At 38.8% G+C, this 72,089-nt stretch overlaps 1 protein-coding gene and 1 pseudogene across 3 annotated transcripts; one reads left to right on the top strand and one right to left on the bottom strand.

The window, feature by feature from the left end:
• The first annotated feature begins 38,804 nt into the window (after positions 1-38,804).
• On the top strand, positions 38,805-53,019 carry LOC148873614 (uncharacterized). Of its 2 annotated transcripts, XM_088965406.1 has the most exons (7): positions 38,919-39,073; positions 39,223-39,444; positions 39,969-41,027; positions 42,395-42,589; positions 42,683-42,837; positions 51,690-51,800; positions 52,509-53,019. In XM_088965406.1, the coding sequence occupies exons 2-7, from the start codon at positions 39,292-39,294 to the stop codon at positions 52,549-52,551; spliced, it is 1,716 nt and encodes a 571-aa protein (XP_088821532.1). In that variant the 5' UTR covers positions 38,919-39,073; positions 39,223-39,291; the 3' UTR covers positions 52,552-53,019. The 2 variants fall into 2 exon arrangements, with proteins under 2 accessions (XP_088821533.1, XP_088821532.1); XM_088965407.1 differs by having other exon boundaries at positions 38,805-39,444; positions 42,704-42,837.
• A 2,615-nt stretch (positions 53,020-55,634) lies between these two features.
• Positions 55,635-60,252, bottom strand: LOC148873613 (uncharacterized; annotated as a pseudogene). Its single transcript, XR_016104898.1, has 2 exons — positions 59,184-60,252; positions 55,635-55,978 (listed from the first exon to the last, which is right to left on the bottom strand). The product of XR_016104898.1 is annotated as an uncharacterized LOC148873613 (transcript).
• Positions 60,253-72,089: the final 11,837 nt, after the last annotated feature.

The raw sequence follows: 72,089 nt of genomic DNA, 5'->3' as shown, positions 1-72,089 counted from the left end.
TATGCCTCTACATCGTACCTAGATGGCATTGAGGACACCAAGAAGGCCCTTCTGTAGGTGATGCCCGATTTTGACATCGAGGGGCTGAAGGTGATTCTTGACTCCCCCGAAGAGACATAGGCTGCTGATGACACTGCCCTCCCCCCGACTGACAGTGAAGCTTAGTGGGGTTCTTGTTTTTGTTTTTCTTTTTTATGATGTAAATGTGCTCAGCATCTATGGTCATGAATTTTTGTACATGCTTACATTGAATGGAATGAAAAATACAAGCATTTTTTGTACGGTGTTCTCCCCTTTATATATATATATATATATATATATATATATAGATATATAAGTTCACAGGTCAAAAAATGGCTCTCTTTAGGTGCATGCTCGCTTTAGATTGTTGAGGGGGTCGAGGCCGAGGCAAAGGTAAGCGACCAAGGTGCAACTTGCCTGGCTCATTTTCTCCTAAGTTTTTACTTAGGCAAGGCCGATGCGGTCTGCCAAAGTATGGGAGGGAGGTTGAGGCCTAGGCCGAGGTGTAACTCGCCTAGCTGACCTCTTTCCCAAGCGGTTACTTCAACAAGGCTGAGGTGGAACTCCAAGGAGGTTGGGGGTCTCGGGCAGAGGCAAACCACCGAGTTTGTTGGGGTTGTCGTCTATTAAATCGCACTAAGAATATACGACCAGAAGGCCATCCGCCGCCGAGGCAGATAGCGAGGTGTGTGATGCCTCAGTCGTCCTGATGTATTTTAGTTTGGCGAGGCATTAAGTTTGGGTGTTCATCACTAGCTACGTGCCCTGGCGATGGTCCAACATAAGCGCATGGTCCTCGAGAGAGGCTGCGCGCTTTGGCTAGTCGAGAAGCCGAGGGGTCCTGGGGACTTAGTGAGAACACGCACTAATAATTGAGCCAAAGAGGAACTTTGCATTTCATTCATCAAAATTTGCATTTACTGGTAGTACATTCGGAGGTTCTCCAAGATCCACGTCTGAGGGACGGGTCTTCCATCTAAATGTTTGAGGCGGAAGGTGTCGGGGCCGACGACTTGCTTGATTCTGTAGGGGCCTTCCCAGTTAGGACCAAGTTTACCCACACCTGGCTTGGGGACCATGACTTTACTGAGGACAAGCTCTCCCTCTTTGTAGTGCCTCTCTTTCACCCTCGAGTTGTAGAAGCAGGCCACCCATTATTTATAGGCAACCACCCTTACTTATGCTTGCTCTCGGGCTTCTTCCAATAGGTCTAGGTTTGCTCTAAGTGCTTCACTGTTCTCGGCTTCGTCGTATGCTTCAATTCGGAGCGTCAGTTGGCCGATCTCTATTGGGATAACAACTTCCATACCATAGGTTAAGCCGAATGAGGTTTCTCCCATGGTTGTCTGAGGTGTGGTCCAGTATGCCCAAAGTACACTGCTTAGTTCGTCAGCCCATAGACCCTTAGCTCAGTCAAGGCTATTCTTCAATCCATCCAGTATAGTTTTGTTGGTGACCTCAGTTGGGCCATTTGTTTGGGGGTAGCCTACCGAGGTGCACTGTTTCTTGATACCAAGGGAGGCACACCACTCCCGAAACTTGGCGTCATCAAATTGCTTCCCATTGTTGGGGACTAGCATATGGGGGAGGCCGAAGCGACAAATAATGTTCTTCTAAAAGAAGCTTTGAATTGCTCGAGCTATGATGGTAGCCAAGGGTTCGACTTCTACCCACTTGGTAAAGTAGTCCACGGTGACAACGAGGTATTTCCTACCCCCCGTTACCTGAGGGAAAGGATCGAGGAGGTCTATTCCCCACATGGAAAAGGGTCAGGGGCTACCAAGAACCGAGAGGGTTGTGGTCGGCTGATGGAAAAGGTTGGCATGTCTCTTGCATTGGTCACACTTCCATACCAGCTCAGCTACGTCTTTGTGGAGGGTCAACCAAAAGTACCCATGCCTTAGTGTAGTTTGGTAAGGACAACCCTAAGGGGCTAGTTCGGCAGGACCTCTATAGTGTGAGCTTGAAAATGCGGCCTAAGATTTCTAGCCGAGACTACGAGGGCGAAGGCTAGTTTCTCCACCTCGGGATATCTGGTTTCGGCATCGCAGATGACCTTATTGATGTAGTATATCAGCTTCTATGCTTCTTCTTTTATCAGAACTGAGCCGATTGCCACGTCCCCAGCTGACAGGTATAGATATAGGGTTTCTCCTGGAGCTGGCCGAGCGAGGAGGGGAGGGGAGGCGAGGTAGACCTTTAGCTCGTCAAAGGCACGTTAGCATTCCTCTGTCCACTGAAAATCCTTCAACTTTTTGATGGCACGAAAGAAGGGAAGGCAACGATTAGCCGACTTCGACATGAAGCGGTTGAGAGCAGCTATTCGGTCGGTGAGTCTCTGAGTCTCCTTTACCAGTCGAGGGGTGCCATGTTTGGTATGGCTTGTATCTTATCAAGGTTGGCCTCAATGCCTCTTTGAGTAACGACAAAGCCTAAGAACTTGCCTGAGGTGACGTTGAAAGCACACTTGCTAGGATTAAGCTTCATGTTGAACTTCCACAATGTGTCAAAGGTCTCAGCCAAGTCCAAGGTATGCATCTCGGCTTTCAGGCTCTTCACCACCGTATCGTCTGTGTAGACTTCAATGTTCCTCCCCATCTTATTTTTGAACACTTTGTTGACAAGGCGTTGGTAGGTGGCCCCTACGTTCTTAAGGCTAAAGGGCATCACTTTGTAACAGTAAGTGTCATGCTCGGTGATAAACGAGGTCTTCTCCCCGTCCTCTTGTTGCATCTTTATTTGGTTATATCGGGAGAAGGCACCCATGAAGCTAAGTAGTTCATACCTTGCAATGGCCTCGATGAGGTGGTCTATCCTCGGCAAAGGAAAACTGTCCTAAGGGCAGGCTCGGTTAAGGTCTGTGAAATCAATATAGATCCACCATTTTCCATTAGCTTTCTTTACCAAAATCACATTTGACAACCAGTCAAGGTAGTATACCTCTCGAATGAAGCCAACGTCGAGTAGCTTGCCAACTTCCTCTCCTATGGCCTTCCAATGCTCTAGTGCAAAGTTCCTCTTCTTTTCCTAAACTGGCCTAGAGCTCGGGTCCATGCTCAGCTTGTGAGCGATGATCGAATGGTCAATTCTGGGCATGTCAGCGGCGGACCAAGCAAAGGTGTCAGCATTAGTTTTGAGAAAACTTACGAGTTCGGATAGGCTTTCAAGGGGTAGGTTGGACCCAATACGAACTGTATTCTCGGGCTTGACCTCATCAAGGGAACCGAGATAAGGTCCTCGGCTGGTTGGCCTTGGCTCGCTAGTTCCTCCCTGAAGTCGAAGCCCTCTAGTGGCAATGCTTCCTTGTTCTTGCCCTTTAGTGTTGCTACATAGCATTGGCAGGCCACTTGCTGGTCCCCTGAATGACTCTGACACTGTGCTCGGTGGGGAACTTGAGGGCGAGGTGGTATGAGGAGATGGCTGACCTGAGCATGTGAAGGGTCAGCCTCCCCATGATTGCATTATAGGGTGAGCCAATCTTCATGACCAGAAACTCATTCATCCACATCACCTTCCGAGGCTCGGTCCCCACCGTGACAAATGGGGTAATTTTTCCTTCTGATCTGACCACATTACTAGAGAAGCCGACTAATGGAACATCGGCTGGCTGAAGGCTCTTAGGCACTATCTTCATCTTCAAGAGGCTTCGTAGAAGAGGATGTCAACCAAGGAGCCACTGTCGACGAGGATCCTCTTGACTAAGAAGTTTGTAATGACGGTCAAATTCACCAGAGCGTCATCAATATCTGCATTTGGGTGGAGTTGAGTGGCGTTTATTGGTTGTAACCCAGGGCCGATGAAGGGTTGAGAGATCCATCACATGGATGCCCAAAGATTGCGGAATAAGGGGCGAATTTCAAAAATTTTTCTCTCCCTTCAACTAGGAATCACATTCCCTATTTAGAAAATCACATTTTCAAAGATAAATCTTGAACCTTAAACTGAACCAGATCTGAACCAAAAGGAATGGGAGAGAATGATACCAGATACGGAGAGGCAATATCTCCCAACGAAGGTGTTCACTCCCAAGGAAGGATCCAAAGACTGCTCCCACTGAAGATGGCGCAGTGCAGGATGGAGCAGAATCAGCAGTGTTCTTCCCCAAGAACTCTGTCCTTCTCAAGAAACAGCAGGATGGAACGTGAGCACAGCTTCCTTTCAATCCTTTCTCAAAGAATTGATGTCAAGATCCAATCTTGACTTCTCCCACAGCTGGAGATCGAATTGGGAAACAGGGCGGCAAGAGCAGGGAGGCGGCAAGAAAGTATTCGCAGGGTGCAGAATTCTCTCTTCTTGATTTTAGCACTAAAGAGGATCTGATGTATTTTCTTGTTCTCACTCAAGGCTGCCGCCCCCTCCTTCCTTTTGTTAACTTGAAAAGATCAGCTCCTAATCCCATTAGTAGGTGCTTATCCAAATCATATTTGGATCAGCCTTCTCTTCTAATGATAAGGATAAACCCTTATCTTATCTGCAGATTAGATTAACTTTATCCTAATCTTATTAGGAGATTTCTAGATCTGAATCACATTCAGATTTGAACTCTCTGAGTGGATAGGATGAAGACCCTATCCTAACTGCTAATCCATCTCAGAATTCGCCCCTTTAATTAACTAAATTAATAGCCCAGTTCGAAATGGGCTTTAGGCCCATTAAGCTTTTGTGCTCACTTAACCTTCCTAACTGCTGCCCAGTTGGCCTTCCTTGTATGGCGTGGGACCCAAGCATTGATCTACACATCAGCCACATGGGTTCGGCCCAGCCTTTGTTACAAGGCCTGGTCGAATACACTGTTAAGACAGTGCACCCCCTGAAACCCATCGAATGGGCTCTATGGGCCCAACACTTACCCTAAGTGGTCCTTGGGCCAAGCCACCTTGTAACACCCAGGGACTGTGGGCAGATGCAAGATTAGCCCATCAGGTATTATCCTCAATGGTCTTACACTTAACCTCTCAGCCCATAATGATCATACACTGCCCGACAAGAGAGGACCTCTCCCTCGGCTGCAAGGAACAGTGTTGCACTCTCCACTTATATGGATCCCGGGAATTAAAACCCTTTTGCAAACATTTTAGAAACCATAATATATATACTTTTATATCTCATATAAAATATACTTTGCAAAACCAATCTCAACGGTTGAAATCGGCTGCCGGTAGTCTTGGTTTCCAACAATGAGAGTGCATCCCCAATCATTACCTTTGTCCGACAAAGGGGCTGATCCTGTCACTATGATTACCCACTCAGATGAATTCTCGGATTGTCCCAACATACCCAGGTTTTGACCCCCGCTAAGGATCTCACTGATTGGTACATCAAAGACAGCCCGATCCGACACCTAGTGCAGTATCATAATCGAGTCTAGGGGTCGGGTGTAACTTTCCAGTTTTGCCCATCAATCTCCAAGGTCTAGGGCAATACTGGAAATCTGGTCCAGTTCAAAGATTCAATTAATCCCACACTGTATGTGCCTAGGGTCTCACCCCAGTAGCTGAGACAAGCCACCCCAACCGACTTGGTGGCACCACAGTGTCAGCCTTGTCAGGATAGGTCTCCCCAGATCGACCCACTGGTTGTGAACATTCTAAACTAACACGAGTCTCAATAAGTATCTAGTTTAAGGGTATTACACAGAAACATACCAAGGGAACATGAATCAAATATGTACTTTTATTCATTTACAATAAACTCATAAAGTACATCAATTTTGATTGAAGCTAAGGGCATACAAAACTGTCTAACAGCCAAGGCCGGTGGCTTCTTGTTGTCCTTGCCACTATTGTTGTTATGGTGGTGGTCTCTGCCCTTCCTCTTCTTCTTAGGGGGCCATTGTGGCGCTTGATCTCCCTTTCTTAGTGGTCCCCGGCCAAAGCTTCTTTGGCCACAATGTACTTTTCAGCCTTCTTGAGGAATTCTAGCTTCGTCATCGGCGGGGTCTTGGCAATCGAGCACTTCAGGGCCAAAGTGGGGTGGAGGTCATTGATGGAAGCGTGCATGGAGACCATGGGGTCGAGGTCGCAAACCTTGAGCTCTTCCTTCTTGAAGCGATCGATGTAGGACCACAAACTCTCTCCCTGCTTCTGCTTGATGGACGCTAGTGAGACTACGTTCTTCAAGCATCGTCTGTTGTTGAAGAAGTGAGCAAGGAACACGTTGGCAAACTACTCCCATGAGTTGATTGATTGAGGCAAGAAATTAAAGAACCAATAGCGGGTGACCCCCTGAAGGTAGCCTGGAAATTCAGGCACGTCAAAGCGTCGAAATACACATAAAGTATCATGAGCACTCTAAAACTTTCCAAGTGGTCATCAGGGTTAGAGTTCCCATCGTACATCTCTAGCGTGGGAGCTTTGAAGTATTGGGGAAGGGGCTCAGAGATGATATATGGAGTAAAGGTGTCCATTCTCTCCATCGGATTGCTTTGATCGACCAAGGCATCATCTTGGCTCTCTCAAGCTTGGCGGAGCTCGTCCGTGATGGCCCCGAGCTCAACCCACAGTTCTACAATCCGTGGGCCAGCTGGAGCTTGCCATCCGTCTCTGTCTTCATAGACATTGTGAGGGTCGGCATGAACTCTGGAATGCTCCGAGGCAGGACTGTGTGCCACCCGCCTAGCGCAGTGATCGTTCAAGACATCACGGAGGTCTGAGACTGGCACCGGAGAGGCACGGCATCGTTTAGAAGGTCGGTGGCTATCTTCGGACCATGCTAGCTCTTCCTCCCTTCAGTTAGGAGGTCTCACATTTCTCTCTATAGGGCTAGCAGGTCGACTACTTCCGGACTTGGTGGGCTTGGCTCGTTGGGGATCGGCTAGGCCGAGTGTTGGGGGCTCGACATGCGCATGTCGGCCCTAGTGGTCTGACACCCCAGGGAGGCGGTCACATCGAGCCTCCTACCTGGGGCAGACCTGCTCCACACGCTATGCGAGGTAGTCCAGACGGTCGAGGACTGCCTGAAACTGTTCATTTATGGCTAGGTTCTAAGCGTTCCTGGCTCTTCGTACCATGGTGTCCGAAGGTTAGGAGATCCTAAGCTTATAGTGTTTTAGGGGATCGTCTTAGCAACGTTTCCCACAGACGACACCAATTGTTGATGCTCAATTTGGCTGAAGGAAACAAAGTAAATTCACTCCCAATCTTTGAAGGAAGGACAAAGACTTTGAGGGTCTAGAGGAGACGAGCCGAGACCAAGGACTAGAGGTCGAGGCGAATCACTCCTTTGGATACTGTAGAAGCCGAGGGCTAGTACAGAGAAGGGCTTTCGAGGGAGGGTGAAGTGATGTTCCCAGTGATGAATCTGCAAGGGAAAAGGTGTCAGAGGCCTCGGGTGAGAACCTGAGACAAGGACTCTGACAGTCAAGTTAGTATGCATGCAAGGTAAGTAGCGAATCTGGATCCGAGGGGTCCAGACAAGGTCTTAAATAGCACTAATTCCTTGGAGGAGAGAGCACTAGAGATGACAAAGGTTCTGAATCCCTTACCCTGTGGGGCGTACGTTGCATTTATAGTCAAAGTTGCTAGGGGGTAGTTAGGCTCGGATGGTCCAGATGCAAGCCATACGAGGGCCTGGCAAGATGTTCTCCCAGGGCCACGTGGCGCTTTGCAATTGGGTCCGCCAGGTCTGCGTCGAGTAAACCTGAGCGTCCTCATGGTGAGCCTATGTTGGCGCCCTCTATTCGACACACGTCAACCTTGTATAGGCCAGTCGAATCCGCCTACATCACCCACCACTCGGGTACTCTCCATATCCTCTACTTCTAGGCCACCCTCCATACCCACCACCAGGGTATGCACCATATCCTCCACGTCCCAGGTACCCACCATACCTGCCAACCGGGTATCCTCCCTACCCGGGGTCCCAACCATATCGACCACCCGGATATCCACCATACTCACCATTCCTGGGGTCCCTTCCATATCCACCACCTGGGTACCATCCATCTCCACCAGTTTTGAAGTCAATAACTCCATCCTTCTCCATTGCCATCTCTGCATCTATAAAAGAGATAATGTTATTCAAGATCATTATTTACAGAGAAAGCAACCTTAGAAACTCGGAGTTTTATGCTCTAAGAGATGTTGAGAAAACCACTCCTCCTAAAGCTCATCTATCAATTATAACTTGGAAAGCTTCAAACTTTTTATAGGGTGTTTGGAAGCGAGGGTGTTTAATCAATAAATGCTCCCACATAGGCGCCACTTCAGTAGTTTCCCTCTCATGCTCTTCCGTATGCATAGAGAATAACAAAAGATGAATTCGGTTTCTGTGCACACCTATTGTTTAGGGAATTTATTTTTTAAAGCTTTCTCAAACGGTTAAGCATTTTTTCATTGTTATGCTGATGTGGCACCTATTGGCGCCTAATTATCATAAACAATTATAATTATTACCTTTCTCGATTTTACAAGCAAATAAAATACAAACGTTAAATGAAAAAACATAAACTGAACCAAACACATATTTAGTGGATTCAAAGTAAGAGACTATAATCATCGTTGACATAAAAATTGACAAAAAAAAAATTATAAATTAAATAATAAGAAACGATTTAAATACTCATAATTTAACATTAGATATGGTATTCAACATAACATAATGGTGAAATAGAATTCATGTAGCCAACCCCATATAATTGGGATATGGCTAGCTTTGTAAGTGAAAATGTGATACTTCAATATCTCTTGGTCTATCATCAAGGATAGGCCTATTAATTAGATGGTCCAACAACATGCGTCCATACAACCATAATAGATGGCTTATTTTGGAATAATGTTTCTAGTTTTTTATATATGGGAAGACTTGGGTGCAAATGGGCTACCCTAGGTTAAATTGGGCAATAGACTAAAGAGTAGCTAGCTTAGGGTTTAGGCCTCAACTTGTGTGACCAATGGGCTGATGTTAGCCCAGCCTATTATTATGTAACCCATGGACTCAACAAGTAGGTTGTGTTTGGTGCTATTGCCTTTTCTCAAAATTTGCTTTGATCAATACCAAACACAACCGTAATGGGCTGATATTAGCTAAAACTAATATTACATCTACTAAATTGATGAACAAGAATAACACAAGAAGACAAAAGAAAGAAGGAAGAAAATTGCAAAAACTGACGTGTTTTCTCCTCTTTGGTGGTCTCAGCTAAGTCCCTAGCTAACACATTTGAAGAAATTAGAAAAGCCTTGGAACACATTTTCCTTGGAAGCCACTGTAAGATGAGGAAAAGCAAGAAAGTGAACTACTTAGAAGAAGAGAAACGACGAGAAGAGTGTTGTCATCTTATATCCCTATTTATAGACAGAGACAGACTCAAACATGAAGACACTACACACTCACAGGAGCGAGCCATTTGTGGCTTCTGGAAACCAATCCATAATGTATAGTTGGCCGTTGGCAGAGATTCCTATGATATAAAGGCCCTAGCACAAGCTTCTTCCCTTACTGCCCAACTCCCACAAGTTATCTCATTTGGTTCAACAGTTCTCACCTGTTGCTGTCACGACGAACACTATCGGTTCAGTTAACCATTGGTTCAATTCGTTACTTTTTGTTTTTTTTTTATAATATTATATATAATACATATAAAATATTATATTTATTATAAAAAGACTAAAAATACATATATACTCATTTATATGAAAATTATATATAATATACATAAATATATATACATTGGTCGGTTTAATTAACTATCAGTTTTTTATATTGGTTAACCAAAACCAAACCGATCAATTTCGTTAACCAGAATTTTTTTGTTCAATTTTATCGGTTCAGTTCGCCTTTTCGATTTTCCCGTTTTTCTTGCTCACCCTAATGGATGCCATCACCATGGATGTTGGATTTGGTACAGGTTTTCTTCCTTCCAAACACAACCTAATCCGACTTAATAAATTGCAATTTCCAAACCCATATCACCCTTATAGGGTTCAACCTGATACTAACCTTATCCGACCTGCAAATTACATATTTTGAAAACCCAAGAGTCATTAAAAGTTTTTTTTTTTTTTTGTGGTTAATACATTCTGTAGGTCAGTAGAGTTTGTGTTTAATTTGTATACTAGGCATGACCCCATATTAATTATGGGGGCAATAATATGAACTATTTCAAATTTTCAATATTTTTAAATCATTTATATTAAAAAATTAAGTTAATTTTTTTATTTGATTTAAGAGAATTATCATCTTTTATTTAGCGAATGTATCATTTTGGTTTTTACTTTTTTTGTTTTTTATAGTATTGTTATTTTATTTGAATTTCATTATTTATAGTATCAGCTACTATAAATAAAATAATATTAGGTAAGCTACTCTCAAAAAGCTCCAAATAAACTTCAACAAAGGGTTGCTTGAATGACTACGGGATTAATTACAACTTTGGGCTTTGTGTTTTTCCCAAACATTGGTTTCCAGAGAAACTATATTATGTCTTATCTTTCAAATCTTCCCACCAACTTCTGATATGAGATATCAATTAGTCATCTCTCCTCATTGCCCAAATGAGCAGCAATAGCTAACCACAATAAATGGGGTCTAATCTAAATGCATTTCTATTTTTACACCATTTTTCATCTGATAGGATAGGAATTTCATGGTGTTTGATGAACTCTGAAGAACCTTGCGAAACTTGTTGGTTTTGATAGTAGTAAGTTTTAGAAACCTATAGACTGGGTGTTTGAGCGCAATGGTTGGTCAAATATAACTCAGGAATTAGAACCCTTGTTTGTACAGTCTAAGTGGAAAAATAAAACATAAAAAAAAATGGTAATAACTAACTAAAGAAACTGGGAAAATTAAAATAATGATGAGAGTAATAACATGAAAATAAATTTTAACATCTAGCATGAAAAATAGTTGGTAATGAATCCAGTATGATAAGATGATAAAACAGCATACATATTTGAGTGGTTAGTAATAAGTAATTTTAAAGAGTAATATACATGTGCATGCTCTACGATTGGATTGGATTGGATTAAAAAACAAGCAGAGAAATAATGTATTTCACAACAAAACCAGTGTTCAGAAACAACTAAAGAAAAACCAATGTTTGAAATAAATCCATCAAAGAAAAAATAGGCTTCTCAAAAGCAGTAGAAAGAGAGGAGATCTAATGAATAACCAATGTTCCAGATTTTGCCACTCGGCCATGATAAAACTTGTAAGGTATGTTACTGTGAATTATGCCATTGAATTGTACATCCATGAGGTATATAAGTAGGAAATAGATCTAATGGATAACCAAAATAGAGTAAGAAAAATGCAACATATTTTCCATCATTTGACAAGGGATCACACAACAATAAATGGGCGATATCCCCACCATTTTTCAGATTTAAAGTGACCCATTTAAGCAGAAAAATGAGCTGATTCATGTCAACTTCTTCTGTCAAAAGAGAAGTCACACTTGAGGCTAATGGTAAAATGTCTTTGAGTCAAGACAAATATGAGTACTGTAGTCAAGCCTAAATTTATCTAATGCTTACCTTTCCAGTTCATTTGGACATCAACGAAAGACATCCAAGTAAAACGTGGGCCTATAGGTTTAAATGGCGGAGATCTGAGGTTGAATTTCTGGTTTTCTCTATTTCTTCTGCATTTGTAGGAGAAGTAGGGTTATTATATTATTTCAGTTTATGAGTTGACTTCACTGAAAAGAATGGACTGTTTATTGTAATCTAGATTTTCTTTTTTTTAATTTCTTACAATTCTTTTCTAAAGATAAAATCAATCTCGGAATTCATTCAAAAGAATGAACTGGTACTACATTTTGCGTACTCATATTCATTGTAATCCTTTTGCAAAGAATCAAATTTTGAGTTCTCACTCTATGAAAACCAATGAAAATGAAGAAGGAAAAAATGTGAATTCCTTTTTAGACCACAAAAGTAGAAGAGAATGTTTCTTCCTTAAGCAAATATTTTGACAGCAAAACGGCAGTATGGATTGGATTCGTTGAAAATTGGAATGGATTTCTAAGCATAGGGCTGGTAATCTTGACCCTAACCCATTTGACCCACCCAATCCACCCACATTGAAAAGAGGGAAATTTTGTTTTCATGAGAATGAGCAGAAAAAAAAAAAGAAATTATAGTTCGATTTTGTAAGAATGAAAGCTTGAGAATTGAAGAGAGATTATTCTAGAGATTGAAAGAGAGAAGATAATAAAATTTTTTATTTTAAGTAATATTCAATTACAAATGGACAGGGGCTCGTGGGTGGAAACGTATCTAAACGAAAGAGTATCAACTTTTTGAACGTTGCCTCTATTAGATGTCACATGGCTTAATACCCACTCTCACATTCTAAGGTACTAACCACTTTAACCTTTTTCTTTTTCTAAAGGCAATGGCTAATTTTATTAAGAATGCTCAGAATCTCAAATACAATCCATGAGAGTACAATCAGCAATAGTAGACAAAAAAATTAAAAGATAAACCCAAACCAAATTACTGATAAAGAAACAAATCCTGAGCACCAGGAGAAATTCTTGTAAGAACTTTGCAAACGGCGCAAAAAGATGGAAACGCCAATAAAGGAGGACCGACCTCCAACAGAGTCAAAACTGAGCAAGGAACTCCTGAAAACGGGGATGCACATAAAAAAGATTGCCAAAAGCCACCCCCTTCCATGGCAATCACAACTAAAAACTTCAGACTTGATAGGTGAAATGGAGAATGCCAACCATTGTTTCACTCAGGCTTGGATGACTTCAACTCATTTTTAGGAGTGGATCGAGAAGTTAGCAAACACCCCTTCAATACATGGTCCTTGAAAACGAAGATCGGATGGTTGAGAAAAAAGGAAAAGAAATAACAAAGAAGCCTGTTTGCAGTCATATAACAATTTGTGGGGGTATAAATAAAATCAACAAACTAGGAAGTTGAAGCATAAATATGGTTGCAATCCTGCCACAAATCCAATGCAACCAGAGTTTTTACACAAATTGGGTTTGAGTTTTTAGGCTCCAAAATGGGCTTAAGGCCAAAATTTTGGTCGAGACCTACACTCTCGTTGGACTTGGATAAAAAGCCTCGGATAGCCTAAGAGTGGCCCAACCCAACCCAAGCCTCCCCAAAATTCTGTGAAGAACATATCCATCTAGATATGTGTATTGTGTATTTTTGTTGTGCTACGGTAGAAACCCAAGGACAAAAGATAGTTACAATGTCATTTTCTTGGTATGTTGTTTTTTAAGAAAACAGCTTTTTTGGTTTGTTTGGGACCATTGCTGCCATACAGGCATTTTCAACACTATTGACATTTGTTCAGGCAACGTCTTTCCTGATTTTCAAGGTGTGTATGAGAAAATGTTTTTCAAAAAACACCCAACCAAACAATGAACATTTCTCTAGAAAACAGATTTCAGCTGTGGCACTGATGTGGTGCCGTTTTTCGAAAAAATGGCATCGGTGTCAAACAAGACTAGTCATTGTTATTAGGGTCCTAGAAACACAATGCCATTCTATGAGGACAGATCTACTCAAATGCCCATTCATAGAGACATCTTTTAACATCAATGCGCCACTTGTTTAGGTGCAATAGCTAATACAAGATGAATAGTTTTTGGTTCTACAATTGAATAGAAGTTTTCTACGAAACCAATACCTAAGATCTAATCGAGCCCCTTAGCTCACATGACTTTGAAACATTCTAATGGCCCATTTGACATTAATCTGGGACATTAACACGAGTGTAACTTGTGTGGGCTTGGATTTGGTTTTTGTCAAAATTTGAATGGGCCCAATCCACCCATACTTGAAGCAATGTAAGATGCTAGTTAGATCTGGCAAAAAGTTGATCCAACCCGTGAATCCGACCCAACCCAATCCGAAAAAATAAGGTTAGGGTCTCATATTTAGCTACCCAAATGTGAAAATGACCTGATTCGACCTAACCTGAAAAAAAAAAAAAAGGGGGGGGGGGGGGGGGGGGGGGGGATTGGGTCGACCCACTAACCCGATTGTCAAGTCTAATTGGGATTATTTATGCATTGTTAGAAGTTTCCACTCTTTGATTTTTTTCTATTTAACCTTTACTTTTTATTGTTTACTCTTTAAATTGTTAAATGTTCAAGTTTTTTTATTTTATATTTGGAATTTTAAGGTTAATTCTTTTAATTTTGACATTTTTCATGTAATTTTCTTTATTTTTTAAATTTCAATTATTTTTTGGGATCACTCAAATTGACCCATGGATCAACCCTAACCCGAACATTTAAGATTAGGGTCTAACATTTGAAAACCCAACCCGAAATTAATCTAAAATACATTGATCCAACCCGAACCCGATCCACCCAACCCAATTGCCAGGTCTAATGCTGGCCCGGGTTATTTGTTGTTGGTGAATAACAATAAAATTCTGATATACAATTGTGATCTATAACAATAAAATTCTATCTTCGTTGCAGCCATCCTTCCAAAATGCTTCAACATAGATTTTATTATCTTTAGAACAATTAATAAAATTGTTATATCATCATACCAAGGGTTAGACTTAGATAAACTCTTTTACTTTTATTTTTTTTTTTTTTTTCTTTTGTGGCAGAACAAGACAACTCTGGTGTACAATGGATTACAAAATCCAATCAAACACATCTCCAAACTATAGAATTTTTAATTGTACTAGCAACTGGCGATCATGATCTAATCTGATATGAGGTTCGATCCTATTTGGTTGAATTCACATCACCTTTGTTTGGATTTTGGGATTGGATGGAATCAGGAAATAGGATCCAAACATAATTCAGATCACCCCCTACCCAATCTGATATATATGTTATATATTTATTTATATAAATATAATATATATGTTATTTTTTATAAATATATTATTTATATTGTACTTTTGTAAATTTTTAATATTATTTATTTTTTTATAAAAACATGTATATATGATGAAAATAATTAAATTGGTATATTTTAATTTTCTTTTAATAATTTATTAATTTTTAAATAAAACAAATCAGATCGGATCAGATCCAAATATTTGACTTTCCGATTCGAATTCGAATCCAAATCCATATCTATCAGATCTGATCGAATCAAATCTATAATTAACAGTATTGAATTGGATTTGGATATACCCTATTTGAATACAATTCCAATCCAATTGCATCCCTAATTTTAATCCCAAAATAGTTTGACTAATGCTTACTCAGAAAATTACTTGAGGAAAATCAGGCCCTAAATTCCCTATAAAAGAACATGGGGAAGTTGGTTGACTAACTTCCCCCTACTATTACAATGTAAAAGAGTTTTATCGAGACCCTGAGTGTAATATTTTTATTACTTAAAAAGAACAAGAGAAAGCCATGGTAGATGTTTTCTGCAGGAAAAAAAAAAAAAAAAAAACAATGGGATTCTCAATAATGAGACTTCCATGTAACTGATTTAAGGAGGTTAGAGCTATCAATATAGATTGGATCTACCCAATTGAACGAATCAACTGAACCCACTATGATGATTATGGTTCTATTGTTTGTGCCTCAATTGATAATTAGGCTGAGACGTGTTCTGTTCTCGCTTCTGAACTAATAACTTTTGTTATATTTTATGTTTAAGGCTGTCTCAATTGATAATTAGGCTGAGACGTGTTCTGTTCTCGCTTCTGAACTAATAACTTTTGTTATATTTTATGTTTAAGGTTGTCTCAATTGATAATTAGGCTGAGACGTGTTCTGTTCTCGCTTCTGAACTAATAACTTTTGTTATATTTTATGTTTAAGGTACTGGTCGCTTTTGGTGAGTTATTAATCAATGTTATTTTATTTTTAATGATCATTTTATTCATAAAAAATCTATTATTAAAAGAGATATTTTTATTTCAAGCAAGTGTTAATAACTTTCTTTCATGTGGGAAAGTTATTTATCCACCTGTCAGATAGGATTCAGGAAGATAAACTTTCTTTGATCCCCACATAAATCAGAATAAAGAACATAGGTTTACGATCCCATTGACCAACTTTCCCCCTCTTGAAATCCAAACACCCTCTAAAAGATAAATTTGATAGACTGGTTACATTTATTTTTATCAATATATAAACAATTATTTATCAAGGTTATATTATAAAAAAATGAAGGTGCAATTTATTATCCTAATCATCATCTCGAGTATAATCAAATTTGGATCAATTGCAATCTTTGCATATGTTTGGAACTGATGTTCATTCTTTCAATGACATTTCTCAAAAATTGATGATTTTTTAGATCATTGGTTTCTTGAAAACCAAAGAAATTGCTTGTTTGGTACCATTGCTGCATATCAGCTGATTTCTCATAAATTAATTTAATTATGAATTTGTTTGGTAATGATTATTAGCATTGATTTTGTATTCATGGGAACTATCTCCCATATCCATGTTAAATGTCACATCTAGTGGGGATCCATGTGATGCATGGATTTGTTAACCAAAAGTTAAAGAATAGAAACACAAAAGAGTAAATTGTTTTATATTTTTATTTTTAAATAATTAATAATTATTTATATTTTGGGTTCAACATGTACCAAAGATATAATATGTGAAAAATTGTTTACCAATCAACTGGTATTATAAACGTGGTAGCCAATCAAGTGTTATTTATCAAAATTCATGGGTGGATTTTGATTGGTCAAAATTCTTTCAATACTATATCTTGCCTGCATCATAGATATTCCCTTATGTTTTATATATTACTACTAATAATTATTTTACAATACATAAATAACAATAATTAATTACAGCTATGGTTGTTCATCAAATTAATGAAACCGACCAACCCAACCATTCGGTTTTCTAGTATTTCTGATTGGCTTTGGTTCAACAATTTTCTAAAATATTTTATATCATAAATTTAATTTTTAATGATGTCACTATAATTTTAATTTTTGAGCCAACTAACCAAACCAAAAATTGACCGAAACGGATATAACCCAAGTTGGGTGGTTTTCACTAATGGTTAGCTGGTTTTTAGGTCGGGTGCAAATGGATTGGATCATGATCCAATCTGATCCGAAGTCCTATCATATATTATCGGATTTGGATAGCACCATTTCGGATTGGATCGGATAATAGGATCCGAAAAGAAATCCGACCGAATTTAGATAACCCCTACCAGAATCGATTCAACATATACATTATTAATTATTTATATAAATATATATAACACAAACATATATATGTTACTTATTTATTTATTTATAAATCTATTGTTTATATTGCAATTTTGTAAATTTGTTATATTATTTTTTTTTATAAAAAATATGTATATATATGATGAACTAGTTGGAAAGATACTTTTAGCTTTTGTTTTTCTTTATTTAAATTGTTATGTTTTATTTTTCTTTTAATAATTTATTATTTTCTAAAATCAAATCAAATTGGATTGGATCAAATTCAAAAACCTGACTTCCTCATTGGATTCAAATTCAGATCCATGTTTATCATATCTGGTCAGATCAAATTCGGATATACCCTATTTCGAATCCGATTTGATCCGTTTACATCCCTAATTTCAGATGACCAACTCCCCAACTTGACCAAGTTGATTTGGTTGGCCAAATAACCTGCAACCAAACATAACCAACTCGTGAAACACTCATAATTCTAGCTAAATTAATTGTATAATCTCCAATAAATAACAATAGTTTAATCTCCAATAATTATTCAAAATTTATAGCAAAAAATACACAATTATTAACAAACATTAATTTTTGAAAGTTGTTTTATAGAATTATTAATATATATGAGTGAAATTAGTTATTTGATATTATTTAGTTATTTAAATAATATCATTATTTAAATTTTAAAATATTAATTTTTTTATTAATTCAATAATCCATACAATTATAATTTATACTATTATTACATAGTTTCGTTTTTAATTTATACTATTAAATTGGTATTAATTTGAATATTCTTTAATAATTATTTTTCTAGTTTTAAGATTTTTTTTAAATTTATTCCACGATTTCGTTATTTTAACTATTTAAAGTCAAGTTATGTTAAATATTTCATTAGTTAAAATATTTACTTATTTAAATATTTAAATAATATATAACATATTTAAAAATTTTCATTATTTGAATTTTATTTATATTAAAGTATTAAATAATATGAAGTATTTTGTTATATCATTATTTACCCATTTTAAATATTTTGTTATTTAAGATATTTAGTTATTAAAATATTTAAATAATATTTTATTTTTTAATGTTAAATGTTTATTAATTTCAATAACACGTTAATTGAATAATCCGTAAAACCATAATTTATATTTTTAGTACATAATTTCATGTTGAATTTTGTAAAAATATAAAATTATTAATAATATGAATATTATTAAATCTATTATAACTATCTTTTGTGTTTTTAATAAATATTTTAAATTTATTATATAATTTAATTATAATATTAAATATTTTTTTATGAAGGGTGATTTGGCTCGACCTAGCAAAAAGGGGACATGTGGACACGAACTGACTAAGAGATGACAGCTCAACTAAGCATGACTAGTTCGCAACAATTGAGCTTGGGTATTCAATCACCTCGGCATTCAATCCAATTCGGAACTAAAAGATTGAAGTATCAGCTCGGGGATACCGACCCAGATCACCACATAACGATCCCGGAAGTCTCTCCAATAGACTCTGAACCTCACAGGATCACGCCGCGTAACAGCAGGACTAATCTTTGCCCCGCCCATATCGAGCGGAATTGATAATCTTTATTAACTGATAACGTTACCCCCCAATTAAAGCGGAAATGGATCCCATCGGGACGAAGATCCCGAAACCAATCTGCAAAACCCGTGAGGGCTCAACTATATAAAGGCACCAACCCCAATGACACAAGGTACGCGTGAGTTTTCTACTCTCTAGTTCTCTAGCTCTCTAGCTCTCTAGCTCTCAAAGCTTTTCAGCTCGCAACACAGTTTACAGACTTAAGCATCGGAGCAACCTCACCAGGTTATCCACCCCAGGTTCTCTGATTTGTTGTCTTGCAGATTCACCTAGCTCGCTGCTCGACTGGAAGCCAGATCATCCTCCAGCAGGGAGTAGTCAAATCGTGCTACATCAATTGGCGTCATCTATGGGAACACGATCAAAAAGCCTTCTTTACAGTCATCAACTTTCCACTGAATCAATGGCATCTTCCAGTCACGCCGGACAGAGCAGCGAGATGAACGTCTCCGGGGGCAACCCCAACTTCCTTAAGTGTACATAGGCCAGTTCACCATCCCGCTTAATGCGGTTGGGGTTCCAACGCAAACCATGCCACCAAACACCACACAGGTGAGCGCCCCACTTCCCCAGTGGTAGGTGCAACCTTTTCTGAGCCGTCTGTGGATCCCTCCGAAGTTGGACAGTCACAATTTGACGACCTGGTGCAATGTGTGCAGGCCATCCAGGTCCAAATGCAGTAAGATCGGCAATTCCAACAATACCAGCAATACATATTCTACCAGCAGTACCAGCAGCAGTTCCCCACACTGCCGTAGAGTCAGCAACTGGTTCCACCTCGGCACCCATGGGCCAAGCAGAACAAGAACAGACCTCATGTGAACCAAAACATTTGACCTCCCCACTGAGGCGAAGAGACTTCCCAAGTTCCAGTTCCTCCTAGGAGTCAGATCTCACCCCGCGGGTGGGGAGACGATCAGGTTACTCCACCTGCTTCGCAAGGGAACCTCGGAAATAGGTCCAGGGATACTCAGCCTAACAGGGCTAATCTTCCTCGGTGTTAGCAGCAAGATGGGTCGCTCGCAGGTAACCGGTTCGGGGTTCTTGGTGCAAACTCAAGGCAAGGCCTCTCCATCGTCCATGATAGCCAGCCCCAGAATCCCATGAGAAACCAGGAGTTACCTCGCGGCAGAACAGTACCTGAGCATACCGAGATCAGCAACACTAATGTCAAGCCGATAAAGAAGCAACAACGGAGGCGTCAAAAGGCATGCCGTACTTCAGCTCAGAATAGCCAGCCAGTGAGACTGAACCAACAAGGACAAGCTAAAGGTAAGGAGGAGGCGAGCTTGGTAGCTACCAAGGCCGCTCCTCCCCTACTTTCCGGGTCGTCTCCCCTGTCTCCCGAGCTCTTGGCGACCCCGATGCCCAAAGATTTCAAGATGCCTCCCTTGGACAAGTATGATAGGTCTTTTGATCCTAATGATCATGTGGACTCTTTTCCAGTCTCAGATGCACCTAGCTGGGGCTGACGAGTCTTGCATGTGCGTGGCTTTCTCAACCACTTTTAAGGGGGTAGTTCGGACTCAGTACCAGAACCTCACGCCGGGATCGATCAAGAGCTGGGCACAATTCGCAGTTTTTTACCTCGCACTTCATCACCAACAAGAAGTGTCCGAGGTCGCAGGAGAGCCTCCTCAACGTGGTTCAGAGAGAAAGAGGGTCGATTAGAAGCTACATCAAGCGCTTCAATGACACCTACCTATAGATCCCCGACTTAGACCCGGAGGTAAGACTCATGGCAGCCAAGAAAAAATAACTCACAGAGAGTTCAAATGACATGTGGTGGCCAATAAACTAAAAGACATCACAGAATTCCTCAAGCTAGCTTACCAGTTCATCGGAATCAAAGAGGAAATGAACCAGAAGACTAACAACCCAGCAAAAAAAAGAAAAAAGAAACAATGACAACACAGGTGGTGATGGGCACAAAAGGAGAAAAAGCAAGTCCCCGAGCAGGGGAGGAAACAAGTCTGGAAGTCAATCTCCTTCGCGATCTCACAAGTTAGGTTGACACTCCAGGACCCCACCTATTGAAAGGATGAACTACACACCTCTCAACGCTAAGCGAGAAGAAATCCTAATGGCCATCAAGGACTCCTCCTTTGTAAAGTGGCCTCCTAGGTTAAGGGGGGATCCTTTGTCAAGTGGTTATCAAGGAAGTGGTGCAGGAATAATTTTGTATGGCCCAAGCAAGGTGAAGCTGGAATACGCACTCTGGTTTGGGTTCGCGGCATCGTACAACGAAGCAGAGTATGAAGCATTGGTCGTCGGGCTCACCCTAGCAAGGGAAATGAAGGCAAAGCACCTCGTTATATGTAGCGACTCTCAGCTCATAATCAACCAAGTCAGCGGTGAGTATGAAGCCCATGACCCCACCATGGCTACTTACTTGGCCAAAGTTAGGGAAATCCTGCGCGGTTTCATTTCTTACTTCATCAGACAGATCCCAAGGTCCGAGAACGCTGAGGTCGACGCCTTGTCCCAATTAGCCAGCACAAGCAGTAACACCATGCGGACCATGTATATAGAGGACTTATCTCGACCTAGCATTCTCGGGGGGGTAGGAGAGATCGCCCCTGTAGCACATGCAGAACCGTGTTGGATCGACCCACTCGTAAGTTACCTACTTCACAAGACCCTCCCTGCAGAATGTAATGCGGCTCAAAGGGTAGAGCGTTAGTCGGCTAAGTACGTCATTATAGATGGACAATTGTACAGAAGGTCCTTCACGCTCCCCTACTTGCGCTACTTGCGACCCTCAGAGGCCGAGTACGTACTCCGTGACACCCATGAAGGCTTGTGCGGTGGACAATTGGGGGGCAGGGCTCTTGCACATAAAGCATTACGGCAAGGCTATTACCGGCGCACGATGAAGGCAGACGCACTTGAAATCATCAAAAAGTGTGACAAGTGTCAGAGGCACGCCAACATCCACCACTGACCTACTGTCAATCTAAAATACCTCACTAGCCCATGGCCCTTCGCATAGTGGGGAATCAACATACTTGGCCCATTCCCGCAAGCGATAGGACAGAGGAAGTTTCTGGTCATAGCAGTAGACTATTTTACGAAGTGGGTGGAAGCTGAACCTCTACCAACAATCACAACCCGCAACATACAAAATTTCTTTTGGAAGAACATAGTATGTCGCTTCGGGCTACCTCGGGTACTCATCTTCGACAATGGGAAGCAATTCAAGGATATCAAGTTTTAGAATTGGTGTGCCGAAATGGGAATTCAACAAAATTTCACCTCGGTGGCACACCCTCAGGCGAATGGGCAAGCGGAAGTCACAAACAGAGCCATATTTCGTGAACGGAAAGCTCGCTTAGCTCGAGCCAAAAGATTGAGGGTAGACAAACTGCCCAATGTACTCTGCGCCTACACTATGCTTGGAGGCCTACGATGAAGATACGAATGATGACGAACTCCGTACCAACCTAGAAGATATTACTTGTGATCACCGAATTGGAGAGAGGACTACAAGTCACTCCCAGAAGCCCAAGGGCCATGATGCCAAGCTGACATAAGATCTCGGCACTACGATAAGTCCCAATCGCCTCTTTGGCATGGGCGAATAAGTCCCAGTCGCCTCTTCGGCATGGGTGGACAAGTCTTAGTTGACTCTTCGGCATAGGCAGACAAGTCCTAGTCACCTCTTTGGCATAGGCAAATCAGTTCTCATGTCTAAGGCATAGACAGTTTGGGTACAAACCTTACTATGTCTAACCCACCTTGGCAAATCAGTTCTCATGTCTAAGGCATAGACAGTTTGGGTACAACAGGTTGATCCCATTTGAAGTCAGGCCCGACGGCTCAGCATTGAGAGATAACTGAGACCTAAGCAAGTAGACCATGTGCAGACAGGTTGGGTATATACCCTAAGTGTCCGCCCACCTCGGGGTACAATGATGTGAAGTTACCCCTACTCGGGTCCAGCTCGTTAGCTCGACAGTTCGAGGTAACCAACAGAAAAAAAAAAATCTACTCCGGTTATCCCTACTCGTAGTCCAGCTCGTTAGCTCGACAGCTCAGGGTAACCAACTCAAATTTCTACTCCTATTTGGTTTAGTTTGCTAGTTTGGGAGTTATTTACACTTAGATAGTTTTTCGCACAGAGATAGCCAAAATACTTGTATTTCATTGATGTAAAGTTTTGAGTACAAAAAAAAAAAAAAACAAGAAGAAAAAAGAGAAATTTTCACTATGAACTGAGCTCAGAGGCTCAGGGTATACATCATAAAGGACAAAGAAAAGAGGCTTCTAGTCACTTCGGGTCTCCTCGTCCTTGGTAGAGGCTTTACCAGCACCGGTCTCCTCATCATCATCGAATAGGTCCCCATCACTTTCTGCTTCAGAGTCTGGATCTTGGGCAGCTTAGACGGCCATTACCTCTATGACCCGTGAAGTAGTTATGACACTAAGGTCGAGCTGGGGGAACTCACATCGGATCAACCACCTGCTAAGTTTAAAACCTTTGCGGTAGCTCGCCGTTCCCACCTCGACCAGCTCCCTCCGGTGCTCCACCGAAGTCTTGTACTCCTCGATGACCTTAACCTTGGCCTCCTCCACTGCTTGAAGAAGTATCTCACTCCGCTCCTTCACATGATCCTCGATGTTCTCCACCTCCCTCTTTAGTGTTGCCTCCCACTCCGCGAGCTCCCTTTTCAAGGCCACCTCACGCTCTTCGAGTTCCTTCTTCTCGGACATTAGCAAAGTGATCAGCTCTTTCTTAGCCTGCGCGTCCTTTTTCAGTTGGTTATTTTCATTGCAGGCTAAGTTCAGCTCGGTGTGGGCCTTGTGGGAAGACTCCTCAGCTGCGAGGGCCCGCTTCAAGTTCACCTCAGACTGATAAGCCAAGGCGTGGATGGCGGAATTCACCTGCCAAGAGAAGAAAACAAGTGTCAGCATATAAAAAGCTAAGTACAAGACAGATCAAAGAAGACAAGTCCGAAAACTTACCTCCATGCATTGAGTATCCGCTCGGGCTTCGAGCTGAGCAATCGGCAGTTCGGCCCAGCTAGCAACCTCCTCGGCATACACTGCGCCTTTGCTTTTGAGGAGGCCAAATTTCAAAGTCATAATGCTCCGAGTTGCGTCGTCACTGCCTAAAGAAGCGACAGCTGACGTAGCCTCCTCGAGCGCGCAGAGCGGGGAGAGCTTGCCCGATTCCTCCTTGACCAGGTCTATCACAAGAGGTTGCTCGGCGGTTGATGGCTGCTCGGGCTCTGGAACGGCAACCGGTGGAGACTCAACGCGAGCTCTTTTTGAAGCTCGCTTCTTCTTCCCCTTCTTCATACTCCCGAAGAGTTCATTCACGGTGATGTCCATGATAGTTGCAACAAAAATGAACTATCAGAAACAATATCGAAATAAAACAAAGGAAATACAATAAATAACGACCTACAAAGACTCAGACCGGCCTGCACGAGCTTCTCCTCGGTCACAAAGTCTACGAACTTCAAGCAGAGCTCCACCCAAGATCGGAGCGCCTCCCTTGTCTTCAGGTCCAACCTGACACCGGGGTCCTGGATGGCTACCCTTCAATGGGTCGGGAAAGGCCACCCCTCAGTGTTGCGGACCACAAAGTAGCGCATCTTTCAGGTTGAGACCTTGGTCGGGATCTCATGCAAGAGTTTGAAGCCAGGATGAAGGGACATGTAATAGGTTCGCTTGTGCTCAGGCAGAACACAGGACGAATTCTTTTTAATGGAAAGAATAGAGAAAAAGATGTCGATGTCGAGAGGAAGGTTGTAGTCGTGGAAAAGAGAAATGGTGCCTACGACGTTGCGGATGGAGTTCGGGTGCAATTGGTCTATGGTGATGTTGAACAACTTTATGACTTCGACTATCAAAGGGTGAAGTGGAAGACGAAGACCAGCTACGAGTTGTTCCTCGAAGATCACGATTTCGTCGTGACCATGCTCTCAAGGGGAATTACCTAAGGGGATACTGTAGACGAGGTCGTTTGGAAGTCTATACCGGGCTACTAGGGATAGGAGCATATCGGCCGTCATTGTCAACGGGCCAAAGTTATCTGGCAGCCGACCTCGAAGCGAGGTGGAATCCAGGTCACCAAAGGCCTCTCGCTCCCCCGGGGTGAGTCCACCTCGAGAGGACCACAGACCGCATCCTGACCCGAAGTAACCTCCTCGGTAGGATGAAGATCTACAGCCTGAGCCGAGGTACCCACCTCGGCTCCAATGGATTCACCGCTCTCATCTAAGAGGCTATCGAAACAAAAGTTAGACATAATGGAAAGACGCAAAATCGAAAAAGAGAGCTAGGGAAGACTCACCAAAAGAAAGATCGGAGAAAGGAAGACGACCTCGAAAAGACACCGAATAGAAGAACTCGAGTGCAACCTCAGATTGCGGATTATCGGACCTATGGTGAAGAAAATGAGTCCCTTACCCCTATTTATAGCGGGTGTGTCCGAGGATCAACGGTCGAGATTGTCACGATCCAACGGCTCCTAGGAAAACCGGTTGCGCGACCCCCGAGGTTGAAATCGGTTTAGCGCATTTTTTGACGTCCGCAGAGTTTATAAAATGCGTGACGTCCGCGCATACATTAGACGCGACCTGGGTTATTCCTAGTTGAGTCAGGCAGCCGAACAAGTCTGAACAATTATTCGTCCGTCAAACTGCCTAGACCTCGTGCCAAATCCACCTGGACTCATCATGAACTCCCCGCACCGGGTCGAGACCCCTGGCTCGAGGAGTGGGGGGCAATTGATGAAGGGTGATTTGGCCCAACCTAGCAAAAAGGGGACACGTGGACACAAACTGACTAAGAGATTATAGCTCAGCCTAGCATGACTAGTTCGCAACAATTGAGACCGGGTATTTAATCACCTCAGCACAGGGTCACCTCGGCATCAAGGCACCTCGGCATTCAATACAGTTCGGAACTAAAAGACTGAAGTATCAGCTTGGGGATACCAACCCAGTTCCTAACTAAAAGACTCCGAACCTCACGGGATCACGCCGCGACCGTGGGTTCTTCAAGGCGAAAACGACTTAGCGCGTTTTTAACGTCCGCGAAGTTCAAGTTGCGTAAAGTCCTCACATAATCTAGACGCGACTCGAATCTCTTTTCGGTCGAGCCGAGCGTTAGGTCGGTATAGCTAGATGGAATGCGCGACAACGCAGGTTAAATACCGACGCCAAATCCACCCGGCGCATCATGACCTCCCCACGCTGGGTCATTGCCGCCAGCGCAGGGAGTGGGGGGCAATTGATGGTGGGTGATTTGGCCCGACCTTGTAGTTCAGGTACACGTGAGCGTGACCCTACTCAAACAGTGACTCAGCATGACAGCGCAAGGTAGGGAGAGAATGAAAAAAATGATGTAATCCCTGCTCTCTCCAAGCTCCCTACCTGAACTACAAGGTAGGGAGAGAATGAAAAAATGGAGGTAATCCCTGCTCTCTAGCTCCCTCATTTCTCTCCAAGCTCCCTACAATGAGAATGCTAACTTAGGCATCGGAGAGTCCCCACCGAGAAAATACCCTCGGGTCCTCTGATTCAATTATCGCAAGCCCAGAATACAAGGAGCGCCTGACTACTTGGGAGGCTTATCGGCCTTACTCGGGGTTTCTTCAAGGGATTCCTCAGAAGAATCAGTCAGATCAGTGGCGTCAGCCTCCCCGTTGTCATCGTCGTCTTTAGAGTCTGGGTCATCCGCGGCCTGGCGTGCCATGTCATTTTTTATGTTGAAAGAAGTGAAGGCACTTATATCCAGATCGGGGTAGGTATGCCTTATCCACCATCGGCCAAGCTTGAACCCCCTGCGGTAGGCCTTTGACATTATGTTGTCAAACCTCGAGGATTTGACGTAGTCGACGATGGACTGAACCTTGGTCTGTTCCAGAGCATCATGAAAAAATGGAGGTACCTTCGAGCTGACCTAGGGAGAGTTCGGCCCAGCTCATGACTTCTGCATTGATGACACCCCTCTTGCTTCGGTCGAGGCTGACCTCGGGATCCAAGATGGACTCCACCTCTTCGGTCCCCGAGCTGGATGCCACCGCGTCTGTAGTATGCTGAGCCGACCACTCTGTAGCCTCAGTGGCCGCCCTAGCTGAGCTCGAAGCCTTAGTAGTAACCCATGCTGGATCGTTCTCCAACCCCCTTGCAGCCTCGAGCCTTTGGGGGGGGAAAGTCCTCTAGATCTATTACTGGAGGGGCGCTGTTGAGTCCAGTCTCAGGGGCAGGAGCCCGGGAATGATCGGGTTCAGGGGAGGGAGCCCTCGGTGACTCCACACGAGCCCTTTCAGCGACCTTCTTCGCGATCCGCTTCTTCCTCCTCTTCATTTGGTTAAGGAGCCGAGTGGTCGTGATTCTCTCTTCTTCGTCCATGGGGCCTACAACAAAGTTAGCGTCAGTAAATCCAAAAACGACAAATAGATAAAAACAAAGCGTCAAAAGACAGAAATAGACCTGCCCGAGCTCAAACCGGCCTGAGCGAGCTTCTCTTCGGTGATGTATTCCCGATGATCAAGCTCAGCCTGAGCCCACGAGTGGAAGGCCTCTCGTGTCTACTGGTTGAGGGCGACGCTGGTTGCCTGGGTAGCCACCCTCCAACTGGTAAGGAAGGGCCATCTTGTGCTAGCCCGGACCACAAAGTAGTCTCGCTTCCATGCCGGGACCTTGCTCGGGAACTTATGTAGTAACTTAAAACCTAGGCGAGGATATAAGTAGTAGATCTGCCCGTGCTCAGGGGGAGTGCTAGATGCACTCTTTTTTATCAGCAGTATGGAGCAGAGTATGTTCGTGTCCAAAGAGAACCGCTTTTCATGGCAAAGAGAAATGGTCCCCACTAAATTCCGAATGGAATTGGGGTGGAGCTGATCCAGCGTGATATTGAAATGCCTTAACACCTCAGGGATAAGGGAGTGAAGAGGGAGACGAAGCCCGCCGACGAGCTGTTGCCTGAAAATCACGACCTCGTCTGAACCGTGCTCCTAGGGGAAGTTACCAGTGGGTAGGTTGTAGTTGTATTCAGAAGGAAGTTTGAACTGCTGGAGGAGGTCTCGAAGCTTCTCCGAGGTCAGAGCAAAGGGACCGAACTGGTCCGGCACCTGACCTCGATGGGAAGTGGATGCCAACTTACCCGAAGCGGCTGGTGCTTCGTGGGCAGGTCAGGTTGGGGAAGGGTCACCATGACCCGAAGTACCTGCCTCGGGTTTGTCGATGAGACTGTCCACGCTAGACGACGTACCGAACTAAAAGAAAGAAACAGACTAGAAGGGAAAAGGAAGCTCGGGAGGACTCACCAAAGAAATGCAACCAGACTGGAAGAACAAAACGAATTGGAGGACCCAAGCTAAGAGACCCCTGGCACGAGCTCAAACACTAACAACGATAGCTTTGTGGTGAAGAAAATGGGCAAGGGACCCCCTATTTATAGCCGTGACAGCGGGTTCTTCAAGGTGAAAACAATTTAGCGCGTTTTTGACGTCCGCGAAGTTCAAGTCGCATAAAGTCCACGCGTAATCTGGACGCGAATCGAATCTCTTTTCAGTCGAGCCGGGCGTTAGACCGGTACAGCTGGATGGAACGCGCGACAACGCGTTTTAAATACCGATGCCAAATCCACCCAACACGTCATGACCTCCCCACGTTGGGTCACCGCCACCAGTGTAGGGAGTGGGGGGCAATTGATGGAGGGTGATTTAGCTTGACCTTGTAGTTCAGGTACACGTGGGCGTGACCCTACTCAAACAGTAACTCAGCATGACAATGTAATGGACATGAGCACAACTTGGAGGGAAAATCCCACTGATTTCAACACGGCAACTCGGCAAGCAAACTACTCGCCGAAAGCCGCCTTGCCTGCACCTCCTCCCCGGGGTTAAGGCACTTCAGGGGGTCCCGAGTTCGGGGCACCCTGACCCTTTTTGAGGCCCGAGGTCCATTGGACTCCCTAGAAAGAACGCACCGATTCTTCTCTGGACGCCCCGTGGCACAAAGACCTCGGGTTGGCTAGCTTGGCATAACCGACTACAGGTAGTCCATCACTCAAAAGACAGCCCAGTTCAGGGTAATTCGCAGGAGAATAGTTCGGTATACCATAGGAGGGCTTCCTGCCTGATCGCCGTACCCGACAAACCTGTGGATAGCGGGCATGTCCCCCTTGCCGCGCCTGCCACCTTTAGAAAGGCGTCCCACACTTGACAGGCACGTACTCTGCGTGCCACCTCAGCCCTGCTTGTAACGGCTGTGGCAGACTGACAGTGGCGGTTATACCTGCCCTGTCAGAGGTCAAAGGGCCTGAAGTAACAAAATTCAGTTATAAGGGGCTTATTCTCAAGGAACAAGGTATCTTCGAATCACCTGCGTAACATGCACTCTTAGCCTTCGTTCTCCTTTTGCTTCTTACACTCAATACTAACTTAAGCATCGGAGCATTCCCGCCGGGAAACCCCCCGGGAGTTCTTCCTCTTTCTTCTCGTCTCAAGTACCTCTCAAGAGCCTCACGAGCGCCAGCTAGGAGTGACCGGATTGCGCTACATCAAGCACGACTAATCTTCTCCCTACCCAGATTGGGCGGAATTGATAATTTTTATTAACTGATAATGTAACCTCCCAATTAAAGCGGAAATAGATCCCATTAGGACGAAGATCCCGGAACCGATCCGCAAAACCCGTGAGGGGTCAACTATATAAAGACACCAACCCTAATGACACAAGGTACGCATGATTTTTCTACTCTCTAGTTCTCAAAGCTTTTCAGCTTGCAACACAGTTTACTGACTTAAGCATAGGAGCGATCTCGCTGGGTTAGCCACCCCGGGTTCTCTGATTCGCTGTCTTGCAGATTCACTTAGCTCATTATCCGACTGGAAGTTAGATCATCCTTCAACAAGGAGTAGTTAGATCATGCTACATCAATTTTTAACTTTTTAATTCAAACTTTCTTTAGATAGATATAGATGAAAAGTGGGGGAGAAGATAAATAGGATTAGAGATAATTTAAAAGAAAAACTTTATATTAATTTAGAGATAATTTAAGATAAAGTGAGAGATAATGGGTGAGGTAATTTAGGAGAAATTGTAAAAGAATATATTATGAGAAAGGAGAGCATCTCCTTAATTGTTTAAAAAAAAACTCTAGACTGCTGTATTTTAATGTTTATGTAATATATATATATATGAGAATCATGGAATTTGCTGATTTTCTGCATGAAATTTTAAATCTCCGATGGAATTTACATCCAGTGTCCCACATAGGGCGCCTCAAAGCATATTTCAACCGTGTATTAAGAATATTTTCCACTAACAGAAGATATTTCCAACGCCTGAGATGTACATGTGGAGAGTTCGTGGGGCGCCCTCTATGGGGCGCGGATGTGATCTCCGTATGATGGCGGTTGATTGTTATCAGTTTTTCCCATATCGTGTATTTCCGGCAACACCTTTAACGTACTCAAACGTATAAAGTACTAGCTAACAGTGCTTTCTAAGAGTGGGACCCGATGGTGGGTCCTCGTTCTATCACCCAAGTTATGTACATTATCTTCTACCTTTTCACTTCATTCTGATTGATCAACACCATGTCCCATCTTGCCTAAACAATCAATTGGTTAGATTAGATCGCTTGGTACCCCGGGACCCACCAAAGATTAACCTATACACTTTGCATGTATGCCACGTGTTGATAATATAAGTACCAGTGGGCCCATGGTAATGCCAGTAAGGGGACGTATCCTATTACGCTGCGACGAAAGCATCGAATGTGACAGGAGGAAAATTCGAAAAAGGTGACGAAGACCTCACGATCGCGTCGTTTATTACTTCACTTTTTTGCCGATAAGAGGGACGTACACGGTACACGTACCCTGTTAACTTCCTGAGAACTTTTGACTGGGTTTGACCAAACTTCAAATTTTGAAAAATCCCAGTGCTCTTAAAAATCAGAAATGATTAAACAAATAAGCCATCATCCGCTCCATCCCCGTCTCTCTGTCTCAATTCTCGAATCTCAACCGGTAGGCCAACTTGTAAAAAGCGGACAAGTGGAGCGTCTCTAGATGGGGCCCACAACACCAATCGAATGGGAAACCCTCGTGTGTCTTCGTCCTAGAGTGCTACTAGTCGGCCCTCGGAATGGTATCACACCGGAATTAGTGATACTTATAGCGTCTGTTTGGAAGGATGCCGTTGCTCCAGAAACGGCAATACATCAATGCCACATAAAAAAAAAACGGTGCTTCAAAAAAATTCTGTTTGTTATAGAAAAACATAAAGTAATTATTTGTGGTGTCACACCGGAATTAGTGATATTTTCTTTTTTTTTTATTATTTTAATTTAAATTTAATCTAACATAATGCTCGAAATAGAATTATTTGTGGCTCAAAGTTTCATTCTTCAAACAGTGAATATTTGGAGAACGTTTATTACTTTATGAAAATAAAGTAATTTGATGGACTAAACACCATCTACCATCTCGTTAAAAAGCATCTTTTGGGGTTTGATCATATAAATCATGAAACTTAGCAAGGCACAAGGATTGAAATATATGTCAGATATTGGGTGGACCGGTATCGTGCGTTAATATGAAAATAAAATAACGTTTATTACTTTATTATTCAAATGCAATCCAAATAAATAATAAATAATTGTGTTTAATAATCTCAATTAAAAATAAAATAATAATATTTAAAATTAGTATTTTACAAAATAATGTAATAAATAATATATCAAATCTATATTATATCAAAATATTATTTCAATTTCAAGAAATTTATGGAATAATTATTTTAGTACTTTAAATTTATAAATTTGCATAGGATATGCATTTTAAATTTTCTACATAATTTTTAAATTATTAATTGGTATTTTAATTCATATTAAATTACAACATATTTATTATTTACAAAAATGAGAAATTATTTATAAAATAGGGTAAATTTCTGAAAGTATCATTATAGTTTAGCTAATTGACTAAGTATATCCTTATTGTTTAAAAATTGATTAACGTTACCTCTATTGTTTTTGACAACTGAAAGATTAAGAAGACTATTTTACCCTTTAGTCTTCTTCAAATTTTCAAAATAAAACAACTTAAACATGGAACAGGAATCCGTTTCGATGGAGCCCAAATAAAATTGAAATTACAGAATAATTTACTAAAAGAACGGAGAACGGAGAGGGAGGTCTGAGAACGGAGGTTAAGAGAGACCATAGAGTAGAGATTGAGAGAGAGAGAGAGAGACCAGAGGCGAAGGGGGTGGTCTGAGAATGGAGATTGGAGAGAGAAAGACCGGAGAAAGATAGAGGCAGAGGGGGAGGTGTGAGAATGGAGAGAGAGAGACCGGAGAGAGACAGAGGTGGAGGGGACAGTGAAACAGGGGACAGCGGAAGTTACAAACTTTGAAAAAGACCAGCACAGATGGTTGAAGGATAGGTGAGATCGGCACTGTTTCGAGGTGGTCTATTTCACCAGCATTGGCCACGAAATAGACAGTAGCAAGCAGCATTGTTTGTGTCAATTCCATTTGTGCCGTTGGTGAAAAAAAAGCAACAGGAACTCATGGAACACCACTTCGCCGATGGAGATTTAAAGACGGTTTCTCTCTACAACGATGGAGATTTAAAGACAGTCTCTCTCTGCAGCGATGGAGATTTAAAGACGGTCTCTGCAAATGAATGGCTGAGGTTCATTGATCAGGTGGCGAGCAGAGGGATGGAATGTAAAAACAGCTGCATCAGAACTCATGGAACACCACTTCGCCGGAAATAGGAACACCACATCGCCGAAATTTGCAGGAGCTCAAAATACCTTGCGATTGCTGGTTCCGGTAATGGCACCTGCTCATTAGTCAATAGCTGCTTCGTCGCCTGGAGAGAGATGGAGCAGCGACATCAGATGGTTAGAAGGGTCCAAAAGCTGCAACTGCTAGTTTTGGTAGTGGCACCCGCTCCCTAGTTAATAGTTGCTTCGTCGCCTAGATATACTTCGTCGCCTGGGCTTAGTTTGAGAAAATGATTAGGACTGGGTAGTGGGTCTTACTAGGACTGAGCGGTGGGTTTTGAGAACTCGTGATAAAGTGGCAATGGCGGAACACCTCCACCGATGATGAGGAGAAGGAGAGGAAGAAGAAGAAGAAGAAAAAAGAAAGAGAAGAGAAGAAAGAAAGAAGAGGGTTTGGAGTCTTTGTTGTTCTAGGAAGAGAGAGAGCGTCTCCGGCATGGTACCGGTGCCAGAGATGTCGTTTCAAAGATGCCAGCGTCGGTGCCAGAGGGGACAATGAGATACTCCGTCGGAGCCAGTGTTGAAAGTTATAATAAGGGTAAATTGGGTATTTTGAAAGTTTAATAGTTGCCTAATAGACGTTTGAATGGTTTTTTACGGAATATTTACCATAAAGGAAGTATTAGTCAATTGTGAGAAACAGATAGCATTACTCAATCTTCAAACAGTAAGGGTAAGGGTACACTTAATCAATTAGCTAAATCATATTAAATTGAATATATCAAATCTACTAATCTACACTTATATAAAAAAAAGGATTTTAGTTTTAGAAAATTATAAAAGTAAAAATATTAATAATGAAATAATCACTTTAGTAGTTAAAGTTTGTGAATTTGCATATGACATGTATCTTAGAAATTTTAATAGATCTGATATAATTTAGGTTGAAATTATATATTTTTATAAATTATTACTTAATATTTTTATTTACAATTAAGAACTAATATCCAGTTGACTTCTTTGTTAATGTAAAAAAGTAAAAATAGTAAAATAGAAAGTAATTGATATAATAATTAAAATATAATAAGAGCATATGTTTTGTATTTTGGACTCTTGATTGATACATTATCAATAAAATTATTTGACATCGATGTATCCTATTATATTAATTGTAATATATTTTTATATACATCATTAAAATATACATTTTATATGTATTTATACATTGTTTGTGGCACTATGGTTTTCAAAACCAAACCAGATTGGACAGTCGGACCGGAAAAATGGGAACCAGTCAGGTGATTGGTTCCGTTTTTCCCAAAAACCGTTGACTTGGGCGGTTACCTGTTCGAACGGTGTTGACCATTTTTTATTTTTTTGTTAGAATGGGCCGATTGTTCGGTTCAAACGATTAGACCGCTCGATCCGAGAATCAAACCCTTGATTAGTTTGTTCTCTGGGTCATTTTTAAAAACCTTGGTTTGTGGTTATTTGACCTTAAATTTAATATTATTAATGTATTTATGAATTTTTTTATTTATTTGTCTAGTGTATCCAAGTGTTTCCATATTTTTTTATGTATATATACATTTCCAAAGCATATCCATATAAGTGGATACGGGTATTAGATCAAACAACTTGGATACACAAGATGTTGAATAGCTTGGTGGCTTAAAAGCAAGTTGGATACGTGTGGCGACGTGGTGTATTGTTGCGTTAAGTGTTGTTATGGTTATTAGCTCAAGTTTGAATCACTGCAACGTTTATTTTTTATAATAGAAAGGCATGTGTATACGCATTTACGTCTCACATGTGGCAACATAGTGTATTGTTATATATCGGTCTGTATCGATATTTATCGATCGATACACACCCATATCGAGTCAATACACACGACTAGCAAGATGCACTTCTAGTCATAGTTTATCCCATGCCAGATGATACCGATACAATGCACCCTATATCAGGCGTATCAATATTTCAATCCTTGGGTAAATTATCAATTTTATTATCACAAACCAGAGAGAGAGAGAGAGCACCTATTAGATCTACTACTAGTTTCTAGTGTCATCACCATTTTTAGTGGTTTGCCACTCAATCAACAACTCCCCTCTTTCAGAGCACCTATTAGATCTACTACTAGTTTCTAGTGTTATCACCATTTTTAGTGGTTTGCCACTCAATCAACAACTCCCCTCTTTCACCTATTTTTCTTACTCCGCGTGGACGATCCTTTTCTAATGTGGCATTTTATACAATTGAGCAGCTCTAGCCATGCATTCAATAGCCACAAATACAGAATTTAAATGAACCATTATATCAACTGGTTGATAAATGAGTGTCCACTCCAAAGAAAAAAAAGAGTAAACATAACGAGAAAAAAAAAACTATTAATGGTAAGCAAACAAACTATATAAACAAAGTTTTAATGTGTTAATTTAAAAATACATTTGATAAAAAAAAATAATTTGCATAGCTTAGATATTAAGGTAAATAAATTGCATGCTTGAATAAAGGGAAAATGTATGATGCAGAAAAGATATGATATGGGAAGAGTTTTGACCAATCAAAACTCACTCATGAATTTTAATGAATAACACTTGATTGGCTACCCAGTTGATTGGACAAAATATTTTTAGATATCATATCTTTTCCATATCATAGTTGAACCCTTGAATAGATAGAGAGAATTGTATCTACATGTTGATTTTTAAATAGATATATAATTTATGAAAAGTTAAAAAATACATTTTATACATATGTTCTTGCAATTTAGACACTATATTTCTTATATATTTATACTTTATTTATAGTAATTTGAGACTTGGGTTATGTTATCCATATGGTATTTGCCCGATTTGCACGAGTTTCCTTGGCATATCCATATGTTACATGTATCCTAATCATTCTACCAAATCCCGACATTTACCGAGTGTAGAGGAATTTGCATTTCAAACACTCTTACATGTATCCAGCGTCAATTGATGTGCTAGGTGCTACCAACAACTATAATTGCCCTCTCTATCAGAACAATCACATGGCCCAAAAAATTTTGGTCCCCACTAGAGGTCAGGTCCCTTCTCTCTCACTCTCTCTCTCATATTAATAAAAGGCCTCCTACTCTCCATTTTGTGTAAAAGAAATGGTGACATTGATGAGGTGTCCGTGGATCAATCTAGGCCTTATTTTTTATAGGGTAGTGGGTCCCATTTATTTATTCATAGTGTCATGAAAAGAAATCAATGGTCTTTAAACTTTATAACATTGCAAGTGTTAATGTATACACACATTAGTAAGAAGAAGGAAGATGATGTGTCTATAGTTTCTAATTTAATAATAATCTTTTAGACTAAGCTTTTTATCCTAAACCTCAATCCCAGTAGAAGTTGATAGTTTCCTCTCTTTGATAGAAAATAGTTTTCATATCATTTGCATTGAGCTTAAAGTTCAGTATGGAAGTACAAATACAAATTTGCACTCTATAAATACATACAAAATAATTTAAAATACAAGGTTCTGCACTCTACAAATTTGTGTTTGTACTCCTTTTAAACTGAGCCTAAGACTCAACTGAGAAGAGTGCAAATTCAAATATGTTATATATGGTATTTGTAAACCTTGTATTTGCATTGTACATATTTATATTTACACTTATCCCAAACAATAACTAAAGTAAAAAGCAATATAGAACTAGGGTTGAACATCAATTTCTACAAATGGAAAATTTGCTATAAAGAAGTTTTGATATTATTCGTGTTTGAACATAGGTTGCAATTGGTTACTCCCACCCAAAGGATTGGTATTTCAAAATCTATTGCATAAGGGAATTTTCGACACCTAAGAAATATCTTTTCTCATTTCATGGGGAGGGTTTTTCTTGTTATTGCACATTTTCGTTTGTATTTTAAAGAAGATTTTCCGACGAGGGATGTCTATGCCTGTTTTTGAAATGCAGGGGAAGTTTCAACTGATTTCAAATGCCCTAAATATTAAAATTTTATCATTGTAACCAAAGGTATTCTGTTGTTTTGTTTGGGAAAGTGATTCTACTTGAATACGAAAACTACAAAGGCTATATAAGCCTTCAATTTCATAGTTGCACGTTTAACCCCCAAGGGAGATTGGTCATTTCAATTCAACAATATTGAGGCGTGAGTGAAATTCAATCTCATTTCCATCACCTTGAACCGAACACTGCTTATTACAATTTACACATAAAACTTTAAGACTGTGTTTGATTTGAAGGAAAAAATCAGAAAAGGAAAGAAAAGATAGGAAACTTATACAAGGTTGAGCAATCTGAGTATTACTAATATATCCTTTTAACTAATGATGTGCTCCATTATCAAAAAAAAAAAAAATGAAGTGTCCAAATCACCTCTTTACATGCAAATGCCATAATCTTTTACAGGGCATTAAGCCCAATTCCATTATTTGTCTACAACCAGATTATTGGCCTTGGCAGGGTATCAGAATCCCAATAACCTTGATTCATGGGATTTTGTGGGGCTGAATCTCAGAATGTGTCCAGTTTGATTTTAGAATTCCATCAGATGATGAAAGATTGGCTTAGTGGGAAAAGGAAAAAGAAAAGAAAAAAACTTTTGGCACAACATTTTATAAAATTCCTAATGCATTCAAAGTTCAAAAATAGGTTCAAGCCCCAAGGAATATTTACTGCACCAAGTGGAGTTACTGGGTTTTTCTTGATTCAAGGAAAAGTGGGTGGAAATAGAGACAAATGGATGCAAACAATGGAAATGCCCAAGATTAAACAATGGAGGTTTCTTCTATAGACAGACTGTCTGTCTGCTACCTCATGGAGAGATGATGGCCCATTTTGATAGAGAAATCCTTCAAACTGGTCAGTTCTTCATTCCATGGCCCCATGGTGCTCTATATCCCACCACTGATTCTGGCTTCCCCAAGTGATGTTAATGGTTCAAAGCTTCAACTTTTTTAACTAAAAAGATGTCTCATGAAAAGGGCTTACTTTTAACACGTGGCAAGAGTTTCAGCTCTGCAACTTGTCCCATGAATGGAAGGGTGGATAGGAGAACACATGGGCCTTCTAGTCCCCACCAACCATGTTGCCTCCTGAGAGATTCCTGAGTAGCTTTGATTTCTTCTTTAAAAAGACTTACCAGCAATTAGTTAATTGGGGCCCAAAGCTTTATTGAAGTCTACAAAAACTGGTACCACACACACTTGCTTTGACACTTATTTTCTCCTAACCTTTAATCCTCTGCTTAACCCAAAAATGGAAATTTGTTCCTCATACCCATTGGCACCACTCCACTGGGTGAGTTTATACCACTGGGCCATGGGCTGAGAATTTGACTAAATTACAGGCCCAATGAATGATGTCTGAGGCCTTCAAGATTCGGCACCTACCACTACCAGTACCCGGCCGCCCCATGTTCTTAGCTTCTTGGCCCACCTTAGGACTTAGGAGGGTCCTACCAAGGATACCAAGAATGCCCAGATTAGATTGTTGGCATACCTAATTGTGGGTCCCAATTCTGCTCAATCTCTACATGGGTTTTTAATCAAACAAATCCGGCTGAATCATTGATAAGCCGAGATCGATTTTTGAGAATACAAATACGAAGATATTCTCAATACATGACAATAAAGACTGTTCGAATGGGGTTTGCCCTGACCAAAGCCGAACACTAATCAGCCCACGCCCCATTAACGAACCTGAGCCCATAAGTAAGTAGTTCTATGTAATTATGAGCCTATAGCCCACCTGCTTGATGATGTCGCATCCCATGTGATTACGGCTGTCAACGATAAAAATACTTACCTGATTGGATTATCCTAAATTTCGATGTTAGAAATTTGCATTTCATTAATAGATTGGATTAAAATTCAAGTTTTATAAAATTACTATTTTATATATAATTTTATAAAAGTTACGACCGATAAATTTAATATTTAATGTATATATAATTTAAAAATAATTAATTTTTTAAAACTTTTTTGAAATTTATGTAGTTAATTTAAATATAAATAAGACAATTATAGATTAAATTCAAATCTGATGTCACTCCTACACGTGAGTGAATTTTGATTGTGGCCTTGTGGGCCATATGTTGGTTCATAATCATTCAATCTCTCGCTTACATTTATGGCTGGTGTGAAATAAAATGATTGGTCCACCGTTCATGAATTAACTACGAAAAAAAGGGTGAAAAGGGGAAAAAGGAAAAAAAAAAAAAAGAACGATTTACAAATTCTCCGCTGAGTCGCTGACTGCTGGTACTCGGGTTCAGAGGTTCTTGTATGTATCTGTCTAGAGTCTCTGCAATGCCACTCGGACGAAAGTGGAGTAATTCATTCTAGTTCTAGATTTAAGATTTCTGATTTTCCGTGGACCGTGGGAACTGGATCAAATAGAATTTATTTTTTTAAAATCTAAAATTTAAGTCAAATCCGACCGTCCATCATAAAATCTTTGGTTTCTCCATCTTCCTCCGCGCTACATTTTATCTCTCTTACTTTAGTTTGAAACTTTGAATCCCTTATCGATAAATGTCCCCCTGTAAATCTGGATCAGGTTCCGTTAATTAGGGCGCGCTCTGTTCTGTTTTATTTTTCATGCTTAACTAGTTCTCCTCTCTGCAAGCAATGGTTTGATTCTAGCTTTGCTTTTCTTTTTTGTTGGTTTCTGTTGGTGTCGCGTGCCGGGTATTTTCTCTTGATGGGTTTTCTAGGAACCTAGTTCTTGAGTTGGGTGCTATTTTGATTTTTTTTTTCTTTTTCTGGGTTTTTTGAATTAGGGTTCTGGTGATGGGAATTGGTGTATTGGAGGTGCATTTTGAGTAGAATTTGAAGATTTGGGGGGAGGTATGGGATCGGGTAGTAGTAAAGATGCTACAACGTCGTCGTTGCCGTCGTCGTCAATGACTGTTCAGAGGACGAGATCAAAGGGAGCTAGGGTTTTCCAGTCTTCGTGTCTCGGCCGATCGTTTGGATCTTACGACTGTGACAATGACCAAGTGGTGAGTGAGTATTTCAGTTCTTTTATTCTTTTTTTATTTTCCTTTCTACTTCGTTCTAGTTTCTTTGAAGCTGAGTCATGGATCTTGTTTCTATCATAACTTACGTTTTGCTGAGAATCTTGTTTGTTTGTGGGAATTTATATGGAAGTGCAACTTTTCTGGAGGTGTTAGATGAAATGTGCAGCATCCTTCAGTTATTTTTTCGTTGGACTTTTTCATTTTTAGATGGACAACCATTTCTCTGTAGCGTTTATGTTTTCTTGTTTTTTGTTTCTTTCCAAGTTTCAAACAGAAGCCAGACCTGGATTCTCAGATCGAAGTTAAAATTACTTGGTGTGTATTTCAAAGAACGAAAAGATTTGGAATATCTACTGAAAATGGTGTTCTGCTATCATAGCGTATCTTCATTTTTCGTTTTCTTACATGTTCCTATTACACTGATGTCAGTGAATTTGGTGGATTTTTTTATAACGTTTAGCATGAATTTTTGCATTTAAAAAGCTGAATTTAGCTCATGCTTTTAGAGCTCTGATGATCGGAACAAAGACCATGGGAGTTTGAGCAATGGGCCAAGTATAGTCCAAACTGGAACGGAGTCCAATCGGGGGCGTGATTGCTCTGGGAAGGTGAAGGCTCAACGGCAAGCATCTAATGAGGTGCCCTGTATTTCCTCTGATAATGAACTTGATGAATGGGGTCAAGAGAGTACCTCCAGATCTGTTAACGGCTCTAACCGAGTTGCCTCAAGTCGATCCTTGAACCTTTCAAATCGCATCTGGTCTCGCTTTCGCTTCATTCCTGGCAATATAAGCTTCAGGTTAAACAGAACAGCCAGCTTGGGGTCGTCAAGCTCTTATCCTCTTTACTCCACAAGTCTCAGAATTGCAAACAGTGAAGAAGGATTTCATGTACATACTGGTCCAACCAATAATTCAGTTAACAGAAATGAAATTTATGAAGGGGGTCACTTGCTTCCTGCATGCAATGCTGATAGACCACCTGCAGCACGGCATGAAGACTCTGGTGCTATACAGTTAGACTCTTCGGCTTCTGGTTCAATTTGTTTGCAGGATGATGACATTATTTCCACCCGGGATGTGGTTGAGAATAATGAGAATACAAGAACTGGGGTTGGTGTCAATGGGCGTTCTCTGAGGAACCGTGCAGAGATAGAGGGCACTGAAACAAGACAGACTGACAGACGAATTGGGGATCGAGAACCAGTTGAAAGGAGTGTCCGGTTTAGCCGAGCACTTAGTGTTGGCAGGCTTCGCGACAGGGTTCTTCGCAGATCCTCATTCTCTGATGGATTGTTTGGTCATTTGCAAGAAGACAGAGGAGTGCGAGATTCTAGTCAGGGGAGTGGGAGACAGGTCTGGAATGGTGTGACTAGAACATCAGCCTCCGAAGGGAATTCTGAAACATCCACAACTTCATCCAATTATCCTCTTCCCAATACATCAAGCTCCATTGTAACCATAAATAATGAGGTCGAGCCCTCACGACCAAGAGACACCAGATATCATGATATTTTGGAGCATAGAACAGATTTCCTTGAGAGGAGAAGAAGAATAAGATCACAGGTTTGTAAACTTATTTGCAGTTAGCAAACGCAAATTATGTCTTTCCTAGACCATACTAATGGTTGTCCAATGGCTGTCAGTGCATATGGCGTACATTCTGAGACTGGATGTCACCATTTGACTGGTCCACCTAGGACATCTCTTAACCAAAAACTGTCTAATATATCTATTTCCTTTTTAGTAGTCTTTGAAGAACATAGCAAAATCAATAGATTGTGTTCTTAAAGATGACCTAGTTAGATTTATTTTGTCCTAGGAGATCTTTGAAGCCTGCCAAGTTCAAATTTTATGATTTACCCAATTCATGCAATGCAAATCAATTGACTATGACTTGGTTCTGTACTATTTATTTTTTTTATTTTTTATTTTTTTGTAAACGGGTTTTGTTTTAAAATCCTTGCTGGAATAAGATTTACCAGGGTTGTTTATAACCTAATGAAATACTTTTTTGAGTTTATTTTCATTTTATTAAGTTAATGAACATTTTCTGTGGGTTATTTGACATTGACATTAAGGTAGCATTTGGTAAGAGTACAAATGCAAATATGTACGGTTCATGAAAATGCAAAGTTTGGTTTAGTTTTGCATTGATAACTTTTGTATTCTTGCGTAAGGTATCTGGTTTTGATGGGTACAGACGTGGATTTGAAGACTGAAATCTACCTTTTTTACATTGACCAACTTTGAGTGCAAAATTTGCTTCTATTTTTTTAGAAGCAAACCGGCAGGAACCCATACGATGCATAGCATTTGTTAAGCAAAAGAAAAACAATAGAAATACATGAGTAGACGTTTTTTTTTTAATGGGTATGTACATGAATTCGAAGACTGAAATCTACCTTTTTAACATTGACCAACCTTGAGTGCAAAATTTGATTCCACTTTTTAGAAGCAGAAATTTCTCCCATTTTAAGTGTAAACATGTCAGAAAAAACAAATATGCTGTCATTTTCATTACAAAAACGTATTCTTACCAAATGCCTGCAAAATTAAACCGGAGAGCAAATACACTTCAATTCAACATTTGCACTCTTACCAAATGCAGTCTAAGGCTCTGCTTATTTTCAGTGCAAATCTGAACCAGATGCAAATTTTGCAGCTAGTTCAGTTTTGCACTCCTACCTGATACAAAATTTGTACTGTTTGTCTCATTTACACTTACTTGTAGTGCAAAGCATCTCAGAAACTGATTCAAAATTTGCACTACCTTTACATGGTTTTCAGCATAATTGTCATGTTCTGAATAGGCCATATATACACCTATATTGTTGTTGCACCATCCTAATGGCAGAGTTTCCTCTTGTGCATTTCTTTGCTTGTTGATCTAACACATTTAAGAGAATGATTTGTATTTCCCTGAAGTACAGGTCCGTGCACTTCAACGGTTAGGTAGTCGCTTTGAAAATTTATCTGGACATGAGAGGTCATGTATTTTGGCTGGTCAACATCGAACAGGTCGTTGTTCGTGCAGAACAAATGGCAGGACAACCAATCCAGATGATGACAACAGCGCCAGAGCTAGCATCTCAAGAATTGTTATGTTAGCAGAAGCATTATTTGAGGTAATGTTATTTTTTCTTTGCTGGTAGGAATTCTTTTACTCCTTCTTTTGCTTATTAGATATGAGTTCATACTTCTGTAACTATTTTAATTAGGTTCTGGATGAAATTCACCAGCAATCTGTAGTCTTGTCCTCCCGACCTTCTGTATCTTCAATTGGATCTGTTCCTGCGCCAAAGGAAGTTGTGGAATCCATACCTGTTAAGATATACATGAAGTCACAAAAACATTTGAATGAAGAGGCTGCACAGTAAGTATGTGTGTGTGTGTGTGTTGTTTTGCATGTAATTTACTATATTTCACAGAGTATGTATTAATTGATATATCATTTACTGAAAGCAGGGAATTATGACTGCTTGGAGAGATTATTGTTGTATTTTCCCTCAGTTTTGCCAAAATACCAAGCTTGTGTATGTGTGTGTGTGTCCCTCACCTTCAAACCTAAGACCTAATAGCGCATTGTCAAAAAAACAAATTATACTGCCATGAAATCATGAATCTACTAGGATCTATTTTAAATGTATTATCTCATTATTTGTATTTTAGTTTTATTATTCTTGATCTGTAGGTTTCATGTTAGAGATTTAAACAAGTAGAATATACTTCAAGGTTATTTTCTGTACTTTATTAGGGTGTATTTGATCCATGGCTGCATTCACATTTCATCTGGTTCTAGAACATGCCATGAGTGAAACAACTGTTTGGCAGAAATGTGTGGTTCCATAACCAGCAAAATGGGCATTTATTGAACAACTTTTCATAGCTTTCTCAACCACACAATGTGGCTCACTGATGCAAGCATGACATGGCAGTTATATGGTGCGTCTCACACACCAATATAGCTCCACATGATCGAAGGTAAATAGTGAAGGTTCCGAAAATGAACCATCAATAGAACAACCTCTTTTGTATTGTCTTGTTCAAAAATATGCATTGTCATTTTCTAAACAAATTAGCACATTTTTTTAGCCATATGATATCACCATTTACTTGGTTCCATGAACTGATCACCTCCACTTTAATTAGTTATACATGTTACTAATCCAAAGGCTCCACCAATGTGAGCTTGTCTTACACCACTGGTCCCAAGCCCAGATAAAGGAGGAAGGTTGCATTAGGTTGGCAGCTGGCACCAAAACTTCTGCCAAACTATCATGGTCATGGGTCCTGATTTGTCTATGTGTTCATTCTAGGGCATTCCCCAGAGGTGACGTACTCCATCTTAACCCAAGTGTCAAGTGGACAATGGTATGCTAGGATGGTCTCCAAGAGCAATCCACCACAGGAACACCCAATTGTGTTGAATAGGCAAGGGCTCCCACATCCTTTTGGACAGGGGTGAGTAAAGAAGTTAGTCCAAGAAATATGACTTAATAAGAAATGAGAAATGATGTAAATGCCCATAATTCAACAATGGATATAGCACTGGGTAGTATGGAATAGGGGTGCAACTTGGGTGGGCCTGGATTGGGCTTTTGTCAAAATTTGAACGGGCCTGACCGAAATGCCCAAACCCTGAAGCAGTGTAAAAATGCTAACTTAGGCCAACCTGAGTTGCACCCTAGAACAGAATGGTGAAACATAATTCATGTAGCCAATCCCATATAGATGGAACAAGGCTTAGATGATGATGGTGATATTACTGATCCAAAACATAGTTGTACATATCATAACTGTAAGTCATTCTAAAAGGATTCTTTACAACTCCTACTAACCTATTCCCCCTTCTTTCCTTCTTTTGTGCAACTAATGTTGCTAGACCTTGAATGGAGCCATGGAGGCTTCATGGCCATGCATTTTAATTCCTTTGATATGCATGCGCATTTTCTCAACATTACATAGATCCACCGTATGAATTTTTGGATCTCTGTGACACAGGAATGCAATAGAATGTGGTCATACCCCCCCTCTCTCTTAAAGCTTATTTTCCCTTTAGAAGTTAGGAATATTTTCTAGTTCAGATTAGAATTGCATGAATAAAAAGCACAAAACACCAAGCCTGATGAACACATGAACAAAGTCTTTAAATAACCCAAAAATACTAATATGGTGGTCAAATATAAGTAAAGATCTAGTGAAGGGTAGTGGTTGATTATAATACATGAGTCATGATTATCAATTTTCATAAATAACCTCAAAATCCAGTTGACAAATTAGATGATGGATCTTTTCGCAATTGGATAATTCTTGATAGCTACAAGACAATTACCCATATTGGTGATTGTAGTCTAGTTATGATAAGAGAAGACTTGGTTTTGAAATATTGGTAAGAAGCTTGGTTGTTCTTTGAGGGATGAAAATTGGACAAGTGTAATTTGGATGGATTTGGGATGGGTGTTCATGATAAGTTTTGAAGCCATGTGGTTAGGAGGTTTTGAGGTAGGGTTTAATTGGTGGAGAGGTCATGATCTGATGGTGCTATTGGTGTTATTGTGCACCACTGTATGAGAAAGGGGTTGGGATAGTGCAAAATTGTATTACTCTGCTCTTTTTGTTTTTTATATGAGGGTATGGTTGTTGTATGGGTATCTCTGGGGCTATCTTTGCTTCTTGTTTTCTGGTGATATCTTGCCATCTGTCCTTTGTATTTCCTAGGGGTGTTTTGTGTTCATGGGTCAGGTTGGTTCAATTGCAGGCTGTTTGGCCAACCGAACTGACCTGGTCAGGTTGGGGAATTGGCCAACCCAAAACCAACCACTTGGATCGTATTTTTTTGGGTCAGTTTATTGGTTTGGTCAGTTCAAAAAATAGCCTAGAACTAATTTGTTAAACTAGGAAACATGCTTTGAGTGGATAAAAAATTTAAAACAATAAAGTTAATTAATAATTGCAATGGTATTATTAGAAAATTATATTTTAAAAAATTTAAATATAAAATATAAAATATTTTAAAACCAAGAAATAAGGGAATTTTCCCACTTTCCCATATTAAAAGTTAAAATTTAAAATATAAAATATTAATATATCTATAGAAGGGCCGTGTTGGGTTGGTTCTAGTCGGTTTACACATGATTAAACCGAAATTGACCCAACCTCTAGGCCAAAGCCAACCAGAAAATAGTTGAAAACCGACCAACTCAGATCGAGTTAGGTCGGGTTGGTCGGTCTTATTCATGGTTTCAAGTGTCGCCAAATGGCGCTAATGTCGCCCGACATATGTCAATGTCGAGGCTCACTGACATGAAAGTGGATGGTAATATAAAAATTACATTATGTCGGTCGACATTTCCTATATTTCGGAAATGTCGACCAAATCAGTCCAAATAACCAAAAAAATACAGTTTTTCCTATTATGTCGACAAGATGTCGACTAATGTACATTAAAAATATAATGTTTTAGTATATTATATTAATATAATGTAGTATATTAATATAGATTATTCCATTAATAATTTCTATTTAATATTTCAAATAAAATATTTATAAAAAGAATTAACGAAATATAAAAACAAAAGAATAAATTAATTACTTTATAATATAAAACATAACATATTTTTCAAGTAATAAAATATTAACTAGTTATTATTTTTAAAATATTTAATAAAATCAGAAAATGTTTATTAAATTTTATAATAAACCATATTCTACATTTAATATTAAAAATCAGAATAAGTTTAATAAATTTTATACTAAATCATAATTTATTATAAATTTAGTATTAAAAATCATAATACATTCATTAAGTTTTATAAGAAATCAGAATTTATCTTAATCTTAATACTACAAAAAGGAGAATCAGTTTATTAAATTTATAATAAAACATAATGTATTATAACTTTAATATTTGAAAAATCAGAATAAATGTATTTCTATTTACTAGTGTAAAATAAATATATTAAAATTTTTAATAAATCAGAATTAAAAATAAGAAAAGAAAATATCAGATAACCTTGTAAAAATATCAAAATGCATAATAAATTAGTAAATTGTCATTTACTAATTTGTTATTGATCTTAGTTTCTTAGCTTTATATAATGGTTGGGAATAAGATAATAGTCTAGAAATATGTATTAATGCTTCTTTTATCATTTTACAAAATATCTTTGCATATTTCCACAATGTCTCTAATTTTTACAATATTTCCCCTCGACATTTCCGACATATGTCCTATATTTTGGTAAGCGACATTTCCGTCGACATCGACATTTTAAACCTTAAGAACAGCCCTAGTATGGTAGTATTTCCTTTCTCTTCTTTTGTTTTAATTAAAATTCTATTTTTTATTATTAAAATGACAATTATCCATCCAAACAGATCGCTTCCCCCTCCCCGATACTTTTTCCATGTACTTGTGCATTGTTGCATGTGCTACACTCGAGTGTCAAGTTAAAGGAATCAACATTTGTGCTTTATCTGTTGTATCCGCAGACACAACATTTGTGCTTTATCTGTTGTATCCACGAACATGGCCTAATGATCAAGCTACCATTGACTTGCATTTTATTAATGCCTTAGCAGCTACATTATTAAATCTAGTAAAATTCTGTAGATACTCTACAATATGATCTCATCCATTTTCCATGGATAATAAATCGTGGAGCTTCAAGTCTATTTGGAATCATGTCAAATTATGAGTGTGGAGGAATTGGGATTGAGCTTGAGAAGTTTGAGGGGGACAAGAAGTTTGAGGTGAGAGGGGATAGAAGGAAAGGGGTTAAGTAGAGGGTGGAGGATTTGGGGTTGAGCTTGAGAAGTTAAAATGAGAATTCTAAGTTGGAATGTGAGGGGCTTGGGCAGTGTTAGGAAGAGAGCAATAATTAAAGAGGTGATTAAGAAGTTTAACCTGGATGTGGTAATGATCCAGGAGTCTAAAAGAATGGATTTTGATTGCTGATGGGCAAGGAGTGTGTGGAGAGATAGGGGAATCAAGTGGGTGGCCGCTCCATCTTGGGGATCCTCAAGCGAGATTGTAACACTGTGGAAAGAAGATATACTAATTGGTTTGGAGGAGCTAATAGGTGATTACTCTGTTTCCCTGAAGTTCAGACAGGTGGAAGACGAGTACGAATGGGTACTAACAAACGTTTATGGCCCCAATGACTACAGGCAGAGGAAGAAATTGTGGGAGGAATTGAGTGATGTTAGGGGCCTTTGGGAGGGACCATGGTGCGTGGGAGGGGATTTTAATGTAGTGCGGTTTATAGAGGAAACCAACAACCCCAGACAGAGAGTGACAACTAGTATGAGAAAGTTCAACCATTTTATGGAAACTTTTGAGCTTAAAGAAATTCCACTCCTAAATAATAACTTCACTTGGTCCAACCTTCAGTCGAGGTCAGTATGCTCCAAGCTGGACAAATTCTTGTTCTCAATAGACTGGGAAGAACATTGGGGTAACCTAGTATCTAGGGCACTCCCAAGAATTACTTCAGACCATTGGTCTATAGTGATGTGTAAGGAGGAACTGAGAGGTGATGGACCCACTCCATTCAGGTTTGAAAATATGTGGTTAACCTATCTGGGATTCAGTTTGAAGATTAGGGAGTGGTGGGAGCTTAGAGTTTGGGAGTAGAGTGGGAGGGAATGAGGTTCCACAAGAAACTTCAATTTCTAAAATCACAATTAAAGGAGTGGAATAGGTTGGAGTTTGGGAGATTAGAGGAAAGGAAACAAGTCTTGCTAGAGCAGATTGAGGATTTGGATATGAAGGAAGAGAGGGGATCCTTTGGAGAGGAAGACAGGAAAATGAGATGGAAGTTGAGAAGGCAGATGGAGGATATTCTGATTAAGGAGGAAATAAGTTGGAGGCAAAAATCTAGGTGTAAGTGGCTAAAGGAGGGAGAAAGAAACACTAGATTTTTCCATTCAATGGCAAATGGGAGGAGAAAAAAAAATCTCATATCAAAATTGGAAGTAGAAGGAGCAGCCTTGTTGAACTCGATAGAAATAGCAAAGGCCTTAGTAATTCATTTCAAATCTAAGAAGAAGGGAGTGGTATGCAAATTGGACTTGGAGAAGGCTTATGACTTAGTGGATCGGTCTTTTTTAGCGGAGGTGTTGAGAAGCTATGGCTTTGGAGATAGGTGGTGTAAATGGATTTGGGGCTCTATTAGGACTTGTCACTATTCTATACTGGTGAATGGAACGGTGGTTGACTTTTTTCTTGCTTTGAGAGGTATAAGACAAGGAGACCCACTCTCCCCCTTTCTTTTTACCCTGATGGCTGATGTACTTGGGAGATTGATCCATAGAGCAGACTCGAGGAATTTGATAAAAGGGTGGAGAGTTGGCAGGGAGGAGGTACCACTGACACATCTCCAGTTTGCAGATGACACAATTTTGTTTTGTGAGGGTGGGAATATAAGCTGGATCCGAAATTTAAAATTAGCAATACAACTTTTTGAGTAGATGTCTAACCTCAAGGTGAACTTTGATAAGAGTTGTGTGGTGGGGGTGAATGTGGAGGAGGGGGAGTTAAGGAATTATGCAGGTGTGTTAGGTTGTGCAATCTCAGAATGGCCTTTGATGTACTTGGGCCTCCCTTTAGGGAGATAACCCTAAGAATGAAAGCTTTTGGACTCCGATAGTGGAGAGATTTGAAAAGAGGCTTGCGTCCTGGAAGAGAAATTATCTTTCCTTAGGAGGGAGAGTCACTCTGATTAGGTCCACCCTAGCTAACTTACCTATGTATTATTTGTCAGTGTTTAAGATCCCCACCAAGGTCTCCAACTTATTGGAAAAATTAATGAGGAATTTTTTGTGCGAGCTGGGAGAGGAGAAGAGAGATCATAGGGTGAGATGGGAGGTGGTAATTAGATGTAAAAAACTAGGAGGTCTTGGGATTGGAAACACTAAGAAAAGGAATATGGCATTGTTGGGAAAATGGTTGTGGAGGTCCACAGTGGAAAAGGAAAAATTGTGGACAAAGATAGTGGCTAGCATACATGGGCTGGAAGACAACGGTTGGGATTCTGGAATTGTGGCAAGGGCTACAACTGCTTCTTCGTGGAAATCCATCCATGATCTGCTTCCAGTTTTCTCCCCTCCTAATAGGGAAGACACCAGAATTTGGATCCCTTCTACTTCAGGAACCTTCTCTTGTGCTTCGTTTTTTGAAACCTTAGCTCTGTCATCTGTCCCTTCTAGTGTGTCCTTTCCGATTAAGGAATTTTGGAGCAAGCCCATTCCTTCTCAAGTTGGGTTTTTTTGTTGGGAAATTTTCCTAGAAAGAATAAATACAAATGATATACTTCAGAAAAAGATACCCAATTCTTGTTTACTTCCTAATAGATGCTCTCTCTGTAAAGATGATGGGGAATCTGGTTACCACTTTTTGGTCTCTTGTAAGGTTACTAAAACTGTTTTGAAGTGGGTACTTTCTCGCTTTGGGTGTACTTGGAACCCTCTTGAGAGTGTCCAAGGTTTGTTCTCTCCTTCGTTTTTCAAATGGCCTAAGAAGCGAGGGAAGATGATGTGGAGGAGTATTAGGGCAGCCGTGTGTTGGTCACTATGGGAGGAAAGAATCTCTCGAATATTTTCAGAAAAGGAAAGATCCCTGGAAGAACTATTAGACCTAATACTTTGAAGGCTGCCCACTGGCTAAAAACTATGGAACTGTTCTCAGACTTTCCTATTGCTAACCTGTTAAGAAACTGGAAAGAGATAGCAACCTCGACTCTGTGTAAGAGGACTCTTAGTCCTTTGTGGTCCCCTCCTCCCTCCGGATTTATAAAAGTGAATTTTGATGGCGGTAGCATAAGGAATCCAGGGCCCTCTGAGATTGGGGGAGTTTTCAGGAATGAGGAAGGGATTGTTATTGCTCTGTTCTCAGGCCCTATTGGAGGAGACTCTATTAGGGCTGAGATCCTTGCTGCTTTGGAAGGGGTTCAAAGAGCAAGGGAACTAAATATCAGTCGGCTGATTTTGGAAGGTGATTCAAAGGTGGTGATTAGCTGGTTGAAGAAAGAGGACAGTGGCTTGTGGAGTTACAATAATGAAAAGAAAAAATTCTTATGGCTATGTAGAGGCATCGAGATATAATACAGCTGGGTGAAAAGGACTGCTAATTCTTTTGCAGATGGGTTGGCCAAGCAAGGGGTGAATAGGGAGGCTATTTTTTTAATCTTCTTTCATTGTAATTTTCTGATGGGGAGATAAGACTCTTTATCTCCCCCTTTTTTGTACCTAAAGCTTCATAATTCTTAATAAAGTTTCTGTTATTGATAAAAAAAATTATGAGTGTCATCGATTTCTTTCACTTCACCTAACTGAGCAATTCTGATCTGAATGATTTGCATTCTCATTGTGAGATACCTGTAGTGATAATGCCAACTTACAGAGCTTTCTAGAATACTATTCTTCACAGAAATACTTTATATAGCCACTGAGTGCTTCATAAATTTTTTAAGAACACATTTTGTGATGGGACTGTAATTAACCATGCCTTATTGGACTTCTACTCCCCCCAACCCCTCCACCCTCAACATCCTCAACATGCCTATTTTGTTAGCAAGGTTAACCCATTACCAAAAAACGCGCTTTCATGAGCCTGAGGTTATTTAGAAAGTCTTTGTCTTTTGAAAGTTTGCATCTCAATAATCAATCATGAGCAAATGATGCACTTGTATTCCAAAGCACCCACCTTCAAACCATGATATGCACCAATCTTCAGCGCTTCTCAATGAGTTCACTAAGAGCTGCAGAAAGTGTTTCTAGTTGTTTGGATCTTCCTCCCTTGAAGTTTGCAATCCTACAAGCCTTTGGGGAGCTGTTAAGGAGAGAAGAATTGTAGGCATACTAACGGAAATCAATACTTTGAGAAATTAAGAAAATGTTAAATATGTGTTGTCATGCAGAGTGTATGTGACCTTGAAGGCCCTCAAAGGAGAACTTTATGTTCATGTTTGGGGTAACTTCTAAATGCATAAAAAAACTTGGATCATTGTACTGCAGTTACTGGAGAAGCTTAGCTTTAGTAGCCATTTATTTATTTATATAGTTTAATTAGTTATAAGGGCTCTATCGTTTTTTACTTGTTAGCTGACCCTATTATCTGTGAAAATGTCTAGATATTTCTTGTGTCAAAATATCCTTCATGACACGTAATTCCCTCTTAAATAAATAATATAATACTTTGCCATTGTACTTATCTTTGATTCACAGATGTTATATATGCCTTGGGGAGTATGAGGAAGGGGATAGCATGCGAATATTACCTTGCCATCATGAATTTCATCAGACATGCATAGACAAGTGGCTGAAGGAGATTCACAGGTACAGGCTAGATTGGAACTTGGAATTCATCTACCATTAAATTGATTTTGTTTTTTTTTTTTTTTGAGAAAAGTTAAATATATTGTATTAGCATAAAAAAAGTCAATGATGCTGTACAATGGGTTGTCAGCTGGTTACTTTGGTAGTTGTAGAGGTTTTAGACTCTTAGAAGGAGATCTTTCATCTCCTCTGTAGTAGAGGTCTTCAACAGGAATTTTCAAGGGTAATAGAATTGGAAATGATTGTTTAGCATGTAGAACATGCATGCTGTATTTGAGGAGCACCTCAAATATCTTTATTGCTTTGAAGTATTAACTTTAGTGGGGAGGGGGGGGGGAATCTGTACAAAAGTTGGTATGTATTTGAGGAGCACCTCAATTCTTTGTTGCTTCAAGACTAGGGCACGTTGGTCAATTTATGGTCTACCAATTAGAATATGAACGTTGTTGAGTTTTCCTTGAGTGTTTGCACAACTCGGTAGCAAGGTTGGCTAAGGAATTTCTTTGTCATGATTTTGTTGCCAACCATACCAACTCCTAATTGCCTGTTCTATTGTACAATTCTGGAGGGTTATTCCAAACTCAACTGATGGAGGATGATTCTATTGAATTCTGACCTCTGTTTTAGAAGTTTTTTTTTTCTATTTTATTTGTATTTTTTAATTTTATGCTTACAAATACTTACCCGTATATTCCGTCTGGGCTGTAGGGTATGTCCACTTTGTCGTGGTGATGTTTGCAGATCCAACTAAATGCCTTCGTTAAACAAAGAATTGAGGCAAAAAATGACCCATGTGCTGCTCTCGCCATGATTGATGTGATCGTGGGCGCACCTAATGTTCTTTGAAGACCATTACTATTGATGGGTGAACAACTTTCTGTCTCTTTGGAGAGTGATGATTCTATTTGCAGTGCTTTAGAAGTTTAGTCTATTTCTGCCCAAGGCATCTCCATTACATCCCCTTGTTTGCTCTCTCGATGGATAAAAGCAGCCCAGGTAGAAATGAACCGAACAACATCTTACCGCTGATTCATTCACCTTCGGAGCTTAGAGGAGCATGTGATGAGAAGGAAATTCATTGTCATTTTTAAGAAATGAAGTGTCATTCAACAGGCTCTCATTTTATCCAAATGTGTTAGTAACTTTGATTGCCTTTTGGTGTATTTGATTGTCATTCATTTCTTGTTAATGATAAAAAAAGAAAATGTCATTCATGTCATCCTAGATCTCAAGCGAAATGTGGCACCTAACAGGTGTGTTTACAGTCTACAGTACAGGCCACCAAATTAAGGGGGTATTCATCAATATGCCTGACTTTGTTCTTATAAAAGAATTGCTGTGTCAGTCATCGTTGATGGCTATGACACCATTTTGATTTCAAAAACGTGTTTTAGGAGTACTCTTCAACTTTAAATGCATATTGATAATTTGATGTTACGAGCTATTTCAGTCTGGATGAAAGGGAAGAGTATCTGGAATTCCAAGTGTTCAGGCATTGATGCATCAAATAAAAATGGTTTTAATTTCAATTCATTCTCTCTTTTTAGTCCTTTAACCAAAGGAGGCTTTAGTTTTATTACTCTAACGGTCTAACCTCGTCCACATTTGGACATAATATTATAATGATATTACAAGCATGTCATGAAAAAATAGCTACTGGCCAAGGGTATGTTTGGAATCGTGAATGTGTATTGACTCAACCTATTGTAATTGATTTGTTGGAAAATCGAAAAAAACATAAATCGAAGTCTACTTTTGCAAATCCCTATATGTACTAATTTACATAATGGGAGAAATGTTGAAATAATGCCTGTGTTTCAAACAAGGTATATATTTAGTTCTTACAAAGTATACCTTCTAATTCAGTTGGTTCAGGTCCTCTTCCAAATAACCAAAACCAGTCTCAACCATGGATCACATTGGTATATTGGATATTGTATCAGATGTGGATATGACGCACTTTTGAAAATATGAAATTTTGATGAATTGTTTATTATCTAAATTGAGTGGTACGCAAATAGGTTTATCTTAGAAGAGATGTGGATTCAAGTCCCACTACCACTCCCACCGACTATAGAGGAGAATATTTAATTTGTCGCGAAAAGAAAAACATGTGCTATGCCCGAGAAAAATGAATTACAGCCTTATAGAGTAGTGGGACTGGGAGGGCAGGACTAGGGTGGCCAATGCTTTTGTTGTTTTGATAGAAAAATAAGGATAAAAGGAAAGTTGGGGTCTTAACAAATTTACAAAATTTCTTAACTCTCATTTTTCTATCAAAACAAATGCAGCCTAATGGGATGAAATCCTAGTTTTTACAGACATGTGAAAGAATGAAGAATGTCATTATATGATTCAGTGCTAACATCTGTTTTACATTTTCTTGGAACAGTTAATAAAGTCTATCGTCTCCACCCGATCCAAGCGGGGAGAGGATAAGGCCAGTCATTACGTGGCGTGATCCTGTGAATTTCGGAGTCTGGTGAGAAGCTTCTGGAGTCGATTTCATGTCACTTCAGTTCTTGGGCCCTGAACTGGATTAAGTACCGAAGTGACTTTATGTCGAGGTGGCTTTGTGTTGAGGTGACCAAACACTCGAGCTCTGAAAACCGCTGACTAGGCCCCTTTTGCTGAGTTGTCACCCTTCGGGCATATTGTGTCCACGTGACCTTTACTTACTAGGTCATGACAAATCACCCATCATCAGTATCAATGGATACGGTTTGATATGCACCAATACGAAAGTGTATTCATGCCTAGTTTGACTAAACTATATATTGATTATTGACTATTTTTTTATTGTTTTTCAACTTTAATAAAACTAAAAAATATAATTATAAAAATTAAAATAAATTTAAAATTTAATTTAAAAATAATATATTTTATCTACCTTAAATGATTTATATATTTTATTTGCACATAATTATATGTTAAAAATTAAACATATTATTATTTATATACAAATACTAAGATAATAAAATTTCCTAAAATATTAATAAAAATTAAAATAGAATGATAATTATTATATGATGTGTGAATGTTCTAGAGTCCCACTACTATTTGTACATTTCTCGTATTTATACTTTATTCATAAATAATTCAGCTTTTGATTGAATGTTATTAACGTACTTGTATAATTTATATACATTTCCTTAGCATTTCTCGTATTTATATTTTATTCATAAATAATTCAGCTTTTATTTGTTATTAATGTACTTATACAATTTATATACATTTCCTTAACATGTCCAAGTGCCTCATATCTTTCATTCCTATCCATTCGTTTTCAAAACACATCCGTATAGAGCAAAACTCAAAAACATTCCCACTACAAGAGACGTGGCGACACCAATAGTATTATTTATTAAGTTACTAACTACTCAGTAATAGAGAAAATGGTTCTCCACGTTTTCATATATGAAGGGGATTTTTTTCAAAATTAAAAAAAGACAAAAAATAGAATTTTGAGATCAACATCGTGAACACAGCTTACATGCGCAAAGAATTTTTATAATTATGTGCAGCTAAGGATTATAGAGCATCAAATTCTTCAATCCAATGCACAAATGTCAAACAATCTAGTTATCTACAATTGTCTAGAATTCAATAATTATCTACAATGGAAATCAAGCCAAAATATACATTTTGTTGAGATACTTTACCAGCCCACCTCGTTGAAAACTTGACACCAACCCCAAAAATTCAAAACTATGACTCCAAGAGTGGAGTAGTTGATTGATTCAGGTGATAAATCATTGAGATATTAGAAATTATGTCCAAGGAATTTATCTATTTAACCTTGGTTAACACACCAGACTTGCAAGGTTACCGAACTGCACAGAAACGCACTAAAATCTCATTCAATATATCACAATCTTTAAACTAGAGTCAGCAATTAAGTAAACTGTCTTGCATCAGAGCCCCAATATATGGTTTGAGTTCTACTGGCTGAACAACTCTGCCAAAAATATTTCCCAAGTAACACTAAAGAGCTAAAAGCAATTCTCTAATTGTGCTGTTGAGAACTTAGTGATATCAAAAGCCTAAACGAGTAATTCCATACATCAATCTCAACTTTTCCACCTTGGCAAATCAGGAAGTACTAGATGCTGAGCAATAAACGATACAAAGCAGTGCAGTTAAAACCCCTTCACCGTCTTTAAACTTTAAGGATAAACCTGGCCAGCAAAGCAAATAATCAGCATTTTTTTTTTGTTTTTGATCAGCAGCAAATAATTGGATATTTGAAGAATGAATTTAATAAACAAACTGGCAAGTGGGGCAACTTCTTAAAAGCCTGTTTACAGTATATAAATAGCGATAATTAAGAAAGTCGAGCATGACCAACTTATCCTCAGTAATATATAACTTTCATTTCATCAATAGAAACAAATGCAGATGTTTTCAGCACCCCTGGAACATACACGGACAAACACTTGCACACACAAACACAAATAATGTTTATCTAATATGTTCCCAAAAGGTACTTTATTTTCCGTCTTGTTGGCCTTAATTAGTAATTAACCTTTAGAAACCCCTAGCTTTTACATCCTCCAAAAAGCAACCACAAAAATAAATTTGGCCCAACCAGCCATCTCTAGCCCCATAAATTTTACCCTGTGGGAATCCATATCAAAAAGCAGGCTGTTCCTTATCCTATCGGCAGAGACTGCATCAGTCTGACTGGTTCCTGAGTCTCTCCTACAATTCAATGGTGAATTTCAATCCTCTACGCATGGGATACTTGTACATGACAAGAATATCAATTAGCCTTTATATTTTTCATCTATGCATAAGATGGCTTTTGCCCTCATCATAACACCATACCTAGAATCTCCTGGTCTAAAAGCACAACTCATCAAATAGGTAGCCATCCATTCCACGTACTCTCATGCAAAGCCAAAGAATAAAAGCCAGTTTAACCAAACAATTGCAAACTGAATACCACCTTGTACCCACTGATAAAACAGTTTGTTTTCCTTTTTTTTTTGATAATTAGTTTGTTTTCCATATTTCCACCAATTGCTAGAATGAATAGACTTATTACTTGGGGAAAATCTCAGTCTGGCAAGCATGGGAACGCAGGTTTGAACCTGAGAGCAGCCACTTCATACAAAAAATGCCAGAGGTTAGGTACATACCCAAGAAGACCCTGGAGGCTCAGAAATGAGTAATGCCATTTTAGGTTTTTAGCTAGAAGAAGTAGACTTTGATATTGTTCTCCATAATGACAATAGATTCATGCCTTTAGACAGCAACTTAGAACTTGAAACAAACAACCATTTAACAGGAATCCATGTATCTTGGGGCTCAGATGTTTTATCATCACCATATCATTATCATTATTATTTTTTATATAGAAACCAAGAGGGGCTACACAAGATGGGGGGTAGCGCATCCCCATAAATCATTATCATTATGCCACTAATTTCAAATGAGTCTCAAGAGACTTAGTAGTGCCTAATTTCATAGACAGCGTAAGAATAGCCTCTTGGAACTCGGATGTTTTAGCCTCTGGCAGACATACAAGGTTTCATAGACAGAAAGTAATCACAGCACCACACATTGGAAAACATAGACTAATGACCAAGTAGTTTCCTTGGGCATAACTTGCTCACATGAAGACAAAAAAGGTTCTATAGACAGAGTAATTACAGAATCATACATTGGAAAACATAGACCAATGCCCAAGTAGTTTCCTTGGGCATAACTTGCTCACATGAACAGATTCACAATGCTCCCCATCTCCTTTTTTACTTCTTCCTGTTAATCATATGCAGTTATTTCTGTTTACAATTTTTTAACAGGATATATGATGAGTATGTTTGATATTTTTTATTGCCTTGTCTTTGTCTTGAAAAACAAATCATTGCAGTCCTCTTATCTGTCCCTTTCAATTGTTTGCTATTTAGATAACTATTGGTTGATTGTCAATTAATCAATAATTGATTATTACTGAATGTCTGCAGCCACCATTGTAGGGACATTGTAGTCTCCTTTGTCCTGATCACCCTCTTCCCTACAGGTACCTTTTTTTCCTGATAATCTGCAGTCTCCTTGTATTGAGGAAATCATGATACCCTGTTCACATGAATGGAGTTGCAGAGTTTCCCAACCTTACTTTTTTGGTTAATTTTTTGCAGTTATTTCTGTTTTGCAATATTTTAACAGAATATAAGACGAATATGTTTGATATTTTGATTGCTTTATTTTTCTGCCTTGTAAACTTTTTCTTTGCATTCCTCTCTTTATGTCTTTCATTATTTGTTGTTTAGATAACTATTGGTTAATTGTTAGTTAACTGAATGATTGTTTGTTAGCAGTTGTTTGTGTTTGCTAGTTGTATATTTTAGATTTATCAACTATATATTAATATAAACCAATTTGTGCTTAAGTTTAGATCCTTGAATAGGCATTGAATTTCTCAACTTGATCGTTCAATATACAATTTTTACCAGTGTTTGAATATAAAATTTACTATATTAAGTTCCTTTCTATTTTTTAAAATCTGCTGCCTCTGGGGACCCTTGTACTTTAATTAAAACTTTCGCTTTTGAGACACTGAAGAAGATTTGATTTCATGCAACGAGTGATTATCTCCAAACCCTGAACCATTATGTTAGTATTATATATAAAGAGCATCTAATGTATTTGGGCATGGAGCTATTTTAATATCCTCCCCATTATCTTTGCAACATGACTTTATTTCGGTAACTGAGTACTTTAATCCTTTGACATTGCCTTGTAATCTAGTCACCTAAAGTAACACCAATAGCAACTTCAATTTATATGAAACAACCCTCACAATTTTTTTTTTTCAGATTCAAGGTTGCAAACAACAATATTCATCATTTAGCTTCTTCATAGTTCATGTTTTTATGTGCTACTACACACTTCCAAACTTGTACAGCTAAAGAAGTTATGTGAAATGGTAATCTCTGTATGCAAAATAGTAGTTCAAACAAGTTTCCGCAGGCACGCAGGAGTTTAAATGATTAACTAGTTGAATCATTTAATTCTGATTCTTCAGAAACAACGAAATACTATGCCACATAAATGCCTAAAGGACAGGAAAAAATGGGGAGCGGGAAAACAAATTTTAAGGAGCATATGGAAAGATGGATTATTGGAAGACATAAGGTTCAATCCAAATTAACATTTCAGCACTACGCAGGAAGAATTGAACTAAGGTCTAGGATCATGTTGCAGTCCCAAACAGTCAAACTAATGAGCAAAAAGCAACTACAAGTCCATGAGCAAAGGACTATTGGAAATAAACCTGCAATTGTTCAAAGAGTGACCCATTAGGTATAAACGCCTTTTAACCATGCCCCACCCCGCACCCAAAGGGGAAAATGCATCTAAAATTGGAGTGAAACATACCAATTCATTATTGCTGTTGTTGATTCTGTTGCTGCTGAGGATTTGGTGGTGGCGGCATACCAGGGCGAGGTGGGCCGAAGATAGGAACTCCACCTGGTGGAGGAGGCATCCCAGGACGAGGCGGCGGTGGTGCAGGCATGCCCGGTCTTGGTGGAGGTGGTGGTCCTCTCATCATTTGTGGTGGCGGCAGCATCGGCCGCTGCCCAAACTGTGGTGGAGGTACAGAGAATGGACCAGGGGGTGCTCCACCTGGCCTTGCAGCAGCAAATTGAGGAGGCGGTCCCCGTGCCATTGGTGGAGGCTGCCCGGGGAACCCAGGCAACTGCCCAGGAGGGCGAGCAACCGGTCCCTGCGGATAAGTAATAGGCGGTGCAGATAACTGCGGTACAGGCGGCCGTGATATCTGAGGTTGCATCATACCAGGAGCAGGCCCACCAACACCACGAACAGGCCCAGCAAGACCAGGCTGTGCCTGAACAAGAGGCGCCGCCGGAATTCCCCTCCCCGCGGCGCGGCCAATTCCTGGACCCGCCATTGCAGCCGCACCAGAAGCTTTGGCACGATTTTCATCAGGCGGTGGTGGCCCTTCGACGGTCATGGAGACAACCTCTTCACCCCGGAGAAGAACAAGACCTAGGGTTCTCCGATCTTCACGTTCTTCATTCTTCTTCCCTTTTGCGGGTGGGAGCTTGCGGAACTCCTCACAGTCGCCGAGAACGAGATTCATGTGGCGATCGAAGGCCATGAACTTCCCGACAAGCTGGCGACCGTCTTGGATCGTCACGCGCATCCTGTAGTTGATGTACTGAAGCATCTTTGAACTCTTGGACATCGACATTGTGGCTCGATTTGGTTTTTCCCCTCCTGCTTCTTCACCCTCAGTCTTCTGTCTCTCTTGAAGTTGCGGAAGCTACGGTTTAGAAAGAAAAACTAGGGTTTTTGCGATGAAGGTAAAGTTGAAGTTCCAAAAATGGAGGAGAAAAGAGGCGGGAAAGTGATCTAGGGTTTTACGTTACAGTGAGGCTGAAAGGTCTCCTGCTACAACGGACCAGACTTCTCCCGAGAGTGCGAAAGACGAGAGGGGTTTCATTGGTTATAGAGGGCCCCTGGACGGTTGGACCTTGTTGCAGTTCGACAGGACTGGCCGGCCCGGAATCAAGTTTTGGTGGCAAATGGGTGGATTGGGTTGGGTAAGCCGTAATGGTTGAATACCAACATTTAAGCATATTAACCATTAACTATCTTCGCCCATTCTGATCTATTTATCCTCATCTATAAATATAAAAATGGGTTGGGACGGTTTATATATTAGAAATAATAATTTTTAAGAGAAACATCTCTCTCAAGGTTGTCACATTGGTAGAAATGCGTCGGATTGACCCGTATATTCGAAAATAACAATTTTTTTAGAGGAACATCTCTCAAGAATGCCACATGGCATAAATGGGTCGAAGCAACCTGTATACCCAAAAATAATAATTTTTGAGAAAATAATTTCTCTCAAGGATGCCAAATGAAAATAACTAGGTCGAGTAGACCCGTATACCTAAAAAGAACATTTTTGAGAAAATCATCTCTCTTAAGAATGTCAAGTGACAGAAACGGATTGGGTTGACCCATATATCCAAAAAAACATTTTTGAGATAATCATCTCTATCAAGACTCCCATGTGACAAAAACAAGTTAGGTCAACCCGTATACCCGAAAATACAAAAAAATGTAGATAAATGCAAAAAATAGAAAAACATTGCAGAAAATGCAAAAAAAAAAATACAAAAAATTGCAGAAATTTTCAGAAAAAAATGCAAAAAATACCAAAAAAATGGAGAAAATGTAGAAAAATACCAGAAATTTTTAGAAAATGTAAAAAAAATGCTAGAAATTTGCAAAAAAAAAAGCAGAACAAATACCAAAATTTTCAAAAAAAAGATGCAAAAAAATAGCAAAAAATGCAAAAATGTAAAAAAATGCATAACTTTTATAAAAGTTCTTTTGTAAAAGTACTTTATAAAAGTATTTCTATAAAAGTACTTCCATAAAAGTGCTTTCATAAAAGTGCCTTTGTAAAAGTACTTTTATAAAAGTGCTTTTATGGTTTCATAAAAGTACTTTCGTAAAATGATTTCGTGTAAAAGCGTTTTTGTAAAAGTATTTTTCATAAAAGTACTTTTATAAAAGTGTTTTCATGTAAAAGTTCTTTTATAAAAGTGTTTTTGTATGAAAGTGCTTTTGTAAAAATTCTTTTTATAAAATTACTTTATAAAATCGCTTTTGTAAAAGTGCTTTTGTGTAAAATTGCATGTTAACATGAAAGTTAATAAAATCTATTTATTTCACTTTTAGTCACGAAATGAAATGTGGCATGGTGGTTTATAATTATAATGAGATGTGGATGCAACAGGAGGCTTGAGTTTGAGTCACTAGCCTTAATGCTTTTGAACGGGGGTGCAAAATATGGGGCCCTGGTGTAAAAGTATGGAGTGCAAATGCTTTTGATTGCAAATTTTGATTTGTTTTGGTTTCGTCTAGTGTCCTAACAACATATCTTCTCTAATCTAAGCCATAATTTATTGGGATTAACATAGGAGATATGAATATTAGTTTTTTCCACACTGTGGCCACAATTAGAAAGGCAATAAATCGAATTATCTCAGTTAAGAATGATCAAGTTAGAATTGAGGATCAAGAAGAGATTCCGGATTTTATTAGAGAAAAATTCTATCAAAGATTCCAAAGAGAAGGAACAAAGGGAATTGAGGAAATTTTAAAGGAAATTAGACTTTAAATCATTGAAGATCAAAATAAAGAAATTGTGAGAGAGGTTACTGAAAAGGAAATTTATGATGCTCTCCAAAGAATTAAGGACTTAAAAGCTGCTCTTTTCTTAAAAAAAAAAAAAAAAAAAAAAAAAAAAAATTGGAGCATTATCAAAGGTTTGGTCAATCAGGTAGTCAAAGCTTTCTTTCATTCAGGGAAAACGAATCATATTCTTAACAAAACCTTTCTGGCTCGTATCCCAAAAAAATGGACCAATAAGCTTGTGCAATGTCATTTATAAAATTATCTCAAAAAAACTGATAAATAGAATAAAACCCTTCCTCAATACAATTATTTCTACATATCAAAGTGTTTTTATCCCTAATAGACAAATTAATGACAATATTCTTGTTGTTCATGAGATGATTCGTACCATGAGAATGAGAAAAGGAAAATCAGGTATGTTGGCATACAAGATTGATATAGAGAAAGCTTATGATATAATTGAATGGACCTTCATAGAAAAGGTTCTAACAAAGTTTGGGTTTCACAGTAAATGGGTAGAATGGGTCATGGAATGCATTAGATCAGTGTCTTACTAAGTCCTAATTAATGGCAGCCCAACAAGAGAATTTTCCCTTACTAGGGGGATTAGGCAAGGGGATCCCCTATCCCCCTACATTTTTGTCCTCTATGTTGAACCTCTTGTGAGGAAACTTGAGAATGAATCAATAATTGGTGATAGCAACATCAGGTATAAAACAACCAAAGGAAGCCCCAAAGTGCCAATCCTACAATTTGCAGATGATTGTCTTCTTATCTTTGCTAAAACAACTATTCCTGCATGCCTGGAGATTAAAGAAGTTCTTTCCAATTATGCTCTTGCTTCCGGACAATGCCCAAATTTTACTAAGTCAACTATCCAATTCTCAAAAAATACCCCAAGAAGGTTCTAGAAGTTTCTGGCAAAAATTTTGTGAATCCCTTTCCAAATGAGTCTTGATACTTATTTGGGTGCTCCAGTGATAAATGGTCGAGTTACAAAGAAAACTTTTGAAAATTTAAGAGAAAAAGTTTGTAGCAAACTTGCGGGGTGGAAAAGAAATTCCCTTTCTATGGTTGGGAGATGACTCTTCTCAATGCTTCTACCAATTTGATATCGCAATTTCTCATGAGATTCTTTAAACTGCCTCAAAATACTATTGAGGAGATTGATAAACACCAAAGAAATTTCTTATGGGCAAAGTCAAATGACAATAGACCCCTCCACCTGATTGATTGGAAGAGGCACCTGCACCCCAAAATGTTGGGGTGGGGTTAAAAAAATCTCCATTGGGTTAACCAAGCGATTCTAGCAAAACTGGGATGAAATTTCTTAAAGAGAAAGACAATCTTTGGGTTAGAGTTGTCAAAGTCAAATATCTGCAAAATGATCATTTTTGGGATGTGAAAGAAAATTCTAGAAAGGTATAGGATGGGAACATGGAAATGGAAGATCAATCAAATTCTAGAAAGATAGGTGGGCTGAGGATATGGATAAAGAAATGATTAATGATAATGAGCTTTTAGTAAGTGAGGTTATGGATGAAGAAATGAATGCTTGGAGGGAGAGTAAAATTAGGAGTTTGGTCTCTGCAAATTTGTGGGAGAAAATTAGAACTATTTTCATCCCTAAAGATGCAAGAGATGATAAAGATAAATTAATATGGAGACTAAATACAGATGGAAAATGCACTATTAAATCGGCCTCAAAGTAAAGTAAAATGTAGTTCGATCAATGATGGAAATAATAATTTGAATTGGAATACTTTGGTTTGGAATCTAAGCTGTCCCTCAAAACTTAAAACATGCATGTACCTATTTCTCAAAAGTAGGCTTCCTACTAAAATTTTCCTTAGAAACAAAGGTTTTAATATTGATGGAGCTTGCAGTTTTTGTGGGGAAGATGAAGACATGGATCACATTTTTAAAAGACGTGAAATGGCCACTTAAATTTGGAGTTTGATGCCTTCTTCCTTTGTTAATCCAAATGATGTTGACTCATCACTTGTAGAGTGGTGGGCTAAAGTGAGGTATAATGATTTAAGTGGGGTTATTAAATACAAAGACAAATGTGTATATATTGAAGAATCAAAACCAAAAAAAAAAATCAATAATACCAGTACCCTCTCTCAGGTGACTAGACATGTTCATGGGTCGGGCCGGGCTTTCACTCTATATTAACAGATTTTTCTAAGGCCCGAGCCCGAGTCCGACCCGACCACTGGGCCTACAACTTGGGCCCGAGCCCGGCCCTCATAAAAAGCCCAAAGCCCGGGCTTGGGCCTGAGCCCGAAATTTAGCCCATACTGTTACTATTACTACTGTTGAAGCGGCTGAATAGAGAGAGAGAGAGAGAGAAATTATAAAGAAAATAATATATATATTAAATTATAAATATATATTTTAATAAATATTATATATTTTATAAAATATATAATGTTGAGTCGGGCTCGATCCGAGTTTTTTGACAAATCCCAAATCGGACCCGAAACACAGTCAGGCTTACTACGTTAGGCCCGAGGTCAGACCTGCGGGCCTAATTACATGATCAAGCCCAACCGAGGTGCGAGCCGGGCCATCGGACTAACCGGCCCATGAACAGGTCTAGGGGTGACTATGGAGAAAGCATTAAATGATAATAAGGAATATGATAACTCTCAAAAAGATTCACATCCTGAGAAACATAAATCATGGAAGCTCATTGCTTGAAAGGCTCTAAAATTTAACAGTACAAAAATTAATTTTGATGTTTCTCGTTCTAGTAAAGAGAGATGCTCCATTGCAGTTATTGCAAGGAATCACAATGGAGAGATGATGGACTTCAAAGCATACACTTCAGGGGACACTACCATCGGTATGGCAGAGGCGTGGGAGCTTGGGAGGCTCATAACTTGGTGGCGAATTTCTCCAACAACCCCATCATCATTGAGGGTGACTCAGACTCAAAGTTAGTTATCTCTTGCCTCAAATTCATCTACAATCCACCGTGGCGCCTGAGGAACATCGGCTGAACGAGGCATGTTCATAGGGAGGCTAATCTTGTAGAAGATTGGTTAGCAAATGCGGCTTTATCATTGGCTCATGGGTGGGTGGACTTTATTCTTAGTAATATTCCCCATGATTTAGTTTGTATTTGCTCTAGGGAGAGTCGAAGAAATCCTAAAAATCCCTTTATGTTGGATAGAGGTGGAAGACAAAATTGGCTTATGACAAAACAAACAATGAAATGCTCCTACCATTTGGCTCTATTCTTGAAATAACAACAAACAACTGCTACTGGTAGTACAAGACTGATGTTGCAAACAGTGTGACAAATTTTGAGTGTTGAAAGTTCATCCCAAAATCAAACACTTCATATCAAAATGTTGTCATAAAGCAACTTCTGCAACTTAGAACATTACACTAGTTAAAGAAGAAAATGTCTAGTTACTTAAATTACTAAGACTGCCCAAGATGTGAAGACTAGCCAGAGACCTCAGAGCGCCTCCACCATGTCATTGGGCAAGAAATATTTGGTTTGGGATCTTGAAGCCAATTCACGTGGGCCGGGATGGGCCACGGGGTTGAGGCCCATGGGCCAGCCAGTGGCATAGCCCACATTATTCATATCGGCCACAGGCCATGCGAGTAGGGGTGTCATTCGATGGGTTTTGGATTGGATCCAATTTGATCCAAACCTTGCTAAATCAGTTTTGGATGGTACATTGTAATTATTGGGTTGGGCTAATCTAAAATAAATTCATCCATATTCTTATTGGTTTGAAGTGGACTTAAACCAAATTTCCAATAATCCGATCATGAGGCCAAATCCTTGTCCAATTTGAAACTAATCAAAATTGAAGCCGACATAAAATCACTTTTATGAAAGTACTTTTACAAAAACACTTTTACAAAAGCACTTTTGTTAAAGTAATTGCATGAAAAGTATTTTTTATGAAAGCACTTTTACATAGTAGTTTTATAAAAGCACTTTTACAAAAGAACTTTATAAAAGTACTTTTATAAAAGCAATTTTACGGAAGTACTTTTATAAAAAAACTCTTACGAAAAATCTTTTATGGAAGTACTATTATAAAAGCATCCTTATGAAAGCACTTTTGTGAAAGTATTTTTCTAAAAGCACAAGTACAAAAGTACTTTTATGAAACCATTTTTACAAAAACACTGTTATGAAAGTACTTCACAAAAGTGCTTTTTCAATTCCAAAAGGGTATATTTTTGTAATTTTCATATTTTCTTCATTTTAATATATTTTTGTAATTTTTTATATGTTTTGCTTTTTTATATAATTTTTGATATTTCATTCAGTTTGGATTGGATCCAACCCACTCCATTACATTTTAATGGATTGGATTGTATTTGGCTTGTATTTGATTTGGACTGGATTGGGTCCAATCCATTTATAAGTGGACTCATGTTGGACTGGATCGGGTTGGACCAAGTCCAGCCCATACGCTGGCATTGCCCATATTATATCTATAGGTAGGGGTGAGCAAAAAAACCAAAATACCAAATCGATCGAAACTGAACCAAAAATTCGGTTAACCAAACCAGTCGGTTTGGTTTCCGTTAACCAAAAAAGAGAACCACCGGTTAACCGAATCGACCGATATACATATATTTATATATTATATATTTATTATTTACTATAAATTATAAATTAATAAATATGCATTATATATAAATATATATTTATAATATATAAATATATTATTTATTATTTAAAATGTAATATTATATATATTTTTAGTATTTTATTATATATTTAAATATTTTTCTATAATAAATATTATAAATAATAAATACCAAAAAACAAACGAACCAAACCAATGATTTACTAAACCAGTCAACCAGTTAACCGATTTGATTTGGTTTTGATTATCAGTTTTTTAAAAACCAGTAACCCTGATTCGGTTTCAAAAATTAGCTAATTAAATCAAGCCGTGAGCACCTGTATCTGATTAGGTAGGGGATGCAAGAATCAGGTACATCTGAATCTGATTTGATAGAAAATCCATATGATCAAATTCGAATTCAAACCGGTCAGTTTTTTTAATCCCTGATTTGAATTTGCCTGAGATAATTTTATCAGATATCTGATAAGGATCCAAGTAGATTTAATAGGAGGTGTTGCAATCTCAATCCGATTCTGAAATAGATAATATTTTGCAATTCGACTCAATTCGAAAATTGGACAGGGGTATCTGAATCCAGTAAAGTCGGATTGGATTCAAATTCAGATCGAATCATGATCCAACCCGTTTGCATCCCTAAGGTTAGACGGATAAGATGGGGCAATTCACTTTACCAGAATGGATCTCCCCTTTGTTTGAAACTCCATATAATGATAGAGGTGAGACGAACAGAATTAACTCCCTCTGAACCATGGTTTTTGAATTACCATTGATTCAGACAGTTGGACTGTTTGACCCGAGAATTGTTCAGGAAACCAATTCTGTTTACTCCGAACCCAGTCCTTGACAAAAATCATTAAATCGATCAATAATTCATTGACTTAGGCGGTCGAATCATTGATTTGTTCAATGATTTTTGGCCATTTTTATTTTGACTTTTTAATTTTTGTCAGAATAGATCATCCATTCGAACCAAATGATTAAACCATCGACCCAGAAAACCATGACAAAAATAATTCCGATTCTGGTCGTTTTTTAAAACATTGCTTCGAACTACAACAAGTTAGATTCTTTGACAAACTAGAAATGAGCTTCTATTTTCAAGGACTTAACACGCATCCCAAGTAACGAAGATATAATAGTCAGGCCCAGAAGGCTGACGCTTGCCAATTCTTCAAACATAAATGGGCTCAAAACGGAACCCTGAGGTTATTTAGTTTGGGCCCAGGCTAGATCTATATCAGGGAAAGGGCCAAAGTATCCAATATCAGGACCATTATGAGGCCGCCTAAAAGTCTGGTTCCCAAATCCTAATTCAACCTATAAGGATGACAATTTTGTGCCAATTTTTGGATATTCAAATTTCCAACCCTAACACGATCCACTTATCAAAGCCCTATAAGATTTCGGATGGGTTTGGTTTTATCCTTATATTACTTGATACATGTGAATTTTATCAAAAAAATCTCATGAACTTTAATAAAAAGAATCTGATTCATTACTGCTTTGGCTGGTATCATAGTCAAACCCTAATAATTAAATGTATCTTATATATTTTATAAGAAATAATATATTTATAGTAAAAGGGGGTTAAGAGATTATTACTACGCCATTTTTGTATATGCTCAGTTTGGAAGGAATACAAATATAAATATGTAGAGTACAAAACCTTATATTTTGTATTAGTTTTTATACATTTGCACTCTTTCCAAATTAAAACTTAAGAGGGACATCACATTTCACTTTTGTGATAATGGATTTGGAACAGAACATATTTAAGAAATTGATTGAAAAAATTAAATGGGTTTGAGATCAATGAGGTGGGTTTGGAAATGGTAGGGCAATTTTTCTTTTTTTTTTCTCGATATTGCCATACTTAAACGGCTAAACCCAAAGCCCTAACGATCACTATAATTATGTAAGTCCATTAAATATTTAAAGCAAAACTTTTTGTTGAATGCACGTCCATGTTATTAAATGCTAGCTTGAAATTGCTCCTCATCCTATGTGATAGTTTTCTTTCCCATATTTGTTCTGGTTATTCTGATACTTATACCTAAAATATAAAATATTTGATATCTATTTGCTGATTCTTATAATAAATCATTCTCCTATAAAATGGAAATATCTAAGATTTACGGAGTTTAGTCCTTTGTGAATGGTTAGTTTATTTCATTAAGAATATCTAATATTTTCTTTTGCTATTCTGTCTAAGCAAGGATTTCAATAGTTAAATAGTTAACATCTGGGGGTTTAAAAGCAGAAGCAATTAGGGTTTTAGAAACTTAGAACAAAAACAAAAGAAAAATGGTGAATTTCCATGTTGGACCTTAAAATCTTTTTGGCCAAACATAAGATACATGTCCATTGCTCCCACCACACAACATGTAACAAATCATGATCAGTAAATTTCTGATTATTTTGGAAGCTTTTGAGCCTTAGGCTGCAGCTGTCATAACTTATCAATGGCTTATCTCCATATTAATAAGTGGATTTTTGCTTTTTATGGATAAAGTTGGTTTGAACAGGTAATAATAGTGGGTAAAATAAGTTATTTAATAATTGAAGTAGAGGATAATCTGATCATTTAAAATTGTAGAAGGGTGGTTTAGAATCGTTTACAAGTGTTTAATGGTCATAAAAATTATTTTTGTATTGTTTTTTGAGGGCATTATAGATATTTTAAATTTTACTAAAGTTGGAAGTCACGCATGCACATCTTTGAAACTTCAGCATGGACAAAGACCTAGGGGGCGTTTTCTTTGGATTTTGAGAGGGGGAAAGTTGGTCAATGGGATTTTGGTTCCCATTGACCAAGAGTCCCATGTTCTTTTTTTAGATTTATATGGGGATCAGGGAAAGTTTATTTTCCTGGATACCCATCTCCTAGGTAAATAACTCTCCCACCTAGGGGGAAGTTGCCAACACTTGAATGGGACAAAAATACCCTTTTTAATAATGGATTTTTATGGATAAAATGGTCATTGCCTTATTTACATGGGAAATAAAAGAGTATGGGTAAATGCACTTACCCGGGTAAGTGTTTCCCAGGAAAAACTTACCCAGATAACTGTCTTTACCCGGATAAATAACTTACCAAAAAGTGAACAAAGGCTTAAAGGAATTGTTGTAGCAAAGGGAGATCTCAACACCCTAAAACTTATTAACAAAACTCCTTTTATCCGCCTATATGGATAAGGAATTATATTTTACCAAACAATAATAATTCACCTTTTTCCCAAACAAAATATAAACTTTGGGGAGAAAGGCCTTATCTACTATCTGACAAACATAGCCTTAATGGTCTAGCCCCCCCCCCCCCTGTTTTTTTCTTTTTTCTTTTTTTTCTTTGGGGGGGGGGGGGGGGATAAGTAGACTGTATTCCCCCTCATAAATCTGAAATTATAGCCACCTCCTATTCTACTAGTAAACCCCCCCCCCCTTGTAAACCACATCCTGCCCGTGTATTTGACATCAATCCATGGTCAAGATTCATTCCACCCCTAGGGTGGAGCTAAGATTTTTAGGGGTGGACTGAATGGTTAAAACCCCCTTCTTTTTCTTCCAAACAAAATACAAACATTGTAACACATTATGGCCCCATTCATTTGCAAGTAAATTACCCACATCATTTTGCCTAGATAAGTACATATACCCACATCATTTTGCCGAAAAATGTTAGTTGGGTAAGTGAATGAATTTTCTACAAAATGGGTTAATGTTTGACTTTAAAGTATAAGGACTGGGAAGAGCATTTCTATTATAGTGGGGAAAGAAAAAGACTTCCACATGTGAAGGTAAGAACCAAAGATGTTCACTTGGAAATGTCAAAAGACTCTTGTTTCATTCTCCTTAACAAAGCCCGTGTATCACATGGGTCCCTGACTATAGATCTAAAATGTATCATTTCTTAATTGAAATTAAAAATATATCTCTGATCTTTAAATCACAAATCAAATATGAGGTAGGTTGTGTTTGGATAAACTTTAGGATTTGTGCTTCTATATCCCAAAAACACAAAGTCCCAATTATTTGTACTTTAGGGCTTAAAACAAGTATACCGACTTTAACTTTATATAATGGTGCTTTTAAAAGCAATTCCTACCAAACACTCAAAACCATGACCCATTGACCATATCAATTTTGTGTTTAGTTGGAGTCTCACAACATCTATACTATATAAAGTGGAAAGTTGCCTTGGTTTCAATGTAGGTCATAAAAGTTAAATCCACCTACATTTATAAACTATCCACTTTATATAGAACTAAACACAAAACTGAAATGCTTAATGTCTCATGGTTTTACAGGTTAATTGACTATTTAGGTGTTCAAATTAACTGTGAAGACAGATATTTGAATGGAGCAACTCCTTTTTTTTTATTTGTTTTGGAAATGGAAGTTTAATTTGTTTGTAATAAATTAGCTCTTAAATTTACTATATTATCATAACTTAGCAATTCACTCCCATTGTCTATCCTTTCTAATAGAGAAACATGATCAAGAACACAGAGAGAAAGCAATCTTTAGGAGTGAAAAAAAAAAGTTTCACAATGGATATATCATTAGTCTCCTTCTGTTTTCAGTGCAAATAAAATAAATGTATGGGAGTGTAAATGGGCTGTGCAAGTAGACTTGGTGTACATTCTGATTTAATTTTACTTTAAATTTGACATTGTCTTATTTTTATTTGTTTGTAAAGAAGTGAAATAGGAGAGTAAATGATGTGGTCCCACTTTATGTGAAAGAGATGTTGGAGGAAGATTATTTGTTTTGGAGCGAGTATGAAGCAATATTTTGCGGTCCCCACTTTATATATGAGAAAGATTTTAAGGTAGGAGGAAGGCGATACAAATGTTGCATCAATTTTTGTGATGATAAATCTGCATTGTCACTTGTCAATAAGTGCAAATGATATAATCTGCATCAAATAAGAGTGCAAATCATAGGCTGCATTTGGTAAGAGTGCAAAAACTAAATCAAAATTGAATTTGCACTTCAGTTAAATTTTGCAAGCATTTGGTATACATGGATACATTTTTAATACTCAAAATGATAATAAATTTGTTTTTTTCTGATATGTTTGCATTCAAAATGAAATCAAACTTTTGCACTCAAAATTGGTCAATGTTAATAAAGGTAGATTCCAGTATTGGATCCGTATTTGTACCCACAACCAAATATGTTTTCTAAGAACACAAAATTTATTAATACAAAACCAAACTAAATTTGCATTTTCATGAATCATGCATATTTGCCTTTGAACTCTTATGTATACCAAATACAGCCATGGTTACAAAAAAAATGGATGCAAAACTAAATTGCATGGGTGCAAATTGTGTTGCAAACAAACAGGGCATGAGGAATAAAATTAGAAGTAAAATGATATAATCCCAGCTTTATATAAAAGTTAAAAGATACAGAAAGTAAAATGAATATTGTGTGTTTGGGAGGAGTAAAATGACGTGGTCCCCAC

Source organism: Nelumbo lutea, chromosome 1 (assembly GCF_056320005.1).
Source record: "Nelumbo lutea isolate HS-2025 chromosome 1, American lotus-T2T, whole genome shotgun sequence".
Classification (NCBI taxonomy): domain Eukaryota; kingdom Viridiplantae; phylum Streptophyta; class Magnoliopsida; order Proteales; family Nelumbonaceae; genus Nelumbo; species Nelumbo lutea.
Note: the sequence above shows the minus strand (reverse complement) of the source record. Positions and strands in the feature narration are given on the sequence as shown.

Bases quoted from the DNA above. Each gene is read 5' to 3' on its own strand.
- LOC148873614 (XM_088965406.1), top strand. From the start codon at position 39,292: ATGGGATCGGGTAGTAGTAAAGATGCTACAACGTCGTCGTTGCCGTCG. The intron at 39,445-39,968 runs GTGAGTGAGTAT...TCATGCTTTTAG, and splicing joins ACTGTGACAATGACCAAGTG to AGCTCTGATGATCGGAACAA. The intron at 42,838-51,689 runs GTAAGTATGTGT...TTTGATTCACAG, and splicing joins TTGAATGAAGAGGCTGCACA to ATGTTATATATGCCTTGGGG.